This window comes from Archocentrus centrarchus, chromosome 21 (assembly GCF_007364275.1).
Source record: "Archocentrus centrarchus isolate MPI-CPG fArcCen1 chromosome 21, fArcCen1, whole genome shotgun sequence".
NCBI classification, from domain to species: Eukaryota; Metazoa; Chordata; class Actinopteri; order Cichliformes; family Cichlidae; genus Archocentrus; species Archocentrus centrarchus.
The window spans coordinates 33,501,963-33,574,051 of record NC_044366.1 but is presented as its reverse complement, the minus strand read 5'-3'; positions in this window follow the sequence as shown (position 1 = coordinate 33,574,051).

Below are 72,089 nucleotides of genomic sequence, written 5' to 3'. Positions count from 1 at the left end.
AATAAGGTGTGTGTGGATGTGTGTGCATATAGGTTTATACACTACAAAAATGTCTGTGATAATGACTAATTTAATCCAGTATTGGGTTGAAGGTGTTCTGATTTCATTTGTTTAAGCAACTCTGTGTGATTTTCATTATTTAAATTTTTTAAAATACACAAGTATGATTTGGGGTTTTTTTTCAGAAATCACCTTCAAATTTGCATGTTTTCGGGTGTTTGTGTGTAAGTGAGTGTAGGAGAACAGAGCAGATACTCGGCATGTCTGGCTGATTTGATGTGCTCAAACTGTCCTTGCACAAAGCATGGTGACAGAGCAGGGATGCTTTATAACGCACAGTGCCTTTCAGAGATTCGACATTCTGTCGGCAGGATATGAAAACACAAACAAGATATGACTCAGTGTGGATGAACACTTGTCATTAAAGTGAGTGTGTTAAACTGAAAAAAAAACCCTTTCACTCATTCTTGCCTAGCCTACATATATTACTGATGCTGGTTGTTCAACTATGTGGCTATGTGGCTTTAAGTATGTGGACACTCAAGAATTATATGGACCATAATAGTCTCCTAACATAGGCTCCATTCTTCTGTTTCATTATTTTCCCACTCACTTATGCTTGTCATGTGGCCTGATTTGCAGTTTGCATACCAGTTCATCCCAAAGATGGTGAGGTCATGGGGCTGGGGTCAGCGCTCTGCTTAGACCGGACAAGTTCTTCCTCAAGAAACTCAAAGAACTATTTCTTTGTGAACTTGACTTCATGCACAGTCATGCTCTTCCACCACATTGGAAGTCTTCTGTCTTAATTAAATCCATCCATCCATCCATCCATCCATCCATCCATCCATCCATCCATCCATATGGAACAGGGTTACTGGGGTCCCACCCTGGAGCCAGGCCCAGAGTAGGGGCTCAAGGGTCTGATAGCTGCGACTTAGCCCATGGGGCCTGGCTGGGTTTAGCCTGAAGAAACTACATGTGTCCGCCCTCCTGTGGCCCCACCACCCACAGGAGGGGCTGTAGGGGTTTGGGGAGAAGTTCCTGGCAGTTCGATCCCCGGCTTCCAAAACTAGCCTGTGGTACATGGAATGCCACTTCTCTGGTGGGGAAGGACCGTGAGCTGCTACATGACGTTGAGAGATACCAACTAGATCTAGACGAGTTTGCCTCAACACACAGCTCGGGCTCTGGAAACAGTTTCCTGGAGAAGGGCTGGAATCTGTTCAACTCTGGAGCTGCCCTAGGTGAGAGGCAGCAGGCAGGGGTGGGTATACTGGTATTCCCCTGACTCCCTGCCTGCACATTGGGGTGTTCCCAAGTGGACGAGAGGGCTGCTACCTGTGTCTTTGGACCAGGGAACGGGTCCTGATTGTCATTTGCACGTATGTGCCGAATGACAGTTCAGCACATATGACAGTGGACGAGGTGAAATATCTCAGAGTCTTTTTCACAAGTAAGGGGAGAGTGGAGCATGAGATTGACAGACAGATTGGGGTAATCTGTTGTGGTGAAGAGAGAGTTGAGCATGAAAGCGAGGCTGTCAATTTACCAGTCAAACTATGTTCCTACCCTCACCTGTAGTCATGAGCTCTGGGTAATGATCAAAAAAAATGTGGATACGAGCAATGGAAATGAGATTTCTTTGAAGGTGGCTGGGTTTCTCCCTTAGAGATAGGCTGAGGAACCTGGTCATTCGAGAAGGACTCAGAATAGAGCCTAGAGCCACTCCACATTGAAAGAAACCAGTTGAAGTGGTTTAGGCATCTGGCTAGGATGGCTTTTGGACACTGCCTAGGTGAGGTCTTTCAGGCACGTCCTGCTGAGAGGAAGCTCTGGGGAAGACCCAGGACTGGCTGGAGAGATTATACAGATGAAGACAAAATTATTAGCCCCCCTTTTCCCAAGTGCTTTTTTCAAAAGTGAGGGATTTTCAGCTTAGCATTTCTAAACACATTTGTTTTTTCTTTAGAAAGCATACATTATTTCTAGCTGCACACAACAGCATAATTATCAAGAAATTCAAAAAGATGAACACAGTACAGGACAAGCCTGGCAGAGGTAGGAAGCAAAAACGTTCAAAGACTCTGGAAAGAAAACTAGTGAGAGATGTGTGTAAAGACCCCAGAACAACTGCCACGACACCAGTGAATGACTTGGCCAAGTCACGATTTGTAGTCTCAAAGAAGACAATCACTAGAACTCCACACAGGAATGGACTATGAGGTTGCAGACCAAGAAAAACAAGCCAGACTGACATATGCTAAGAACATTCTGGAGACAGATTATGCATTGAAACATTGTCCTTTGTCAGATGAAACTAGAGCTCCTTGGCCATGGAGACGCTGCTTATGTTTGGAGAAAAAGGGGAGAGATGTACAACTCAAAGAACACTGTCCGCACAGTGAAACATGGTGGTAGGAGTATTATGCTGTAGGGATGCTTCAGTGTGTCTGGAACTGGGAATCTCATTGACGTGGAAGGAATCATGAAGGAACAAGAACATGTGAAGATTTTGAAAGAAAATCTCAAGGAGTCAGGAGCAAAACTCAGTCTGGGTTCTCGCTTTGTCTTCCAAGATAACAATGACCCAAAACATACAAATTTCTCCTGGTGAAGAACTACCTCCAGAAGACCAAAGTGAATCCTATTGATTGGCATACACGAATCCCACTGAAAATCTGTGGGGTGAACTGAAGACCAAGGTCCATGCCAGGAGACAAACAAATCTTGAGGAGCTTGAGATTAGGCAAAGAAGAATGGTCAGGAGACGTGTGTGAGACAAGTGACTGCACGCTGTTATCCAGCAAGGACACATAATTGACGATTAGCATCGGGGGGGGGGGGGGGGGGGGGGGGGTTTGGTTTTTTGTGAAATGAGTTCATTTCTCTGCAAAGTAAAATGATGTTAGCATCCAAAGCAAAACTAGAATGTTTTGAAAACCTGTTAAAATTCTTTGCTCTGTTTAATAGCACTTGGAAAATAAAAAAACTGAAATTTTCATGGGGGGGCTAATAATTCTGTCCTCATATGAATATCTCGGCTGATTTGTGTATGACTTGGCGTCCTCCCAGATAAGCTAAAGGCACTAGCAGCACAAATACAGTGGAGAAGTTCAGTTTAATGACTCAAAGTATTGGCAGTGAGGCTTTGCAGACACCAACTGGCTCCTGCAGCCTTTGTCGGGACACCAGTCAATCAAAGCAACAATGGCCTTTCCAGGTGGATAAGTAATAAATTTTACAAAAAGAGAGAGAGAGTTGTTATCAAGGGGGAAATTATAAAATTAATTTTTAATGCTTTAAAGTCTTTAATGCTTTAACATGGAAGTGTCTGTGCTACTTGAGACTGTCTTTGGTTCCAGCCTCAAGTGGCACATAGAGGAACTGCAGCTTTGAGCGGTTTATTTTTCAGCTTCAGAGGTTTCCTCTTGCCTTTAACCCAAACTCAGATTTTTTTTATTGAGTAATAGAAGAAAAACTATCATCAATAAATGTTGAAGGTGAGGGTTACAAACAGCGATATTATAAGTAACAATGGCTACCAACTGGCTTATAACCAGTTTGGAAAACCATTTATTAAAATGCCCCTCCACAGGGCATTGAAAGTTGGTTTGGTTTGGGTATTAGAGCGCTATGACTGACGTTTGCAGTAGTTTTTTTTAAAGAGCACATATATAAACAAGTGATACCTAAAAAGGTAACACTTTATAATACAGCCCATGACTAAGGGTGTATTTCCCTGTAATTAAATGGAATTTCAATGTATTTTATTTGAAATTACAATGTCGTTGTATTTACTTTCAAATACTTAAAGCTAGGTACACTAGAATAACGTGGTAACACACCAGGTTTTAAAAGAAACAAGAAATAGTTTCCTATTTAAAATAGTGCAGAACGTCATGCATTTTACAGGAAAGGAGAAATAATTACATTGTAGCTAATTTTAAGTACTACATAAGTCATTTTAAGTGCTATGCAATTTTTTCATAGTTTTGTGGAGAAACAAAATTACACTGTAGATACACTGAACTTTTTGCCATATTATGAACTAACTTAACCTTACCTAACTTCCAGGTATTTTGCAGGAAAGCAGACACTCCTTTCCTCAACACTCCCTCTGAAAGTTACGTTTGAACAGTGACTGTGAAAGAAAAATGTGAGACTTGGCCCCATCATTATAAGGTCACATAGGGCTGCAAATTTCTTGTAAGCTGGTAAGGGAGAACAGTCCTTATCACATTTATACTGGTAAAATTAAAGGACAGTTGAATAACAGAACACCTAAAAAAGCACATCAACATAATGAATATTAAAAATGTAAAAAAAAAAAAAAAAAAGATGATTAATCCTCTCCATAATATGGTCCAAGCACCAAAAAGTACAGTGCACTTATGATTTAAGAAAAATTGTTTGTTTTTCTGCAAAATTACCTTAAAATTATTAAATTTACTTTAAGGATAATTATTTTTCCTTTCCTGTAAAATGCATGAAGTCATGCAATATTTAAAAGTACCCCTGTATTACATAAAATTACTTATGCATTGCTTAAATTTACTTACATTATTTCTTTCTTTCCTGTAAACACGTGACTTGTTCCCCCCTTGTTCTAGTGCACCTACCTTTAAGTATTTGTAGGGAAATATGATTATATTGTAAGTTCAAATAAAATACACTGAATATAATTACAGGGGAATTAAGCCCTTAGTCACTGGCCATATTATAAAGTGTTACCAAAAAAAAAAAAAAAAAAGTCTTTTAATTAACCATGTGAAAAATAAAATATCACGAGTCTCCAGGGTCAACATAGGCAGCATTAACCTGGCATCTCTTTGTGTGGCAAGCGTGCCCGAAGAAAACTCATGCTGCCTTTTCCCACGTGGTTTACCTTTGTTTCTTAATTAGGTTTAGGCACCAAAAGTTCTTGCTTGAGATCATAGTTTTGATTGAAATACAATAGGATAGGAGAGAGACCGCTCTCACTCATGCCGTGACAAGTGAGAGTGGGAGTGAGAACGTGCTCCATTTCACTCTCCAGCCCAAGATATGAAAAGTAACAAAAGTGCACAATAGTATGGGCACTTGGTGTGTTTGTAACTACAGTTTTCTGCATCAATAAAGACAGTAACTTAACCTGTGGCCTACCAGCCACATGTAGTACTCTATATGAATTTAACACATGGCCCTGGAGCAAATACAGAAATCTGATTGGCTATTATATTTACTGTCTTTGCATGTAAATAATTACTGGATTCCAGACCACTTTTTATGTGTTTCAGCAGAAACATGCAAATGCATGCACACACATGCATGCACACACAAACACACAGTTTCACACAGGTATGCAGTTATGTTAAGAGAAACCTGACATACCTGATGGATCGAAACTACTCCTACGCTACTCTGTTAACCCCTCAGTGTTCGGCGTGGGAAACAATGCTTTAGCTTTGCCAGCTAATTCCTGCTCAAATACTTAAGATGGATGGATGGATAATGGAAACACTGATAAACGCTGACACGGCCTCGAAAGGAGAAGGAGCACAGAGAGAGATGGAGGCTCCACAATGGGAAGAAAAGGTGAGATGTGGAAAAAAAGAAGAGAGAAGGTTGTCAATGTGCTGTTTCTCATTTGTTCCCTCTTTTTCCCCTTCCCTTGCTTGCTATAAGAGATATCTGAGGCCAAGGGCAGACAGCCTTTCAGAGAAACATGATTGCAGCCTTGTTGCGAAAGGCCTTTCATTTAGAAATATATGACTTCTGTTAAAGGAGAAAGCTGAAGCATTCCCTCTTCCATCACTGCTTTTCTCCAGCACACAAAACCCCGGCAGAGAGAGACCTTGTGCCTCTGAAAAGGCCTTTCAAGACACTTGTGTTTTCAAGGTCCTGCTTTGAAAGGCTGTGGGTTTACAGACATAAAAATCACCACCCAGATGAAGCTGAACTTACTTTTTTTCTCCCTGTAATATACTGTAACTCCTCTTTTCATTCTCTTTATCAAATATATATATATATATATATATATATATATATATATATATATATATATATATATATATATATATATATATATATATATATATATATATATATATATATATATATCAGATTAATAAATCTAGATGTATACAGAGAAGTAAGCTCACAAAACCATTTTCCCCATTTAGTGTCACACTGAAATGCTGTGTCATTGCTTTGACTTTAAAAAATGCTTGCAGGCTATGCTGTTATTTTGACCTCAAGTGCTTGAAGGTTATGTAGCTTAGGTCAATACCGTCTGCGTGTGACCAGGGTGATGTCACATGGCTTGTGAAAGCCATCGTTGATGTCAGCAATTAGATGGTTGAACCTTTAGCTAGCCTCAAACCCTCAGCCTACTGTACCTGGCACGTGGGTTGCTAAGTTACCCTGTGAAAAACATTTGATTGGGGTGCCATACAGCAAATGGAAGCTGCTTGTGTTTATGTCTGTGTAACATGATATTCTTCATAAATGCAGAGGCGAGACGTGAGGGATGGGAAAGGTTTTAGTGGTTTCTATTATTGTGTGGATGGTATGATGAGTTACAGTGAGCATAAGTACAGGAGGGGTCGCATATTTTATTTTTCGTACTAAAGACTGAGCAGTTTTATTTTTCGAGGAATGATTTTGCTTAACGCAAAACATCAAGTTCAAGGACACTGCATCCTGGAAAGCTGTGGGCTTTGAAATGGTCTTATTATGGACTTATTCACTCTCTCCCAGTGGGCTGATTTTTAAAGCCACACACACACGTGGGATTGTCCACTCAGCACATGAGCTGAACGTTGCGTGATGTAGGCCACACCGATAAGGGGAAGACAAGAAGACTGGGTGGGGAGGAACATTTCAGTGCACTTGCTTTATCACCAGCGTTGCCCTTTGATATAGTTTCAGTGGTTGCAGATCAAAGCCGCGCGCCGACTGCAGGGACTGCACTGGGGCGGCAGCAGGCTGATGGTGGACTTGAGCCGGCAGCTCGCACTTCTGCCCTGTCACAAATTTGGAATGACTTGTTAATGGTTGTATAATGATGACTGTACAGGCCAAAACTGGAGGTGGAGTGTGCGCTGTGAATGCTTTGGATAGATTTCACCTTAGTTCCTGAATGCTTCTGGCACAGGTGATTTCCCTCACTTTTCACCTCTGTTTCAAAACCAGGTCACTGTCCTTCCACTGACGGATGAACTCCTCCAAAGGTTGTAACTGCTGGTTGGGCTTGAAGTTAGAAACTGAATGCTTTTCTGTTCTCGTTCAGTTTCCTGTATTGTGGATTTCACTGGAAACCCCCAGTAAATAGAACTTAGGATATTTACTTGCAAATTTTGGTAGATTTTATGCTATTGCAGGTTTAACATTCCTCCTTTTCTTAAAGGTCTGTTTTTTCTCGCTGCAAGGCTGGTTTCAATAACACCGTTTAAGTTATAGAGACAGTAATAGGTTCCGGTGGGAGATAATGACAGTTTTCTTTCCTTTGACAGCCAGGAAAATCCATCTTACACCTCAGGGTCATTGTTCTTTGTCTGGCTGTAATATCTGCATGCTTTGCACAGCAGGCTCTGAGAAACACGACACAAACTCAAGTCTTTACAACATCATACACCATTTGCTTTATGAAACACGGTTGCCGTCTTACCTGTAACTATCTTTTTGTAAAAAAAACACAAATAAGGGCTGATGAGTAAACTTTAATGCTCCCAAGCATCAGTACAGCAGCTGGGGTTTATGTTATAGCAATATTACTTTACAGAACATCTCTTTTAAGGTTTGTAATTGTTTCTGCTCAGCAAGAATGTATGTGAGCGGTCCCTCTGCTGCACATTTCTGACAAACAGAGCCTCAGTACGGCATCAGCTGTGGTGCCATTTGTTTGAACATTTGTTCGAAAGAATGAAAAAGTTTGAGGTTTTCTTCTGGGCAAGATAGATAGATAGATAGATATAGATAGATAGATAGATAGATAGATAGATAGATAGATAGATAGATAGATAGATAGATAGATAGATAGATAGATAGATAGATAGATGGGATTTTTTTATTCCAAAAATATGACTAGGAATTATAAATTCACACATCCACCAGGTCCTTTGTGTTAAATGGACTTCTTTCTGACATATGCAGTGCTGTCTTACTCAGCAGCAGCCAAGTGGCTCTCTCTCCTCTGGCGCCACAGCTGATAAGGAAAGAAAGAGCAGGATGAGGTCAGATGTTAGGAGGGTTTTTTTATGCCCTGAAAAAGTAATTTGCGAGACAGTTTTTGTCGAGTTTATAAATGTTGTTGCTGCTTTGCTAAGTGATCAAATGTTGCCTGACCCTCAGTTTTCCAGTCAGTATCAGTGACATGGTTAAGATGTGTGCGATTCCTTTAAATCATCACAGATACGTGCGACATGTTGTGAAAATGCAGAAAGTTTTGAACACGGGCAGAAATCTTATTCATACACGTGTGCGCTGTTAAAGTCAGCAGGTGGACACTTAAAAGTAAACTGGTTTATTATTCCTAAAAATACTAAATCAGTCAAAAAAAAAAAAATGGTAGCGCGCTCCCTCTGGGTTCAGGGAGAGAGTCTGCCAAACAAGGGAGTTTCAGCATTTTGGGATCTTATTTATGAGTGATGGGAAGGTGAGCATGATGTGGATCAGCAGAGTGGTGTGGAGCCAGCTGTAACTCAAAGCTTTCAATTAAGCAGCCTATCTACATCCCAGCCCTCACCTGACTGAAAGGTGAAGGTCGTGGATGCAAGCGGCCAAAATGAGTTTCCTCCATAGGGAGGCTGCGCTCAGCCTGAGAGACGGCTTGAGGAACTTGGAAATCTGGAGGAGGGTGTTGAAAGGACACATCTCAACAGGATGCCTCCTGGGTGGCTCCCTTTGGAGGTTTTCTGGGCACACCCAACTGGGAGCACACCCTGGAGTACACCCAGAACTCGCTGGAGAGATTATTTATGTCATCTGGCCTGAGAACGCCTCCTCCCCCCCGAGAGAAAGTTTTGCTGAGGAGAAGGATGTCCTGAATATCCTGCTCAGCCTGCTGCCACTGCACCCTGTCACTGGATAACTGGAAGATAATGGATGGATCAGTGGATTGATACTGTATTGTCCCCAAACAAAATACACAAAAGTAGCCTGATGTCAGACAGGATTTTCAATGTGTTACATTATAGACCAGTAATTACTGTTATTTAATAACATTTTAAGCATATATTGATGCAGAAATTGGTACATTAAGAATAATCTGAAGAGGAAGAATCTGGGCGAAGACCCTCAGACCATAATGCTCGCTCAAAGCTATAGTTAGACTCATAACTTTTTGTACCACGACACATTTTTTTGTAACTTTCTCTCAAAATTAAAGCAGTCAAAATGTGAAGTGCAGACTTTCAGCTTTATTCCAAGAGGGTTAACAGAAGTAGTACTATTATGGATTAAAGAATGACACCTATTTTTATACGTAAGCTCAAAATTAACTGAACAAACTGACATCATTTTAAATATTAGGATTGATTTTAATAGTGACTGCCTAATGTCTGGAAGCCATGGGCGTCACCAAATGTTATGTTTCCTGTCTTGAGACGCTCTGCTGGGGCTTTAGTGTGGCCACCTTTAGTTGCTGCTTGTTTGTGAGTCTTGTTGCCTTCAGGTTGTTTGTCAGTCACTGAAACGCAGTTGGGTTAAGCTCTGGTGGCTGAGTTGGCCATTGAACAATATCCCATTTCACTGCTTTGAGAAACTCTTGGGTTACTTTTGCAGTTTGCTTTGGGTCATTATCCATTTACACTCTGAAGTGTCGCCCAATTAGTTTTGCAGCACTTGGCTGAATCTGAGCAGAGGTTCAGAATTCATCCTGCTGTTTCTACCTGAAGTCACATCATCAATAAAAACCATTTGCCCAGTTCCACTGGCTGCCACACAGTACATGCCATAACACAATTCTATGCTGCAATAAAATATATATATATATATATATATATATTTTTTTTTTTTTTTTTTTTTTCCCCACCGCCCCTCACACCCACCTCCCTGAGACTGCTCTTGCCTTTGACAGATGTTGTAAAGGAGTTTTTCATAGCTGAGGAAATAATTCTGCAATCATCCACTTTTGCAGTCTTTTGTGGTATCCCAGGCCTTCTGCATTCATTCTTTTTAAGAATGTAACAGACTCTTGATGTGGCCACTGCGCAGTCTCCGCTGTCTCTCTTATTTTGATTTTTCATCCTAACAATGGTCTTTTTCTCTTGGACCAATATCTCTTTGAACTCATTGAGAGTTCCAGTGAGAAGCTACCAAATTCAGTGCTTGGAATCAGCTGCAGATGTTTGATTAGCTTGTTCTTTCATGGGATAACCAGGGAACAGACCTCACCTGGCCATGAAACTACTGGTCGGTCAGTTGTTTTGAGCCTCTGAAAACAGGGGACTATGTATAAAAATGGCTGCAATTCCTGAACAGTTAATGCAATCATTTTGTTAAACCCCTTGGATTAACGCTGAAAGTCTGTACTTTGATTATATGTTGTTTGATTTAAAATCCACTGTGGTGACATAGGTAGGCAACCACCCGTGGTAGATGGATGATACACAGACACATCATAGATGTCCACTGTTCTGGCAGTAGTCAGCTCAGTGCTGGTCATAAAAAATCTGCTAGTAGTGGAACGACATCCCCGCTGAAACAGGCTGCCCTCCTCTCTGATGGATGATCATGACATACTGTGGTGACTCACAACATGTGTCTCTGTTTTTGTTCTTTTAAGATGAAGAGAAAAAGAACCACAAAAGTCCTACTAACCATTTTTTTTCCTTGGAAAACACCAGCTGTCAAGTGGAAGGGCTGCATTTGAGAACACGTGTAGGTTTGTGCACGTGCGTGTGTGTGTGTGTGTGCGTGTGTGTGTGTGTGTGTGTGTGTGTGTAGCCAGGACACTATCTTCATCCACAGCAAGTGAAACAGTAGCTGGTGGTCAGAGATGAGGCAAGACACGAGGCCGGTCATGGTAAATACAATATGACTCACGTACAGTTGGCCATGTGGACCGAACAGATTTGACATGTTGTACCAAATGTTGGTTTTCAGATCTTTGATGCTTGAGTCCTGGCATCGGTAGATATGAAGCAACAAAAAAAATAATAGATAAAGCCTCACAGTTAATAATATAGAGCGCATACTGTACTTACAGCAAGTGATGAAAATGATTTTCTTGTATCAGCGAGGGAAATAACCGAATACAGTATTATAAATTAGAGGGTAAGGAGTTTTGCTAGAGACAGACAGTGTATGCACCTGCTCAGCTGTTCCTTAGCGTCACCTCACTGGTATACATACAGTATGACTACATGGTGGAATTTAAAGGAGCACATTTAAAGGATAAGAACACTGGATTTTTTCTGGCTTGATCAGATTGTGGATCGTTTTGTGTTTTTTACAAGCAATTTTCTTCCTCCGATCAGAATCGTCTGCTACAAACATGTGAAAATAGCAAGCGAGGTGATCGGAGCGGCATCCATTTTGGTGCGACCAACTAAAATATGCCTGAGATGATTTTGTGTTTAAGCCAGAGACTTCAAGGCTTTGTGCTGCACATTTTGACAAGTCTGCAGTAGCAAACCTGCAGTAGCCTCCGTACGACATTTACACAGAACAAACATGTATCCCCACACCCCAACTTCACCATCCTCCAGTTTATCATCTGTTAAATTAGCCAAATCACACGAGTCGCTTTCACTTTCATTCTGAGAATTTTTGTGAGAAAGGTCTGATAAAGTGCTGATCTGCACACTGTCGGCCATGCTGGTTGATCATATACATGGTGATACATCATCCATGGACGATGGCGCTCGCGATCAGTTTTTCGCAGACGACTGATTAGAGGGCATGGCGATGATACGAAACAGCTTCTGCTCATCAACTATTCAGCCACATCATCAAAAATAACATTTTTGATGTTTCTAGGGGTGATTTACAGCACATCTATGCAAAGTATATTGGTTATATGCTTATCCTTTAATACTGAGCAGTGAAAAAATGTGGGAAATGGTGGGCTGTGAAGGTACGTAGGTCGCTTCATCATTTTCCCAGATTTTACGATTTCAAATGGCTTTTAGGTTAGAAATGTCTAATGTAGAGTACAATGATACATTTAAGTTTGATATCTGAAATAATTCTAAGGTGTAGCCTAGCTTAGCAATAAGAATTAATTTAAGATTTATCCTGTCTTCTGTAGGAATTAAAGAAAAGAAAACAGAAGCTTTTATCCTTAGTTTAAGGACACACACACACACACACACACACAAAATGAGCTAGCTGGATTAGATGGATAGAAACTGGGATAATACACAGTGTTTCTGATCAGCATCTTCCAATCATTCATGTTCCCTTAATTAGCTTAGTTTCACAGACAGCATAAAAATTCACATATTTCCCCAGGAGAGTGTTTGTTTTTTAAGTCGCCTTATTTGAATTAAAGGGTGGGATGCTAAGTTATCAGCTAATGCTAACTAGGTTAGTGCTAACTGCATAACTGCAATGCACACACATACATATGTGCCAGTTAGTGCTAACAGTAACAGACTAATAAAACACTAGACTTTTACTAAGCAAAACTGAAGTACAAATATACAAACTATCCATAGTTTATCCATAGAGGCCACACCATGTTTTGTACCAGGCTGTAAACATATTTTTTAATGCTCTAAAGTTGGACATTTTAACATGGCAGTCTATGGAGGTTGATAGTTTGGGGCATTTCGTTGTTGGCTTCAGTTTTTAGCTCCAGATGCTGCTCCTTTGTTCATACACTATATTTTGCCGGTAACAGAAAATTTTCAATTCATTTCAATTTTATTCATATAGCACCAAATCACAACAGTTGCCTCAAGGTGAAAATATAAGCATATAGTTGATAAAGTGGTGAAAATGGCCATGGAATTTGATGCCTGTTGCTCATGTGGGTAATATTAGCAAAGTCAGTTCCAGATTCTTTGTGACATTATCGAGAGAAATTCTGAAATTTTCTCTTGATGTGAGTCATTAGATGGACGCTGGCAGCTCGCCAAACCCCAGAAGTCTCTTATGAAGATGGTTGGCATGCTGTATTTCCTGATTCTTGGTCATGGCCGCTAAAGCTAACAAGCTGCAGTATTGAAATAAAAAGAAAACACATGTGGAAGTTTTTTTCAGTGATTTCATTACTTAATGAAAACTGTTACAGCATTAGAAATAATAATCACCATCATCTGCCAGACAAATTTACCGTATTATATGATATAATGGTCCATAATTAAATACATGGTATAATGAATCTCAGTTGTTCTGGAAAGATAGTTGAAAACAAACTTTACAAAGGGAGGAAAATCTTTTAGGCAGTTATCAGCTGATAAAGAACAGACAAAAGTCCCCAAAGGACTTTTTAAATGGGGTTTTCCATCTTGTGTTGTAGCTACTGTATATATCCCGATGTCACTTACAGCATCAGTTATACGCATCATTCTTTTTGTCAATTTTGTGGTGGTTTTACAACCACAAAAAATGATTATTTTGCATTTTTTTATGGCTGATTTGGTCTCTTTGTAGTCACTATGTAACTATTGCAGTAACGCTGTGCAAATGATGTCAGGTACAACAGGTTATGTATTAGATACACGAATAACTGTAAGTAAATGAAAGCAAATTTTAAAAAAGACTAATTTGAAAATACTAAATTATAAGAACTGTTCTAAAATGTTTTTTGCATGGCTGCTAATTTTTACCCCATGTAAGTACATCTGCCCACAGACACTTGTGCCTCTGCAGTGCAGGGTAGAGCTTCTCTACTGTGCCAAACAATGATCCTTAAATTTTAGCTTTTATTTTGGGAAGTGGACGGAGTCCGAGGGAAGCGTAACTGCTGAGCAGGGCTGGGTGTGCACAAAGATTTTATTTGTGTGGCCAAGAATCACGCACTGTGCCGGACCGCCACAGTCTCACCGCAGTTCATGAAATAGTCAAAAAAAGCAATGAATTTTTTTGTGCTCACACACACACACAGTGTTACAGTTTTTTCATGTCAGTAATTTGTAATTTATTTAGATATGAAGCATATTTTGTGTCACACACACATATTTTGTGCAGAGAAAGCGGTGAGCTGTCACCATGGCAATCAAGAAAACAGACATTTAAAAGACGTGGAGACTGTTACAGTTTAACCAACAACAAAAAAAAAAAAAAAAAGAAAAGCTCTTTTCCAAAAGCTAACCCAGTAGTTTTTAACGCCTTTTCATTTTTGTGTGCACAAGTCGGTCTATGTGAGAGTGAAAGTTGTATTCAGGGTTACAAAACCAAGAGGGAAATTAAGGTCGTGGCTATTTCATGAACTGCTGTGAGACTGAGTTGAATCACCACAGTTGGGGTTATTTGCACCCTCGGGATGTTACAGCAGAACTCCACAAGTGGTCAGCGCGGTACCAACAGGTGGCAGCTGCGCTGGAGGCGGTCCAGAGGTGCACCAAGGGGATGCTCTTTGGCAAATTTGAATGAGGTAAGGCTTGTCATTGCACCTTTTTTTCTTTTTACTATGAAACTGGCCATCGTGATTCCATGTCATTTGTCTGCATCGTGTATACTGTAGGATTAAATGTGGGATTTGTTTAGGCCTCACTGAAGACCCTCATAATATCATGTTTCTAGATCAGTATGAGAGGAAACTGAAGGATTATAAAAATAGTGATTTCTAAAATTCCTTCCAGTTTTTATTCACCTGTGGTGGGATTGTTATCAGATCATACCCGACTACAAAAAGGGCAGAAAAGGAAATGATGTGTGGTGGTGGGGGAGTGGGGGGGTGATGGTGATACACTTGAACGAATGCCAAAATGCAGCATGTCATTTTTTACCTGCACTGTTTGTGAGTTCCTCTGGTTAATCATTTTAAGATGGACAGAACCTCATTGCCACATGAAGTTCACCCACTGACTTACCTGAACCCCCACCTACTGTGCTGTGACTAAAGCTGGTCATTTCTGTGATGGATAAAGTCTACATCTGCCTGCCTCTCCTTCCTCGCTCTTTATCCTTCACCATGTGTGGCTTAAATTACAAAGATTTCACTCAGAAGTGTGACTCATGTCGAGAGAATGCACTTCTGTCTCTCCTGTTTTTTTTTTTTTATTTTCCAACTGTATTACTGCCTTTCAATCACACTCACCCTCCATTTGTCTCAATGTATTCTTTTCTTTCCAGGGCATGTCTGCCTCTTTCTTAAAACAGCTTTTTCCAGTGGATTTGGAGTGCCACATCGTATGCTGCAGCAACTACAGCCCCACAGTACATCTTGACAGACTGTAGCAGCACAGATCCTCTTCTCTTTTGCTAGACCCCCCCCCCCCCCCCCCCCCCCCCCCCCCCCCCCCCCCCCCCCCCCCCCGCAAGCCTCAGATCCAGGTCCAGAAAGGGACGGTGTTGGGAGACACTGGGGAAAAAAGTAGCAGAGAGGCAAGGATTGAAGAAAATGGAGCTGAGGGAGATGGATGGACATGAGATGAGCGGATGAGGAGGGAGAGAAAACGTAGTACAATTAGTCATCGATTTCAAAGACAGCATATAATAAAACATTTCCCCCTTAGGTAAACCTGGTGAATGCAAACACGAATTAGCCGCCTACACTTACTCAGTGAATAAGGCGAAAAGAATGCATGACAGCCCACTCATCGAGCCGCTCGCTCCCCCCCTCTCACTTATTTTCTCTCTCTCTCCGCCGACACATCTTATAATGGGTTTCACCTCCACCACTCAAACACGGGCTTTGGCAAAAAAAAAAAAAAAAAAAAAAATTAAATAATTTGAAAGTAAAATTGAAACATTGTTTAAAAAAGATCCACGCCTGAGAAGTGACTGTCAGTTTTTAAGTTTTTTTTTCTTTTGCAGCCGTGGGATTTGTCAACAGCTAGCAGCACAATGACGAGGGCGTGCCAACCTGGTGAAAAGGACTGTCGGGTTTGAATCCAATGAAAAGCATCATATTTAATGGCAGATGCAACTAAGGGTTGGGTGGCTGGGGTGGGGGTGGGGTGTCACACAATCCAAAGAAGCCCCCCCGTCCATCCCTACATAAAGCAAACGTGTGCCGGCAATAAAGGCTAATAAAGGCCACTAATGTCACGCTGCCTTTGATGAATTATGATGAAAATAAAAGTTGAGCGGGAGCGATGTACATTAGCGAGGGCAGGCCTCTGTTAAATGAATGAAAGGAACGAGGCTGCGCTTACTCAGGTGGTGAAAGGAGCAGCAGAATGCTGCGCAGAAACAAATGTGAGTAATACGGTGATTTAACTGACAGCATTAATGATCGAGACCTGCTTTGTCCAGCTGTTAAAGCAAATTTCACTGTGCTCGAACACAGATACAAAAGAAAAATACACGCACAGTTTGCATGTGTTTTTCTTTTCTTTCTTTTTTTTTTTTTTTTTTTTTTGATACTCACCTGAATCTGTCCTTGCTGTTACCCGAGCAACAAGCAAAATTTCAAGGGCTCTTGTACTGCACTGGTAGCCCAAACATCTCCCTCTCTCTCTCTCCCTCTCTCTAAAACACAGGCTCTTTAATACACAATCAAAGTCACTGATAAAGTCATTGTAGTCCCTGCACAGGCTGACAATCAGCAAATAGTCACTGTTGTTTGGGGGTGGTGGTGGTGGGGAGACAGAACAAAAGAGCAAGAAATTCAAAAGCAGAATTTCCCAAAACCAGATGGGCGTTTTACAGTGTGTCAAAAACATCAAATCTCTGACAGAGGTTAAATGAATGAGTGTTTTTGTGCATTGTGTTATTTGGTGTGTGTGGGCACAAAAAAAGAGAGAGAGAGAGAGAGAGAAAAAAAAACACCCCCAAAATCTGAGAAGTAAAAGTGAACAGCACTGTGCTCTCTTCAGTGTGAAGGATGGACCCAGTGTCCCAACATTTACCCTGACGCTCATGAAGTCATCCTCATACGTGAGTCACAATCTTCCAACATTTTCATACTTTTCTCTCTCTCTCTCACACACACACACACACACATGCATGTGCATACGATGATCAAAATAAAGGAAGCAACGATCAGTCAGGGACGACGAGCTGCAATCTGCGTTCAACCCTTTCACTGAGGGGAAACACGGTGACATCAGATGTGACCTTAAACATGCTGATGAGTGAGCTCTGCACGCAAGCATACACACACACACACACAGACATGCATGACAGTATTATTATTATTGTACATGCAAATACACAGCCAGGCAACTGTGAAAACCCCAGTTTAATTTACTGCATCTCAGCCTTCACCTTTTCAAATAAATGCAATGGCGGTCAAAGACCTACTGGAAATGTTTCACCATGTGAAACTGCCTACTCTTTGTTTGACTTCAATATTACTCGAGAATATTCCCCTTTTCCTCCAGAGTGAAATGCTTAATTGGAGAGTTTTCAGTGTACTCAAACTATGAACTCACTTTCCATTTCTCTCTAAACTCTCAGACTGTTTTCAAGTAAGCTAATCAGCATCTCCTGCATTAGTCACCTCTTTACCCTCTCCATCCCTCTTCCTTCATCCCCGCTGTCTGCCTTCTGTTAGTGCTGGCACTGTTTGGCTGTGTAAGTGTCCTTTTGACTGTCATCTTGTCTGGGGCCTCAATACACTTCTCCCTCCTCCGCATTTTCTGCCTTAATGTGTATGAGTCAGGGTCTTAAGCACAGGTTGTACAGTGGTAAGTGTTGAAGAGGGCTTTTTTTTTTTTTTTTTTTTTTCCAGTGTGTGTATGTGCGCATTTGTGTGTCTTTATTTGCATGTAGCCACGTGTGTACGTGCATGTCTGCTAATGCCAGTAGGCACCATTATCTTCCCAGTTCTTCATTAGAATTAAATGTCAGAGCAATTACCTGCGTTTGTGACTCACCCCTCAGCCAGGTGCTTTCTCTCTGCTCCCACATGCAACCAAGAATCCAAGTATGCAGATATATGCACACAAAACACGCACACAATGCTTCATACACACTTACATTCCCGACACATGCGTAAGAATGGGACATACCCTATGGCCATACTGTTCGCCCACAGATATACCTAACATACCACAAATGAACTGGAGTTATCATCACTTGGCGCTCTGAACGACAACAAGCACACTGCAGCTCTGCTGCGTCAAGCCCAGACTCATGCCCATACCTCCAGCTTCCTTTTTTAACACTTTCTGCTCGAGCTGTCCTGTAAAGCTCTCCCAGGTTGTATTTTTTTCCACCGAGCCCACCCCTGAAATATTCCATTGACTAATTCTTTTCTTATGTGCCACCGTGTGCTGGAGGTCATGCATAGGATGCAGTGAATCCAGCCAGCAGTGGCTGATGTTTCAGGAGTCTTTATCTATGTTTAGCCTTTAAAGTCTAACAAGTTCACTTCTGATAATCTTTTTTCTTCAGAAAAAACTGAAAGAGCTACAGAATGGATAAATAACATAAAATTAAAATGCACCCGTACATATTTGCATCATTCTGCATTATCTGGTTCATTCAAAGTGTCTGCAGATAGACAGCAAGAAGCATTTGTTACTATGATGATGATATTATACACAAGCAGTAACTAATTTAGACACTTTTTGTCTAATTAACTCAGTTTCACTGGACATGGAAAAAAAAACAATTAGGTGCTTAATTATTAAACCTTAAAGGTTCTTTTGTTGCATCCATTAAATCGGATTTGGGAGAGCAATTCCACTTCCAAATACTAGTCGTAAAACTTGCTGCAATTCAGTCAGAGGAGCAGGAGCGGCGCTTATTAATAAGTGAGTTATAGCACATGGAGCTAAACAGTAAAATAAGCATATATGTATGCATATAGGCACATTTATTGTAGTTGCTGCAAATACTGACCAGATAATGTAACTGAAGTGAAATAAAAACAACACTTGTGTCCTTGAGTTTTTCTTACAGGGAGGCTTTTTTTTTTTTTTTTGGAATACTCTGTTAATCCATGCTGATTGGTTCATTTAGTATTTAGGACCAGAGGAGGGAGTGTCTCTTGATGGCCTCTAAGAATGATAGCTGAAGTTGGAAGCATAAACAGGGACGTACACGTGCGTATAAGAAGCAGCTGGTTGTGGTGGTTGAAGGTGACTGCTTTCAGGGGGCTGCTGCTGCTAACAGGTGCTGTAAAGTGGCTTCTGATGCTGTGATGTCCCTGATATTTACTGCATCTTTACTACATTTGAAACCTGTAAAATATTTCAAGCTAAATCTGTTGTGACAGCATCATAGCCTAACTTTCTTTTAACAAAAAAAGAATTATTTAGATAAGATTTTATCCCAGATTTTAAAAAAATTATTTGTTACAGCAGTTAAGAGATAAATTAAACTCAACAAGCGTATAACGAGCAGCATAAATAAGCAGAGTGGTGTGAAGCTCTTTGAAATAGAACACAATAGAACCAAGCGAGATAAAACTTAATCAGAAAGGAAAAATAAGTATAAATATAAATATTATTTCACAATATAATACAGAGGCGCATCGACTGCTATTTTCTTGGCTGATTCAGATTTCTGATTGTGACCTTTTTCTTTCCAAGAATTATAACTGACAGCGTGTACAAACAAAAATCAACTTTTCTTCAATGCAAAATTTTTTGATTCATAATAAATTATTAGACTTTACAGTTTCTCCCAGACTGCAATGAGTTACAGGATCTTCTCTCACTTAAATAACTGAAAACAAAGTGCTTGACTTCTGGAAAGAGGTACAATAAGTAAAGGTACAAATAAGTAAAAGAAAATGAGCTGCTGTACATATTTTACCTTACCAAACAAAAGCAGCAGATTTATATAACAAATGTCAGTCACTGACATCATTTCCCAGCATGCTTATGACTTTATCAGATAACAGGGCATCGACCCTTTTTCTCTTTACCACTCGTCTCCATCATTTTCCTGTACTGGCTCTGATCCTTTGACTTAACATGTTGCAAACATTTTGGTGGTGGTGCCCCCCCACGGTTTACTTTGTGCCTTCACTCACATTTAGGAGCTTCCACGCTAATAACATGTTAGTGCGCTGCTCAGACTGTGTGTGTAACTATATGCCTGCATCACTGTGCATTTTTTTGTGCATGCATGAAATGGGCTGGTTTGTAATCAGAGATATGGGAGGCTGACAGGCCGGTCACCGGTCCAGGCCATTCTGCTCCCTGGATAAAGCTCATTTAAACTGGACTGAGGCAAAGTGGAAAACTCTTCTGTGGTCAGACAAATGAAAATGTGAAATTCCTTTTGGAAAGCGTGGATGCCGCACTCTTCAGACTAAAGAGGAGAGGGACCATCTGGCTTGTTATCGGCACTCAGTTCAAAAGCCTGCATCTCTGAATGTATGGGAGGGCATCAGTGACTATGGAATTGGTAGCTTCATCATCAGTGTTGAAAGGTAAATACAGATTTTAGAGCAACATATGGTCCCATCCAGACCAGTGACATGCAGTCAGGGGAGGCAGGTGAGGGCATCATGACAAGTAAAATACTAACAATGATGAGAGAAAATACATTTGACCACTTGACTGTTCTATAAAATTGTTTTCTGAATTATTTCAACACTTTAATGGTCAAAATCGTGGAATTTACGCATCGCCTGTTCAAACACATGGAAGAAATGCGGGGTGAACCAGTGCAGTGCTGTGCATCACCTCTGGTGGCGCTGTGTCACATACAATAAATGAAGCAGGCGGTTGGCGCATGCCCATTGCGGTGTCTCTTTATATCGCCATATATCACATGTTTGATTACACATGTGCTGCATATGCTGATGTTCCACAGTCTGTGTGATATACTGAATGAATGTGTGTGACATGTTTATTCTTTGTGATCGGTCATAAATGCATGGTGAAAATACACAGGGTGAAGCAGAAAGTACCGTGCTGCACCGATAGGGGGCAGTGTTATCCCCATCTTCAAATAAAGGTAAGATAATACGTTTTTTTTTATTTATTTAAAAAGAGAGATTATAACCCCCCCCCCCAATAGTCTGACCTTTCATTAAATATTTTGGTTTTCTTGCCATCACTGTTGAACAGTATTGAGTTGCTTAAAGCATAATTAATCATTAGCATAATTAAAATTAAAATATAAGCTTCTATTTGGGGTTAATATATTTGAACATCTGACTCCAGATGGGTCAGTGCCTCACCCGTCACAAACCTCACCGCACGTCACTGATCCAGACGACATCTTTTTCAGGGAAGGTCTTGTTTATTTCAGCAAGCCAATGCTAAACTGCACACTGCATCTGTTACAACAGCCTGACTTCACAGTGGAAGAGTCCAGGTGCTGAACTGGCCTCTAGTCCAGTCCTCACTGACCAAAAGCATTTGGCGCATCATGAAATGAAAAATATGACAAGAAAGCACTTTTACGCCTGGATTTTACTAGCCAAAGGCAGACTCCACCTTGCTAAATATGCTAAGTAGCCAGGGAACTTCCTGACAAATTTGAGGTTTTAAAAAGGTAAACAGGAATTTCTAAACAATTTCCTGTTTCATCATAAAATAATAAAGATAATATATGTAGTCCTGTGGGGCGGTATTCCCAAAATGTAACATTTATGGGTTAGATTAAATTTTCCCTTTAAAAAAACCAAAAAGGTGAAGGTGACATTCAGCCAATTTTGATACAGTAAGATTACCAGGAAGTGTACAGGCTCTCTGTAGATTAGCTCTGACTGCAGTCCGCAGACCTATGTGTAATGGCACAACTATGTCCATCTTTTACATACAGTCTATGGTCTTGAAAAACTGCTTTGGAAGCCATCGGTATGTTACAGGGTGTTGTTGCAACACACGAAAAGTGAATAATTGTGTGAATAAGAAAAGAGAGCTTGACAGGTGGCATGACAGCTGGCCAGTTGGACCTTTACTGCAATTCCCCATATTTCCTGTCTTGTCTCTACTTCTATCTAATAAAGGGAAAATGCCAAGAGAGAGAAAAAGTCCTTCTTTCACACTTCCCGTGATCTGCTTACCTTCTTGTCTCGCGTCTTCAAGTGGGCATGCTTCACAGAGTTTCACTTACAAAAGCCGTCAGACACAAACTGCCTCTAAGGTACTGTTAGACAATCTCACACCAATATTTTGTCTGAAATGCAGTAACGCCCTGATTATGGCTGGTGTTCTTCTTGTCCATGGATGACCAAAAGGCAAACGGATCGAGTCAAAGTCTCTAACGTCAGTATGTGTGTGGACATTGTGCAAAAAGGTCTGTGGTACCAGTTAAATTACCTGCTTTGAATACGAGGTTTGACGTGAAAGACACACACCAACTGAACGAGTTGTACTTCTTTGCAGTCTTCTTTTCTTGCTTCCTATATTTTCCTTTCCTCACTCCATTCAAGCCACTGTTGGAAAACCTGAAATGGTTGCAGTTAGTATCACAGATAAGTTTCTTTTCATCTCGTTATCATTTGACTCTGTGTGCATCTCATGCTACTGCAAACCATAACAAATCACCCAGTGCGGCCATTACTCAGCTGTGCTGGCCCCGCTCGAAGACAAAACAGGTGACAAGCCCTTCGCTTGTGTGGCGCACCCGATGTACGATGCCCCCCCCACCCCCCCACCCTTCTGCCCCATGGAGGAAATTATTATGGGGGGTATGTGGGGGAGGAGGGCTAGGTGTCAGAGGTAGGTGAAATTAACTCAGTGGACCTTTGACTAAGCACCACAGAAAGAACTGTCAGTGCAAAAATCCTGGTAATTGATGACTTACAGCACTCCCACTGTTAATATATCTCTCCCCTGCCTGCCAACGCAGTGCTGCTGCTCTGCCCAGCCACCTACGCAGTCATAAGGCCTCTCTGTATTGAAGGCCTTGAGCTCACCGCTGCACTGTTCCCTGACTTTAAAAGAACATGTTTCCACAGTATCTCCGAGGCGTCAGTTTTTTCCCCTGAACATGCTTTGTCAAGGGCTTCATATTTCTCTGACCTCCTCAGTGTTCTTCTCCATCTTCAGTGTCACCAGTGAGCATAGAACAGGCCTTATAGGCAAAAGCAGGGCAACACACACGCACACACACACAAACATGCCTATATGTGATTGTCTTGGTGTTAGGTAGTGTGAGTGCGTTACAGTGCCGTGCACATCAGATGCATCAGAAACCGAGAGAAGCTGAGAGATCCTTCGGAGTTTTGGCAGCACAAATGAGGCAGAAATAGGCTTCCTTTATTACACGACACATCATTGACTTCTCATCTCTCTTCATGAGGCAATGCATGTGTCTCTCCTTGTCTCTCTGAGCTTGCTGGCATTCATAAACTGCTCTCAGTAGCATTCGCTGCCACACACGCAGACACACATTTGTATGATTAATTACGTGTTCACATAATGTATTTCTCCCTGCAAAAGCTGCAAAACGGAGACATCAAGGTGCTGCAGTGCAAACATGTAGACACCTAAATGTACACACTTTTTTATGAGCATGGCTTCACCTCAGTGCACCTCACAGCACGTTAACTATTTTAAATATAAGTAATTTCATAACTACTTTTTCAACTGAACACATAACAAAACCCAGCTGAGATTATACTGGATGTAAGGTTGCCTCCGGGAAGTTTAACCTGATGTTACTTTGTAATGTATAGACCTTAATGCAGTAAAATATGCGTTTGTGTTTTTAGCTTACAGAATTTATTTCATTTGAATTCATTTTCACAAATGCCAGTCTTCTGTCAGATGATTCATGCTGTTCCTGCTCTAAATTTCCTGCCAGTTATCAAGGGATTTGTCAACGTGCACAGATGAACATGATGATGACAGACCTGCCTTTTACGCACTATTAAAGGAAGACACCCTGTTGCTGGCAGATCGCAATGGCAAAAACATAAATAATGACAGGCCGCCACATTTATTCAAAACCAGGGAAAAAGGAACTTGGTATTGTCGAAGAATACTGGGCAGTGATGTGAAGCATTATCTGTGGACGTTCGGTGATTTATAAAAATGTGCAGGTAATCTGCGTTTGTATTTCATTTACAAATATATAAAACAGAAGAAAAAAAAAAGACAAACACATTTGAAAACATGGAACCAAAAACAAACATTTGTAATTTTTGCTCTGTTGAGTCTCCGTTGATCATCTAACAGGATTGCCAGTTAAACTTGTTAATTAACAGTGCGTGTCAAAATGTCAAATCATGCTCAGACTAATATTGCAGGAGCAGGAGCCAGTTTTCAGCCTCTGAATTTATTGCACAAGACCAGACTACTGTTCACTTCTCACTGTCTTTCTAAGTCGGGTGGCACTGTGGTGCAGTGGTTAGCACCGTTGCCTCACAGCAAGAAGCTCCTGGGTTTGAATCCATCGGCTGGCCAGGACCTTGAATGAATGGGTGTGTGTCTCTCTGTTAGGCCTGGAACAAACTGGCAGCCTGTCCAGGGTGCGCCCTCCCCGGCAGCTGGGAGAGGCTCCAGCACCCCCGCAACCCTGAATTGGATAAGGGGGAGAAAATGGATGGATGGAAGTCTGACAGCACGGTTCAGAGCCAAAAAAGGGTGGCGTGCCCACTCCAGGTCAGGAAGGAACTGCTGCCCCAAGTGGAGGAGTTTAAATATCTCGGGGTCTTATTCACGAGTGGGAGATTGACAGATGGATTAGTTTGGCACTGGCAGCGATGCAGATGCTATGGTGAAGAGAGAGCTAAGCTTGAAAGTCAAGCTGTCAGTTTAGCAGTTGATCTGCGTTCCTACCCTCACCTATGGCCATGAGTTATGGGTAGCGACTGATAGAATTAAATGAAAAGCTTCCTTCAAAGGGTGGCTGGGCTCTCCCTTACACTTAATTTATACTGCAGTGAATCTAGGTAGAGCCTACAGTGTAGTTTACACAAGTGGCTAATGGCATTGCCAGCATTTATACCTATGCATGCTGCATCAATGGCAAAGTAGTAGTCTAGTTACATTTCCTGTGAGGTGCATGTCATGTTAAGGCAAGAGCTTGTGCTAAGTCATTTGGGAGGAGCACAGAGTAGAACCACTACTTCTCCATACTGAAAGGAGCCAGCTGACCAGGATGCCTCCTAGGCACCTCCTAGGTCAGGTGTTGTGGGCATCTCCTACTATGAGGAGGCCTCTGGATAGACCCAGGACATGCTGGATAAATTATATTTCTTGGTGGCCTTGGGAACACAGTGTCCCCCTGGAAGAGCTGGAAGCTGATTTTATCCTCTTGAAATAGTCTGCATGATGAATGGTTACAAGTAACCTGTTATTAGGGTTAGAGGGAGGTAGGCTTAGGTTCACAGCTACACCTCTTGTCAGTTACAAGTCATTAACCAGTGTGCATGCAGCTTCACGGTCAGATCCGCCCCTATTTCTTCACATGTAGTTTCAAAACACCAGGGTGGCAAGATGAGAACGTTCATCTGGAGGCTTCATCGGGTGATGTCACAGTCGCCACTGTCGATGGTTAGCTCCCTTCATTTTGTACTTTGTATTAATAAACTAAGTTTTTCAAAGATCCAACAGACTGAGCTTGTATTTACTGATTTACTGATGCTAATTTGAGGGATGCAAAAACATAGTAACTGATGCCGAAACACTCATGAACTGAGTGTCCATCAAACATGTGAAGTGTAATTTCTGCCTCATTTACAGGTCATTTCTCAGTGCTTTATGATATACATTTCTTTTGTTTCACAAAATAAAAAGATTTTTTGTTTCTGTGCTTTTATGATATATATATATATTTTTTTTTTTACAAAGACTCATTTTAGAAGCTCATCTAGCTTGTTCATCAAGCATTCAAGAATCTCAGCGAGGAGCCCATTTAGAGGAGGGACAGAAATGTGTTCTAAAACTCCAGTTAAGCACATGAAAGGCATGCATGGCAGCATTTGGGCTGTTTGTGCTCTGCTACTATGACATTATATACTGAGTGTAAATCATTTAGTCCGTGAGATTTCATCAGTTAATGCAGGGGAACATTTAGGAGGAGCACTAATGTTGTAATACCTGTGCAGTGGAATGAGTCAAGTGGTGAATTTAGAACATTAAACCTTAGCTTTTATTTGAATTGCTGGACAATAATCTGAAAAACATTTTTTTTTCACAATATATGAGACTAAATATGAAATAAATGCTATAAAACAAAAGTGAGCTTTTGGATTTAGAATATAACTGAAAATCTAAATAAGACATTTGGTCTGAGTAAAGCTCTGTGGGTCCTGTCTCTCTTTCCTGTAAACACTCTGCTGCACTTTGTTTTGTCTGAATCCCCCTCGTCAGTGTTCTTGCTGATAGTCAAAATATGGTACAATTTGGCCCTGAGTGGATCAATCCCCCACCCACACCTCTTTCCTATTCTGCCAGAGTGCGAGCCACGCCAGTGACAACACTATAAAAAAGACAAAAAAACATATTCAAAACAAATTTCACCTTTGCGACAGCTTAGCAATGCAGCGACTCTGAAATTCTGGGCCGATATTGATATTAAAAATAACAATCTGGCTGGCACCCATATTGTTTATGTTTGTTCACTTTATTTTTATTTGTCTTCAGTGGCAGGAAAATGAAAGGAAGGAAATTCTTTATTAAAAAAGGGAACTTTTAAAAGTCTTTTAGATCTTCAAAAGCTGAAATCATAGAATATATTTGGGACAGGAAAATGCAATCATACTGTCTTAACCCAGGTGTTTTTAATGCCTAACCTTAACCAAGCAACACATTTTAACTAACTTAATTCATTAATAATTATTAAAGTCATACAAATGATGTGTATTTGGGTATCTGGCATGAAGATCAACACAACTTACTCCTCCCAGCCTCCAAATGTGGACGTTTTTGTCTTTTAAATGTGGAAAATTAAAGTAGACTAATGAAAAGTCATGTTCACAAAATAATTAGAAATTTGTGTTAATGGACACAAAAACATTTTTTTAACTCGTGTCCAGCATCACAAATCAGTAGATTAAAAGCTGTGACTATTTTGTGAGTCCTCATCAGTTGTTGATTGGTTGTTTGTTGCTGTTTGTTACTGTAACAATATGCAACAATAATATATATATATATATATATATATATATATATATATATATATATATATATATATATATATATATATATATATATATATATAACTTAAGGCTGGCTCCAAAAACTCACCAGTCCCATACACACCCATGTTAAGTATGTTTACAGCCTGGCACAAAAAAATTTTATGGACACTACTAGTTTCACCTTTCATGTCAATGGTTTTTACTGGGTTGTTTTTTTTTTTTTAAACTCATTTACACCAGTCAGGCATATCATTATGATCACCTGCCTAATATTGTGCTGGTCTCCCCTTTGCTCCCAAAACAGCCCTGACCCGTCGAGGCATGGACTCCATTAGACCCCTGAAGCTGTGCTCTGGTATCTGCACCAAGATGTTGGCAATAAATCCTGTAAGTTGAAGGTGGAGCCTCCATGGATTGGACTTGTTTGTCCAGCACATCCCACAGATGCTTGATTGGATTGAGATCTGGGAAATTTGGAGGCCTAGTCAACACCTCAAACTTGTTGTTGTGCTCCTCAAAACATTCTTGAACCATTGTTGTTCAGTCTACTTTGTGTCGGGGGCACATTATCCTGCTGAAAGAGGCCACAGCTATCAGGGAATACCCGTTCCATGAAGGGGTGTACATGGTCTGCAACAATAGTAGGTGGTACGTGTCAAAGTAGCATCCACATGGATAGCAGGACCCAAGGTTTCCCAGCAGAACATTGCACAAAGCATCACACTACCTCTACTGGCTTGCCTTCTTCCCATAATGCATCCTGGTGCCAGGTGTTCTCCAGGTAAGTGACACAGACACATCCAGCCATTCATGTGATGGAAAAGGAGATGCGATTCATCAGACCAGCCCACCTTCTTCCATTGCTCGGTGGTCCAGGTCTGATGCTCACGTGTTCATTGTTGGCGCTTTGATGGGTGGGCACCCTGACTGGTCTGCAGCTATGCAGGCCCGTCACAACAAACTGATGCGCTGTGCATTCTGACACCTTCCTGTCAGAACCAGCATTACCTTTTTTGGCAATTTGCACTACAGTAGCTCGTCTATTGGATCGGACCACACGGGCCAGCCTTTGCTCCCCACATGCCACTTGCCCACCCATGACCTTGTCACTGGTTCACCACTGTTCCTTCCTTGGACCACTTGTGGTAGAAACTGACCACTGCAGACTGATAACACCCCACAAGAGCTGCAGTTTTGGAGATGCTCTGACCCAGTCATCCCCGTCAAACTCGCTCAAACTCTCGTGCTTGCCCATTTTTCCTGCTTCTAACATCAACTCTAAGGACAAAATGTTCACTTGCTCCCTGATATATCCCACCCACTAACAGGTGCCATGATGAAGCAATAATCAGTGTTATCCACTTCACCTGTCAGTGGTCATAATGTTATGCCTGACTGGTGTATATGGATACACTTAAGACTTAAAATTAGGGGTGTGGTCACTTTGATTGACATGCCTGTATGCTAGGCTGTCTGCTAGGTCTCACCTCTTTTAATTCGAGTAACTGAACTGGACCTTTTCACTGTTTGTGCTGTTGGTGAATCTTCAGGCATTTTTAGTGGAATTATCTGACAAATGTGGCTGGCTGTGTGGCAGAGCCTACCCAAGAAGTTTGCACTTCAGCTTTGGTTGGTGAAAATCTCATATTTTAAAGGCTACAAAACCTCAGATTACTGCCCACCCACACACCCCCAATCATCAGGCATCATCTGGATTTTTTTGGCCAGCACAGAATTGACGTAGCACAATAGAACCATTAATATTGGTAAAAATGATCCTATTTGCTAATATACCAATATCAGTAAACATGATGGATACCAATGTCTGGCCTATATATCAATGTGTCCCTACTTAAGCTATTTTTGATATTGATTCATGTATGCTAATGAATTATCTTTTAGCACTGAGTGAGGCAAAATGACCCGTGAAAATAAGTCTTTAAGGAGCCCTTTTTGTTTCTCTTCATTCAAGGGCAGCAGCACTTGAGCGGCATTGCTAGGTGTGATTGCTGCAGAGCTGAATAGGAGATGGAGAATAAAACAAAAGATTCACAAATACATGCTACTGGAGGCTCTGTCAAAAAGCTACTGAACACTCCTACACAGTGCCGCCCACACACACGCACACACACACACGCACACAGAGTCACTACACAATAATGTGTATGCACGCATTTAGATGGTGGCACACAAAGAAAGACAGTTAGATACGCACATGCACAAACAATTTCACACACACACACACACACACACACTTTGAACACACAAATCAGCACATGCACACAGACAAACACAATGGCCCAGAGGCTTCTTTTGAAAATCTGAGCTGATTTTTTTTTTCTTTAGCCTTCTCTTCAGTAGAACCATATGGGGAATGGGAAAAGAAAAAGTGCAGCAGAGGTGCAGGTTATCTTCATATTTATTCATCAGGGTTCATCTCTCTCCCTGCAGACAGCGCTGCATGAGAACATCAGATGGTGGGTAGGATCTGACTGCTATTCTCAGCTACAGGCTTCTCACAGCCTGAGGTACTGAGGTCCCAAAGGCTGCTTGCAGGTCCGTGGTGAAATAACCCTTTCCGTGAGACCGGAAAAATACATCTAAAAAGATATGGGACTTTGGGGATTTGTAGAATGAACTGCTCATAAGCTGAAGCATTTAACACTGTAGCTGTTTGTCGGCTAACGTTTGGGTGGATACAGATGAGTGATCTGATTTTAGATCTTTCCCTTTTTCCAAACTTTGATTCCTCTCCACTATTCACCCTCCTGCTTTATATTTGCCATCACAAGCTGCTAAATCCAATTTCAAAAATACTTTCACTTGTAGGACTTTTTTTTTGAGAGAGAGAGAGAGAGAGAGAGAATGGAAATATGCACCTTGTGCAGGAATCTTTTTGTCCAATTATGAATGCATATGCAAAGTATACATACTGAGGATGTGTGTTTCTGTGTGGGACTGAGGTGCAGAGGCTAAGGTGAATTCTGCGTTAGCCAGGCTGAGTGGATGGATGGAGAACATCCGCATTAGTCGTGACTGCTCAGGCATCTGTAGGAGGATCTGACTAGCACTCGCTGCTCCCTTATATAACGCACTGGAGCACACTGAGCACTGATTATAAGGCCACAGGTCAGCTCTCTCAACACCTCTGCAATAATCTGTGTGCATGTGCACATGAGTTTACAATGAGATTTACAATTACAACATTTAAATCAGAGCATAGTTAATAACGAGACAACTACTGCGCATGCATACTGACACACAAAGCAAAACAACTGAAAATACAAAAGGATGCATTTACTGTGTTTTTTAAAATTTTATTTTTAGAGCTTTATTTTTTTAACAAGTTTGCTTTCAAGACTGGACAATTAATTTTTTTTATTACCTCAACACTGACAAATTTTAATATGCTACTGCACAACAATGATCAGAGAACAATATTTATATATGAAAGCATTCAAACTGGTTACATTTTTCATACACTGGTTTGTAAAGCATAAGAAGGGAAAAGATCTGTCATCTGTGCTTCTGACTGTCCATTTGTGTTCAATTTCAATTTCATCTCTGTGACTCTTCAGCAGAGATACTGCATGGATTACCTTTAGCAATAAATGCTATCCATAATAGTGTTGGAAGAGCTCACAAAAAAAAAGAGTAATTTTTTTATGCCATAATAATGCTTTGACCATAATAATTTTGACACTGTGTACTTATGTAAATACTCTGTTTTCAGGCCAGTCTTAATTGTGTGTGTGTATTTGCTTTTGAGAAGGCAATGTTGGTTATTTACTGCGGTCCCTTGGTTAGTCCACTTGATTTGTTCCAGACTGGAATCTACACAACAATGTAAGGAAATACCACTGTTGGAATTCATTATTCATGTTCAATTCATGATTCCCACAAGATGAAACATAATGAAACCGCTGATTTCTCCCAGTTTGACTCAAGTACTGTCATGAGGTTGACAATTCTGCTTTTGTGTCTCTACCACCAGTGCTGGAGTCATTGCTTTATTTACTTTATCCATTTAGTCCCTGAAAAATTGCAATTTGTTACACTACTGTCGCATTACTTGTGTGTTAGTTTGCAAGAGTTGCCATTTAACAATAAAACTCTTTATATACCCACTTTTCTGCACAATCTATGTCCTAATAAGGACGTACACAAGATTTTTTTTAGGCGCCTGCTTAAGTTTAATACAAAGTATCCAACAAAGCTGGTGAAAAACAGCCTGTAGAGCAGTGCTTGTAAAAGTGTGGGTCATGACAGGTGGCGCATGAACGACCTGGGAGAAAAGTCCTGCGAAACAAATGTTGAGCATCAGATTAATTCTCACGGCGGAACAAGGAAACGTTAGCAGGTACGTTAGCACAGTCGCTAGCAAAACTCTCCACGTCACCACGTCTGCTGTGTATATAGAGCTGACGTGAGAACCACTGCTGTTCACAGAAATTTTCAGCTGATTTCTGCTGTACAAACCGGTACAAACCTTTGTTACCTGTTGAAACTGCTGCTTACTTAGTTCCTTGGTCTGGGTTAGCGTACACTCGCCTTTAGCACCGAATGGGCCTTGGGGTTGTTTGCTGCTAGCTTTGTGTTAGCATCACAGATTGCTTTTGTAGTTACTTGTAGGGCTTTGATTCTTGGTAGCAGTGGTGGATTGTTTTTTTTTTTAGACTAAACATAATTTTGTCTTTATAGTCACATTTTTGTCCCTTTGTGCAATAAATCAGAAGTAACCATCATGCTCAAAAGTCAGACTGGTTTGCCATTTTTGTCCCGTCTCCCTCAGTGAACTAAGTTCAAGCGATTTTTGTGTACGAGTACATGAAAAGGCATGCTGAATAACTTCACCCATCATTCAGATAATATAGTATAGTTATGTCTTATTATACTGCATTACAGACAAAAATAATGTGATTAAAGTAACTTGTTACTTTGGAATCTGACACGGTCCTCAACCAGTTGTCTTGCCAATAAATTTTTCGCAGTCATTTACAGTCCTCAAAGGATTTATTAATTTCAAGGAGTTTTATTCACATATCCAGCAATGGCTATTTGAGTAGCTTACTGGCAGCTTTAAGGTGTACATTTTCAGAATGAACTTTCATTCTCATTATAAATAGTGTCCCAAAAATACCTTAACACCCCTCCCACTGTCCTCAAGACCACTAAAAGTACAGCGATGCCTTTAAAAAATAATGAATGAATAATGCTTTTGTTATTGCCGTAAACAACAATGTCTGTATCAAATTATAATTTTGTGTGATCATTTTTTACCTCTCAGGCATTTGAAATATGGTGAGAAATTTTGCATAAATTTTCAAGGCTGGTACGTGGAACTTGTCTGAGCTGTCGTAGCGTCTTCTGTCTCTTATATAAAAACAGATTGACAAAAACAGAGTCCAAAGTACAAAATGGATTTGGAAGCTCGACATATGTGGGACTGAATTTATAAAGCTGTATAAATTATTAAAAATATAGCAAGAATAGCTCATTCACAGTAAAAACCTCACAGCTGTCTGGCTCACACACTGTGCTCATCTTTAGTAATTTCACTCTACAAAAATATATATTTTATGTTGTGTTACGAGCACTGAAGAAATATGCAAAGTTTTTGTCTTCCTTCATTAAAAGCTTAATTCTCACCTCAATGATTTTAGTGCCTGTGTTGTTGCTTGTTTATTGGGCCAAATTCATGAAAAACAACGCATCAATTGTGTCGTTGTTCCTCGCACAGTGGTGGGTAGATTAAACAAATCATAAATGATTTCAAAGCACTGGTCAAAAGGGGGGCACTGATATATCTGTGTAAATGTTACAGGTTGCTTTTTAAAATTCAAGATTATAATCTCACCTTCTCTCTCTGTTGGTCTCTCTGTGCATCTCTTTCTTCTTCTTTCACACTCTTTTTCACAGTGAATGTGCGTCCAGATGGAGTGTGCGCCTTGCTCTCAGATGGTCTTCTGTCTGATCGTCCCCCATACACCTCCATGTTTCACCCCACTGCAGGCACAAGCAGAACCACACCATCTCTTTTTTCCTCTGACACACACAGTCATATGATAACTTTATCAGGGGCAAATTAATAACTGGTTAGGACCCTCTTTATTTTCAAACAGCATCACTTCCCAGTGGCACAGGTTCCACAGGGAGTTGGAAAGCTTTCTTTAAAATTCTGCTTCATGATAACACGATTGCATCAGTTCTGCAGATTTATCAGCTAGGCGTGCATGCTGCCAATCTCTAACTATGCTGAACCAAAAGGGTTCTCACTGGACACACACAGTTGTGGTCAGAGGTTTACAGACACTCATCATGGGCATGAATGTCATGGTAATTTTGGGCTTTTAATGATTTCTTTGAACGGTTCTTTTTCCAGGGTGGAATGATTGTACAGCATACATCTTTAATGATTTTTAAAACAAGAATTTGGTGCATAAGTTTACATTTATTTAGAATTTTCTCAAATCCACACAGGCTCAAGCATTTACATACACTCACTTTAATATTTTGATAAGTGGTGTTGAAGGTTCAGCACCACAATGTCTTTTAACTTGACAAGACCAAGGCCTATTAGCTTGTTAGTGATCACGACTGACTGCAACTGAAGGTATTCTGGACAAGCCAAATGCTTTCTGGAGAAAAGGTTTGTGATCAGATGGGACAAAGATTGAGCTGTTTGGCCACAATGACAATAGGTATGTTTGGAGGAATAAAGGTGAGGCTTTCAAACCTAAGGACACTGTACTAACTGTTGAGCACGGTGGTGGTAGCACAGAGTGGCTAAAATAATGAAGATGATGGATGAGGCAGATGAAGACTACCTCCAAATTCTTAGACATGACCTCAAATTAACAGCTAAACAGTTGAAATTTAGAAACAATTGGGTGTTCCTACAGGCCAATAATGCTAATAAAGCAGGCTGACATTTAGTTCTGGAATAGCCTTACCAAGCCCCGACCTGAACCCTACTGAAAATGTGTTGCTGTAATCACCATTAAAACCTTTACTGGGAAAAAATTGGTGGAGTCCTCCATCCATCCATCCATCCATTTTTTTCCCACTTATCCAATTCAGGGTCCCGGCGGGGCTGGAGCCTATCCCAGCTGTAACGGTAAGCGGCAGGGTACGCGCTGTACAGGTCTCCAGTCTGTCACAGGGCTGCTTTAGTAACATTATTTTTGCATATTTATATTAATATAAATAAAACATTGTATTAATTAAATTAAGTTGTATTAATATTTAAACATATTAAAATAAAAGCTTTTTTTTTCATAGGCCAGTAAAAGTATACACGGGCCAGTAAAACACTGAGCCACTGACCTGGGGCTGTTGGATTGGACACTGAATTATTATTAAAATTAATTATTAAATGAATTATTAACATCAGCACCATCAGAATGTCTGCGTTCTGCAGCAGGAAACGTTACATTAAAGCAGAGGACAATCCTCAGCCCTGAGGATGCTGATGGGCTCCCTTTTATTCATTGCAGCCACCACAAGCTCCTTTAAAACCTTACAAATACACATTAATTTACTAATACACTTAAAAATGTGGACACACACAAAAAACAAACAAACAAACAAAAAAAAAAAAAACCCGCACATCAAATCTACCTCATCCAGGAGATGGAACACTGTCAGAACTCTACTGATGTAGAAGACAGAGTAAAGTATTTATTATGCATTAGTTTAAGTTGTATGTATACCTTACTGTATTTGACATTACTGTACTTGTGATTATTATTTTTCTTTTTTGACAGATGTATGCAGATAAACTATAAAACACTGCAATTTCTAAAATTGAAACCAAAGAGCAGTTTGTTTCAAAAAAACCACTTTTGTCTCTTTTGAATATTTATTATTGCTCATTAATAGGACAAAAGCATTTCTTATCTGATTACTCGGTTAATTCATGGAATAATCAATATAATGATTATTAATGGACAGCCGCAGCCTCAATATTTAAGTCTGTATGTAAACCTTTGAGTGTGGGTTTGACAAAATCCAAAACAAATTCAGTTCTTGCTTTTTTAAAGCTATTAAAGATGTATGCTGTGCACTCATTCCACCCGAGAAAAAGAACTGCTCAAAGAAATCATTAAAAGTCCCAGATTACCATGACATTTATGCCTATGATGAGTGCGTGTAGACTGTTGACCACAACTGTAAGTCCACTGAACTCATGGTCCTGTTTATGAAACCAGTAAAAGATGACTTTTGCTTTGTGACATGTTGCTTTTTCCAGCTGGTAGCACCCATTAGAAAGGGCTAAACCAGGGCCATAACGGGATGCATGCAGTTGGCACCAATACTCAGACAGTCTATGGCATTCAGACTATTGATTGGTGTAAAGGGTGCAGAGTTGGCCAAGAAACCCATTACACCAACACTGCTGCAGACGTATGGCAGGTTGGGTTCAGGGATCCATGCTGTTAATGTGAAATTATGGCCCAAATTAAGCTTCTCCAGCCTTTGCAAAAATTGAACCAGCCTCCAGCCTCCAGCTGCCCAGTTTTGGTAACCCCGTGCCCACAGTTGTAAGGAGAGCAGCCATAACCTTTCTGTGAGCTTATAGGAGGCTGGAGGCTGACCTTCTGGTGAACAGTGCAATTCTATCTGCATAACTGTATCTGTTATTCATTTTTCAAACCCTTCTAAAGCTACATTCATACATTTTTTATTTTTAAAACTGTCTTTGTCCATACTAACATGCCTTAAATGCATATTGCACGGATATTTACATACGAGAAGTAAGCCTCAGGTGCATGTATTATAGTAACTAAAACAATGCACTTTTTCATGCAGTGCTTTCCTTGAAAAGTTACAAAGTGCTTTGCATTAACATTTAAACAAGAATGAAAAACTGTGAAAATACAAAAAGAAAGAGATCATTAAAAACAAAGAATGTGGGCGTAGCAGCAGGGTAAAATGCAGGATTTAGCTGCCGAACAGCTGCTAGCATAAACAACAAGGTCAGCAGCACCTCTAATTCATTATATCCATGTTGAATTAACCACTGCTAGTCAAGGCAGATGTCTTTATTTTCTTTTGGAAAAGGGTCGTGTTAAAGAGCCGTGACAAATACTCAGGGAGGGACTCCTGGGCCACATCAGCAAACACTGGAGTCTCCGTCACTGATTCCAAAAGCAAACCTGGATTTAATCCTGGAGCTTTCAAATGCCAGCAGGGACCTCTGCGTTTCCCCAAGTTACAGGTGTCCTCAATATTATAACATAGATGTTAGGCGTAAATAGAAGACACTGTGTGAACATGACCTGACTAGACTTTCTGCTGTGCATGAAATGTCCCTGAGATAACATTAGCGAAGGCTCCTGACCTTTAGTTATGCCTCACCCTGCTGCTGATTATGCATCAATTAGCAGGTGTACAGGTGTTCCTAATGAGGGGCTTCATGAGTGAGCCTTCCTTTCCATCAGTCACCGAGCATCACCGTGGACAGCATGTTGTTAGTCTGAATTGCAGCTATTGCACATTACAAGAATATCCTTAAAGTAATTTTCAGCACCATATTTGAAGGTTTTTCTTGTCCTGCTGAGTGCAATCTGTGACTGATAATTAGCATTTCCAGTTGTCTGGAGTACAACAATTTTGTCTTAGAATTAGCATTATATTCGGGTGAATTTCCTTCTGCTTTGTGTTATGTGATTATAGTTCTCTGCACATTCTCAATCGATCTTCTCTTAATTATTATTTCTGTTTGCGTACGATGACGGCTTCTTTTCTTTTTTTACGTATGGTGGATTGTGACAGATGATTTCCCGCTGATGGGTTGACACACTGGAGTGAAAAATGTATCAGGGTTCTTTACTTGAACTGCACACGCCTGCAGCAAGTCCCACAGCTTCACATGTAGCAAGTCATGCCAACACACAGTGGGAAACACGGATGCATATTTTTTTCTTTAAATCTAAAGATATGCCAAAATTACCCTGCATGTCATCTACGGTGCACATGACTTTGTGACTGAAGCTACCTGCACCACGAAGAGGCGAGAAAACAGGGAGTAAGAATTGCTGTCATAAAGGTTTTCGATTACAGTGTGCTGTAATTGTGTGTCAGAGGGGAGGGTAAATCCAGACATATTCAGTGAGGTCAGGCAGGTCAAATTCCTCAGGAAGAGAATGTGGAGACAAAGACAGAAACATGGTAACTCAGGAACCCACCCTGCAGCTCTCGCTGCACCCAGCGTTAACTGTTGCTTAGAAACCAAACAGCGCTCCTTACTTTTTTTTTCCCTCCCTTTCTTTCTTTCTGGTTCATAAACCTACAATTTTCATTATAATTTGCTATTAAGTGAAGCAGTGTGGAACTCTTCAGGCAAATTGGTCTGCTGATATTCAGGTACGACAGGGAGTTCTCCAACAATCGCGTTCTGATTGTGGCAAACATTCGCTCTGAGTCTAAAATACTGGGTGTGGTTGGCAAAGGACAGTGTTGTGTGCATGTAGCAGAAAAGCGGTTAATGAAGATGAGGAGGAAAAGGAGACAGAGCAAAGAGGCAGAAGACAGATGAATAGAAGTGAGAACAGGGGATTCCTTGTCTAAGCATTTCTTTTCTCTTTCTTGCAAGCTTCAACAGACAAAAACACACCGAAAATCAGAGAATTGTCATCCCAGTATAGTCATAACTTTTTTTTATTTTTGGCCCATCCAACATCCTAAATTATGTCACCATGTGTTACACTTTCAAGTATCCGGTGCTCAGTTTTCTCTCACCCCCGTTTCTTCAAAGCTGTCATTATTTTCAACCCAGAGGGCTTCGGTTGTGCTTTATGCCGTCTTTATTGGTAAAAATGTCAGGGGAACTGAAATCGAAATTTTGACAAAGAATATTGCAGCAAGCACAAGGTCGAGCGCCTCCCAAATGCTCCTACAGTTACAGATGCATTTACGTAATGTTACATAATCTAAAAATCGAAAGGGGATTGTAAACTACAACTCTCCTCTAACTCCCTCTGTTAAATCTGCACCAAATCTAAAACAAACATCCACTGTATTTATGAGTTTTCTCATCTTTGATGTGAAGCAGAGAGGAGGGTGGAGGATGGAAAAGGAGGGGGAGGCAGAAGAGAGTAACAGGACTGGGACGGACAAAGTGGAGGACGATGTAGGTGTAAAAGCAGCTGAGGAGAGGAGGCAGAGCTGACACACAAAGGTGGATGATGTTTCATTTCCAGGGAGATGTTCTCCCATGAGTCCTCTGCCTCCTCCATGTGCATCCACGGAACGGCCGAACCCTGCAGCGTGTGGCCGCCGAGGCAGGGATTTCTCTGGCTGTTATCTTTGTTGACTCACAGAAAACACACAGGTAAGATACAAGGTTAAGTATATGGGGAGGAGGATAAGGATCCAACATTATACTGTGTAATATGTAACCCTGGGGAAGTGGTGGGAGAAGTGTGAGAGTGCTGGAAGTGATGGTGGTGGTGTGTCAGATGTGTGGTATGTTGAACTCTAACAAAATGAGGCAACTCTTGACAGATTCTGAACATCAACAGTTTTCTTTTTGAGGAGAACAGTGATGGATATCTGTCCCTAAAACTCCCATTTAGATCCTATCAGTGCCATTTAAATGTCACTAAACAAACGTGACCCATCTAAGGACGTATGCAATGTTAACTTCCACGAAACCGTCGCTTCAGGTTACACCTTTTTTTTTTTTAGTGTTCCATTAGTCTTCTTTGTTCAGCTGAAGCACTGCGGTGGACTTCACACCACATATTCATGTCATAACACAGTGGCATGCGGTGACTTATACAGAAGGACAAACAGAGACACCCCCACCTCCTCCACTGTCTAACAGGACAAACTGAATCAGATTAAAACATGCCATTTTTTTTGCTGCCTGTCTTTTATATTTTTGATATATGCTGACAGCCTCCCGCAGTTTTGCTGCACTATTCCTGCACATCTTCACCTTTCTGCAATCATTCCTGGCTGAAGAACTGTAAAATATTATTACTTCTTTAGTTGAACAATTTGTTTAATCATAGCTGACAATGAAAAGTGGTGGTAGAATTTTTAGAGCAATTTCTTTAGCAAAAGAAGCAAAAATACTACAAGAACACCACACTGCACATAAAACTGTATTCCTGGTAGATTGTACACGAAGTATCAAAAATAAAAGTAATTATTCTGCCAAAAAATGTTCCCGTCAGTGTTCTGTGGATCAGTATTACTGCTGCAGATGGTTAAGCCTGAGCTGATGCATCATGTTCTATCATATCACATATTAATAATAAATAAAATCTCAGCTTCAATAAAAGGCCTGAGCACTGTCTGACATGGTTAACTGTATGTATTTAGCACAGAATTAAAAATATTCCTGATAAATGAAGGTAGTATATTAGCAAAATAGCTGGTTAACCTTTGTACTTTCAGAGATGCTAATCTACTTTATTAAACCGGACATCACTGGTGTGCAGTTGGAACAGGAAGGGGACATCCCCAAACTGTTCCCACAAAGTTGGGAGCATGAAATTGTCCAAAATGTCTTGGTATGCTGAAGCATTAAGAGTTCCTTTCACTGCAACTAAGGGGCCGAGCCCAACTCCTGAAAAACACCCCCACACCATAACCCCCCCGCCACCAAACTTGACACAATGCAGTCAGACAAGTACCGTTCTCCTGGTGACCAACAAACCCAGAGTTATCCATTCGATTGCCAGACGGAGAAGCGTGATTCATCACTCCAGAGAACGTGTCTCCACTGTCCAGTGTCGGCGTGCTTTACACCACTGCATCCAACACTTTGCATTGCGCGTGGTGATGTAAGGCTTGGATGCAGCTGCTCGGCCATGGAAACTCATTCCATGAAGCTCTCTATGCACTGTTCTTGAACTAATCTGAAGACCACATGAAGTTTGGAGGTCTGCAGTGATTGACTCAGAAAGTTGGTGACCTCTGCACACTATGTGCCTCAGCATCTGCTGACCCTGCTCTGTGATTTTATGTTGCCTACCACTTCATGGCTGAGTCATTGTCGTTCCCAATTGTTTCCACTTTGTTATAATACTACTAACAGCTGACTGTGGAATATTTAGTAGCTACAAAATTTCACGACTGCACTTGTTGCACAGGTATCATCCTATCACGATACCACGCTGGAATTCTCTGAGCTCCTGAGCGCGACCCATTCTTTCCCAAACGTTTGTAGAAGCAGTCTGCATGCCTAGGTGCTTGGTTTATACACCTGTGGCCGTGGAAGTGACTGGAACACCTGAATTCAATGATTTGGATGGGTGAGTGAATACTTTTGACAATACAGTGTATGTGGCTGACCTCAAACCATATACTTAAAATGCAATTAGTCAGAAGGGAGATGTCCTTCCTGGCCACTGTATTCAAATATGTTGGGGAAACACGGTGGCTACCACAAGCCGGCATTAGAAATATATTAATAGCCTGAGTTACACATTTGTTTTTATGAAGTTCATAAAATATTCAGGCTGAATGCCAACTCAGATTTGATTTTGTTGGGTTTCTGTCAGGTCATTTTATCGTTCATTTTTATGTAGTTTTCCATTCATGAGGGGTTGCCCTGATTAGTTATGCCCTTAATTAGAAACCATTTTTCAATTACTTTGTTCCTCGGTGTGTGTATATGCAGTTGTTCATCTCATAATTGCCATATTGTCCAGTTCATTGTTTTCCCTATAATAGTGTTCCTATTGTTCTTTGTTTCCTCTGTTCCCTGTATTTCATCTTTGGCTTCCTTGTGTACGGCCTTTTGGATTGGTTTTAGATTTTTACCTCTTTGCCTTTTCCTCACTTGAATAGATTTCCAAATCTACCGATCTCCTGTTTATAACCTTGAGCTGTGTTTGGATTAAAGATTTGGAATTTTGAAGTTTATTCTCCCTTCTGATGTCCTGCATTTGGATTTGCTTCCTTCAGGGAATTAGACTACATGGACAGAAGCATTGGGCCACACCTCTTAATCTTTGAATTCAAATGATTTTGGTCCCATTGATATAGGTGTTCCAATCACTTCCATGATCACAGGTGTATAAAATCAAGGAGCCAGCCATGTACTCTGCCTTTACAAACATTTGTGAAGAAATGGGTAATTCTAAGGCGCTCAGTCTGCTTGAGCATGAAACTGTAGTAGGATGCCATTTTTCAACAATTCAGTTCAGGAAATTTCTTCCCTCCCACACATTCAATGATCAACTGAAAGCAGAATTATTGTATGTATTGTATTGTATGCCAGGAGCTTCATGGCATGGCCAAACAGCCGCTGTAGGTGTAAGGTGTTCATCATCCAGTCTTACGTCCATATACAATATTGTATTATTACATTATATTATTATTTAGATGTTTGCAATGGTGGTGGATAGTCTTGGGCTTATTTAAAATGGATTGTCAATAGCAGCGTTTGATTGAAATTAATAGCATCCAATCAGTGATAGTTAGTGACTCAAAAAACTGGGGAGGACAGGAGTAAAACCAATCCCCAGCGCCATGTTGTTTTATATTAACTGGCTATGAATCTCCAGTTTCTTATGGTTAATGTAAACTTAAGAAGTGAAACAACAGTGTGGTATCTGGTTTTCGTGCAGCTGCAGAGGAGGGGTGGCGCAGCGAGTTCGGGGGTGGGGGGTGGTACCAGGAGAGGCTCCGTCCTCTTATCATCTTTTTCTCGTGATGACACTGTACACGTTGCCTTCGACCAAGTGATGAAAATTGTTGGTCAAGTGGTGTGCCCAGATACAGCACAAACGTATCCCTATTTTGCAGTGGTTAGGGATGAACTTTATTGAGTGAGTCGCGACACTTGCACAGATGAGGAACTCACCCAGTTGTTGAGTCATCAGAAATTATTATCGCAGGAGTAACCCAATGCACCTGTGATATATTGGACCTACTTAAGGAAAAATGGGAGGAAATTCCAAGCCAGAGTAAAAATGAAATTCAACGTGTTCTGGACCTGAATGCAAAACTTTGCAAACTGGGAGAATTTGCTCCAAGCCTAGGAATGTCAGCAGCGGCTGCAGCACAGAGGGACTAGATTCAGGCAGTTACCCCAAGAGATAAAGTACTTGTATTGCTTCCTTTTTTCAACTCAAGTGGTCAGGACCCTTTTCACATGGCAAATGGGCAACATTTTGGGTTCTGACAGGGGTGGAGCTATACAAATATAACACCTCAACCTCTTAAAAGCATGGAGGGAGGCAGAGCATGTTTCTCTGGTGAGCTTGGTGAAAGGCAGAGATGAGTTGGGGCATGAGGTACAAAATTCAAACATTCCCACTTCACTCCTTTGTGATGACCATCTCACACAGCCCAGAAAGCAGATGTTGCTGCATTGCAACAGCAATTTGCAGATGTTTTCTCCTGCCCACCGGGCCGCACCACTCTCATACTTCAGTCATAAGCTGTCAGAGCAGGGGGTTCAATGCAGCGTGATTGGAAAAGACTGTCTGGTCAACACCCTCTGCCGTTACCTCCTGGGGTCAGACCACGCTCTGCTGCAGTGACTATGCTGCATGAAAGCTACCAATACCAGGGGAATAGGTTAGGCTAGACGATTCCTAAGTTGGGCAGTGGGGGTATGTAGCAGCAGGCTGTGGTTTTGGCTCAGCTGCAGGGGAGGAGTGGTGCAGAAGGTTCAGAGGGCAGTGCCAGGAGAAGCTGACTTGCACAGCTATCAGTCCTTGTCTAATTATGTGTCTCTCATATTTATGCAGAAGCCTGCTGGGACCGAGGTGATGGAGTAAAACCAGGATTCCCAGTCGGGAGGCTGCAGCAGTTGTCGAGCTAAGCTGACTGGGCATTGTCTAAAAAGACACTGAAAACAGTGTGTAACAAAAAGAAAGAAAGCAACCATAGCAAGAGAATTGTGTCCAACTGAGTGTGTGTGATGAGGAGCGCAGGGTGGCAGAGACTTGCTACAAACAGCTTACAAGAGAAAACAATCAGTGTGAGTTACTGAGGGGAATGAACCTTACATGAACATAATGTGCCACTAGAGTATAAATATCCAGTTAGCTTTGGTGATTTGGATGAACTTGCCCACTGAATGTGCAATACACCACTGTGTATATAATAGTAGCCAGAAATCACATAATACAACAATACCCCAATTAATTAATTAATACCTGCCAATTGCTGCCTGTTGTCACATCATTTGATACTATAATCACTACTGTCTCTGCAGGTTCTCAGTCATCCAGGTGCTTGAGTTGAAGGCAACTATGTAATCTGAAAGAAAGGCTTTTGGATTCTGCTGAAAAGCTCTAAATAAAAGTTCATTTTTCCAGATTAGAATTAGAATAAGCTGCTCAATCATTTTACAACAAACTCACTGCAGCCATACAGCGGTAAAAGAACAATACAGTATCAACACTGCATTCTGGTTGTTGGTCAGCGAGGACATTCTCCCTGGGAGTGTCATTTTGTGTGTCTTAGCCAATCACAGATCAGCATGGAGAAAACTGAAGTGCATGAAATTGATATGAAAGTTCCTGCCTTGAGGAGGACTGGCTCTGCCCCCCACACTCACACATACAGCCATGTTTTCTCTTGCCTGCAGATGTCATTACTGAGGCATTTAGACAGAAAGTCTGTTTACATTGATTAAGATCCCTCCTATGTCACTTTAAAAAAAGGAGAAACTGCCTCTGTGGACCAGCCTCCTCTGCCTAGTGTAGACTGTAGGCTGTACAGTAGCACTATAAGATTAATTTCAGTATAATAGCATGCCAGAAAAAAGCAAACTTTATAATATAATGCTGACCTTTATTGTATAGTATGCCTAATGATATTGTACCTAGTTTCATAGGAACAAAAATACAGCAGCTACTGAGCCCTTAAGTTACTGTTAATTTGTTACAGATGTTACAGTGTAACCTTAATAAACCTGACATGTAAACCTGGCAACAAACCAAAATTTGTATTAAATTATCGTGTAAATATTTATGAGTCTACAACTTCAAAAAAATGGTTATCAGTGTGATCTTCTCTGATTTCTCTGCAGAATTTTGTATATATATATATATAGCTTTTCATTGCAGACAATGTAAGTTGTCATAACAAAATTGTCATACGTAAAATGATTGATAACTCTGTTCTAAATAGGCCATGCCAGTGAGCTGGAATGCATGACACAGAGATCCTTGAAAACTGGCACACCTACATAAAATGGTGCCATTTGCATTTGATGTGCCTGTCAGAATGACACGTCAGAAACAGACGTTTAAAAAGAATGTACACTCAAAATATCACCACACTTTCCCAACAAATGTTACAGGTAAGGAAGGTGCTTCACTGACCGACACTACTTTTTATTTCCTTTTCTTGTCTCCTAGAAAATCAGTCCAATTCAGTTTTTATTTATATAGCACAGAATGACAATAACAGTAGCCTCAAGGCGCTTTATGTTGTAAGGTAAAGACCCTACAGAGAAAATCCAGTAATTACAATGGTCCAACCTAGAAGTAATAAATGCATGAACTTGTTTTTCAGCATCACTCTGAGAAAGGATGTTTCTAATTTTGGAGCTATTGCACAAATGCAAAAAAAAGCGGTCCTACATATTTGTTTAATATGTGCATTGAAGGACAAATCCTGGTCAGAAATGACTCAGAGATTTCTCACAGTGTTACTGGAGGCCAAAGTAATGCCATCCAGAGTAAGTATCCAGTTAAACACGATGTTTCTAAGATTTGTGGGGCCGAGTATGGGAACTTTTTATCTAACAGTTTTACCTGAATTTAGAAGCAGGAAATTAGAGGTCATCCAGGCCTTTATGTTTTTAAGACATTCCTGCAGTTTAACTAAATGATGTGTGTCATATGGCTTCATGGATAGATAAAGCAGAGTATCATCTGCATAGCAATGAAAATTGATGCAATGCTTTCTAAATTCTCTCTCAATCCAATGAGAAAATTTGTCAAGGTTAAAAAAATGATAGCTATCATGAGTGTGTTTCTTTTACAAACATCTCCAGTGTACTATAGTATTGCTATATTTTTTTCACGGTTATGTTTAGACACTGGCTGCACACAAGGCTTTCTGATACAAATGCTTTATTTACATTTAAGGGTACCACCAGAACTCTCCAAATGGGAGCCACCAATCAGGTGAATTTTTGGCCTGAGACAACAGGCTGCCCTCATATTTAGACTATGGTACTTTGTGTGTGCTCTCCACAAGGCTGAGATTGTTTGGTATATTGTTTTTTTGTCATGGCTAACTATGTTTCATGTTCATTTAAGTGTTTTTATTTTGGAGTACTGTAGACATCTAAATTATTTAAAGTGTTGATGTAGTTACTCTTTCATGTATTTTTATTTATTAAAGCATGTTCGATATGTGTTGTGTCACTGGGTCTGGGATTCTGCACACATTTAGCGGTGATTGCAGTTCTCACAAAGTGTGCTCACTCCCCTGTTATCTGGTGAATGTTTTGATAAATTTTCAGTTTAACCAACTGTGAGTTTTGTGGTCTCACGAGTGAAGCCCCTGTGTGTCACTGTACCTATACTGCAAAACCAAACCTCATTTTCCCCTAAACTTAACCAAAGTGCTTCTGTTACTGCCACCTAACCACAAAGGGGAGTCTTTGGTGTGACCACTGTGGGATTTGTACACCCAGCATCCACCCCAACCTCCTCTTTGCAACGTTCATAGTGCTTCCTTCAAAAACGGTTGCTCTGAACATAGTCATGACCAAAGGTTTTGGCAGTGACACAATTTTGTTTTACCTATACTTTGCTGATTCAGATGCGATCATTGTTAAAGTTCTGCTAAAGTAAAGTTGCTCTCAGGCAGTCTTTCATCTGAAGAATTTTAAAGTGACTGCAACAGTTGAATGAAGAGCAAAAGAAGTGGAACTTGAAAGAGAAGTTCAAATGATGTGCTTCTTGAAGTGGATCGGACTTTCTGATGTGTGATTCTGAACAGCTACACAAAAAAGCTGTTCAAAATAAATAAAAAAAGAAATCTGTATTCACAGTGTGCAGTTTCTCACTTTATATTTTTCTGTTCTTTAACTTGTTGAAGAAAGACGCATCCAAATGTTTTAGGTCTTATCATTAGTAAATGTCATTAATTGTGCATTTATTGCTTATAGCAGTTGTAAGCAATCGGCAACTCCAGTCACAGTTATTTCCACAGGGAAAAGGGGAATTAAACGCTCAACAAACGGCATTCTATTGCATACAGTTTACTCACTCATTACTCCCTGTATAACTTGGCAGTTCTCATGGTGCAAGATACAATCAATACATGAGAGTCAGAAGATAAACTAGACGATCTTTGGACCACAGTTATGTGTGTCAGGTGTGAGAAAAAATGTAAGCCAGTATAGACAGGCCTAAAGACTGAAGTTTGACTTTATTGTTTTGAGACAAACCAGTGAATCCAATGACTCACTTCAATGAGTCTGACAGATAAGAACTATAATGACATTTAATTAATGTTAACAATTGATTTTGTAAATCAACAAGATAAATTATTTTGAAAATCATTTTCATTGCTTCATTTAGATTTTCATGTCCATTGTGTCATTGTTTTATGAATGCTGTTTTTAGATCAGTGTCAGTGGATAAAAATTATGCAAATAAAAAAATGGAAGTACTGTCTTTGTCATGGTTATTTCCCAATTAAAGATAATGTCAGAAAGTTGGGGAGGGGGATTTCTCTGTGTAGGGATGCAAAAATTTTTATGTAACTGTGAAGTAGTGATACATTCCTAATAATAACTCATTATTATGCACCGAAACAAATACTGTTAACAGTATATGAAATTAATGACTAGAGCTAGCCTCATCCATTTAATAATCTTCACTATTAAAAAGTTTGCTTATGACTCAGTCATAACGTATACATCTTCTTTCAAAAGTTACTCAGTACTGCCAGGCATACTAGATTTTCATTATCTTAGCAATCAGAGATTATGTTGCATGTAATGTGTTATTTAGATTCAATAACTACAATGCACAATCAAAATGTTCTGATACTATGCCTATAAAATCAAAACATACCTCATTTAAATTCGGCCACTATCTCCTTCAAGGTCTCCTCCTTGGAGAGCACTGAGCGGTCAGTTCAGTTTTATCTACGTCATCTGAAGGCAGGGCTGCTTTATTTAGCTCGCTTCCTACATTTTGATCAATCACTGTTTTGTGAAGATAATGAAAGATGCAAAAAGCAAAATTTGGTGAGTGAGGCAGGAGAGGCTCACTTTTTTTTTTTTTTTGCAAATTTGGGCACATGTAAGTTGTCATTGAGAGAGCGATCCAAATGCAGCAGGAGCACTGGAAACTTTTCAGAGCTGCACGGGGATATGCCCTTGAAGGTAATACGGCCCAAATATTAATCTGGATGAGTGTGGACATTAGCAAGAAATTCATTCCGTGCACAAAGTGTAATTAGTTTGCTGTTGTTTAATCTGTTTAATGAGAAGTGCCTGTTTTCAGGATATTTCCTGTTTTCATTGTCCAATTTGTGTTGTTGTAAATGGATATTGCTACACATGAGTTTGTTCTTCACAGCCGATGCTGCCTCGATGATGTTAAAATGTTTTATTCTTGCTTTGGACAAAGATATGGAAAACACAGGGAAGAATCAGCTTGTTCCCTTAAGCAGAGACAGTTTGCTTTCAGCCTTTTGAAAAGTGTTGAGCTCAGTGGTAAAATTTAGAGATTGCTGAACCAAATTTGTAACAAATTTCGGTGTCATGAAAATTGTGTCATTTTTTTTCTGTTTTCTTTTCTGAAAAGGGAATGTTCTAAAAACGATAGAAGCTTCAGAGGGAACCGCAAAAGATATTGAAGACTCTAGTTCCCATGCCAGACCACAAGTTGGCTGTGTGAATGAGAGCAACTATAGCACGCATGTGCCAGTACGTCCTGTTTTTAAAAAGTAGCTTTTTCGCTATTCACACGGAGACCGGAGCTTTTCCAAAACAGTCCACTCTGGATCCTGTTTTCAAATTGTGCTGTTCAATCATGTAAACGAACGGCCAAAACACAACAAAGTTTTACCGTTTTCACCTGAAAACGTACTCGTGTAAACGGCGCCTCATAGACACATTTGTCAATCCTGCACATTTAAGTGTTATGTTAATAACTTATCTATCAAATTATTTACTTGAACACTATTGTAAACACTATTATAAACCAAATATCTAACGCACTGGGTGAACGTGACTTCTGGTTATTCTGACTGACAGATCATTTATTTAGCTAATATGGAAACATCAGGCTATCCATGTAAAATCCTATCTTTCTGAATTAGAAATCTGGCTCTTTTGGCTCGGCTCCCTTAGAAGAGCCGGCTCTTATGGCTACCAAATTGCTCTTCATTTAGTACCACTTGGAGACTTTTTTTTTTAGCATAATTATGAATGAATGGTTTGTGTGTTGGTAAACAATTATTTATTCAGCGTTTTCATAAAACCTTATTTTTATGCTTTTTTTCATTACAAAAAAAAATACACAGTTACTACTGCTTAACATTTTAATTGGAAGGTCAAATGAACACCTGCACACAACCACAGCAAACAAATCAATTAAGCAAAGGCCGCTTCTATTAAAATCTGGCTGCCTGTCTCTCTGTCCTCTGTATACCACTACACTCACCAGGTGTGTCTGAAGTCAGGGGCTTCATTGTAGACCGCGTCCTTCGAGTGCCACAAAGATCGCGATGGATGGAAGAGGGTAGCTGTGGACCATCTAGGCTTCATGTCTGCGCCACCAGCTGTTCCCGCCCTTTCCTCAGTGTAGCTTCTGTCATCTGGAAAATTTGACAGTGTTTCTGGTCCTGGTGAAAAGGCTCTCACGTTTCTCCCTGGATTAAAATATTATAATGTCAGCTTTAATTCAAAATAAGATGTCAAAAGAGGTATAATACATTTCTACCTCAAGAGATAAAGATGAGTGAATGATTCATTTCCAAATATACTGATAGCACTCCAATAAGATATTAAAGTTACATAAAACTATCCAGTTATAACACTTAACTTTAATCTCAGCCAAACCGATTTGCTCAGGAACAAATGAAACACTGAAATAAACCAAACATCAACCATTAGATTCCTCTGAGGGAATTATATCTGTTTAGCTTCCACTCAGTGGCGAAGGCCAGCAGGGGTTTTGAAAACGATGCACCTGGAATAGGCGCTCTCTTCAGGTATAGTGAGCCTCAACTGTCCGGTCAGCTGACAGCTGCTAAGGTGAGCTGGCTGTTAGACCAGCTGAAACAGACATCTCTATTATATTTAAAACTTTTTTTCTCAATTGCCACTTGTGTTTGAAAATTTCCCACAACAGCTTCAGCCCGTAATGAATTTTGGGATAGGGTAGACCACGAAGGATACATCCAATATGTCCTTCGAATCCGGGCAAAAGGAGGACACATTTGTCAGCTTTGAATTTGGACAGCCTTCGTTGCCTGGCTGTGACATAATTGGCCTTTAAATATGGCCTTTGAAGGCTGTAACCCAAGGGTGCCCAAACTCCCGGCCTGCGGGCCACTTCCGGCCCTGCCCCTACTGCCGGTTCGCGAACTGATGTCAAAAATAACATGCAATTTGGCCCTTTAAGTTACTTTTTTGACATTTCGCTTAACCCTCTTAATTGGAGGGGAAGGCGAAAATTAACTTAAAGGGCCAAAATTGCATGTTATTTTTGACATCAATTTGCAGACTGGAAGTAGGGGCGGGGCCAGAAGTGGCCCATGGGCCGGGAGTTTGGGCACCCCTGCTGTCTGTGGGGCATCCACCCCCCCTTGCTTCAATGATCCTAGACTTTGCATGTGATTGGCCACATGTGCCCATCACAATAAAGCCCCACCCCTGCCTGCATGGATTCTCAGCAGAGCTGAGCAGGACTCTCCCCAGACGGGAGATGCTCTTTTTATTTGCTACAAAGAATCGGCTCTTAGAGTCAGCTTGTTCACGCCTCGTTCATCTATATTCTGGTCTGAATGGTGGTTCAGGTGTAAAGAAAGCAAAAAGATTTGACAATAAAGACCAGTTTAGCTGAAAAAAAATCACACTTTTTAAATTTTCTAAATAATAAATATAATTTTTTTGTAAATTACAATTTATTCATTACTATTTTTGGTCTATCTTTGCCACTTCTTTAGCTTTACCTCTGTTGTGTTTGTTCAATTTTTATTATACAAAGTGGGTAATAGAACAAGCTGATTCTTCACTTGGGTAGATGACTGCCCCTCCCTGAGCCTGGTTCTCCCAGAGGGTTCTTCCTGTTAAAAGGGCATTTTTCCTTTCCACTGTTGCCGAGTGCTTTTTTAAATTTTATTTTATATTAGACATGTTAATTCACCGTGTATTTTTTTATTTTTTTTTTTTGGTAATTTTATTAATATTTAACTTTTTTAAAAAAGGAAAATTCTGTCAAATCTATAGAAAAAAGTGTTAAATTACAGATTTTGTTTTACAGTGCATGTTTTACCATGCATTTGGATTAGCACAAGTGGGAGAGTGAAAACTGGAAATACCCCCTAAACTGCCATTTCTCATTATGCAACTTAAACAACTGCAAATGAATAATAAACCCTACAGGAAGAATTTTTTCCTTTGAAGAGAAGTGACATAAAAAAAAAAAAAAAAACTTTTATCATTTGTCTTTTAAGACAAAAAATGTTGACAATTACTTTCATGTCAGTTGTCAGTAAATACATGTTTTAATTATAGTCTGTGGCACTCTGGTTAGAATGTGAGGATATTATAGAGAACCTGACAGTTCATGCCGTTATCAGTCATAATGCAGCATTGCCAAGCATATGCACAGATGTGCGTCAGGACCTTCAGAATGGGAAAAATGTGCTTTAAGTGACTTTGACCTTTGGTATGATTTGGGTGGCATTCTGACTGTTTTGAGTATTTCTGAAAGTGAGCAGTGCCACTCATGTCTCTTTCCATTTGAACACATTTGCTCCCCTTCCTTCCTTTTCTTTTCTTGCAGGGTTGACTGCATATCAACTGCTATTTTTATTTCAGTTTTATTTCTTCCGTCTTATGGATGGAGTATGAAGTGGAAGCCGTTTGTCTTCTTTATTTAAAACAGTAGAACTATATATAATCACTGACCATTGACTGAATGTAGCACTGGAGGTTATTCAGAACAAAAACAAATACTATATTTTTGTAGTAGATTCATGTTCATGTATGGTTGCTTGTCTTAGGATATGTTGACTATTACTTTATCTCAGCTAAGCTTTTGTGGATTCTGGATACATACATTCAGCTTTATTTACAACTAGGTGAGCTCAGTGCTACTGCGGTGAAGAACACAGTTATTTCTTGGCTTCAGGCAAAAGCAGTTGACCCACAGGTAGTTGACAGGATTCAGGTTGGGGAATTCCAACAACGGTAACGCTCACACCTGTCCACCTGCACACACATGCATTTATGTAATTGTTCTCTGTCCCACACACATGCACGAAGACAAACAAATGCAAAATACACACTGAACACGTGGGCAAACGGGTCTCTGAGAGGTAATGTGATTGGAGAAGCAAGGTTCCTCCTCAGTGATCCAGACAGCATGGAAAGGGTTGGTGGAACAGTGATCAGTAGTCCTGTGATGCCATTCATCTCAGAGTGGAACAGAAAGAGGCTGATAAAAACTTTCATTCCTGAATCATCACCTGCGATCTATTTCCAAATCCCTCACCTATAAATATGAAAAATACATTTCTTCCCTAAGGATAGCAACACATTTTACAGTGTATTAAATCCTTAGATAGCTAACTAAAAGGCTTGCTTGACGCATTAATATTTCTCTGCTTCTCCCACTGAAGCAAAATTTTGAGGTGTTTGCGTCTGCAAAAACTTCACATCCACTTACGTGAATCAAAATGTCACTCATCTCTGTAATGCCTCTCTGCATCCTGCCCTAAAATGAGAGAACATCTCATTGACTTTTCTCTAGTGCCTTTCCCATCAGCACGGTGAAGGTTCAACTAGCTGCATCATAATGTGCTTATGGATCAGCAGGGACAAGGACACTCGAGTCTCTGTCACACAGCACGCAACTTCAAGTTGGCCTGTCCCAAAATATTCCTAAATCAGTCACAACTGATGCGGAAAAAATAACAAACTCAGAGTGCTCAAAGTGAACAGAACCTTTGTGTTTGATTTTGTTTATCTACTGTTGATACAGTCAATACAAACTACTGGAATACTGCAATTCTTAATGTTTCTATTTCTCTGTTACAGTAGCGATTCCCAACCAAGGCTACGGGTGTCCCAGGGGTACTTCGGCAGTACCCAGGGAACATGTGTTTAGCTTCACTAATCTGAAAAAAAAAACAAAACAGAAACTGCTATTCGGCTGAAGAATGGAGTCGACCTGTACAGTTAACTAAAAGTGATTGACAAGCACTAGAACACAGATAGCCAAAAAGCATAAACCAATTAAAAAGCGAATAAACTGATGAAATAGCTAGCTAACATAAGCTGAAATTGTTAGCTAGCGACAGGCTATAGAAAAACTGTTGAAGCTACCACTAGTACAGATTGAGAAATGAAATTAATGCTAAACCTAATGATAAGCACTTCAACACTAGCAAGCGAAAGATGTAGAAATGGCTGCTAAATAAAATGTTGGCAAGCAGTTAAACGGCGTGGATTTACAGTGAAAGGAAAGTAGGTGCGGATAAACGGTTGAAGTGCATCGTCGCTAACGCCTCCATCTCATCAACTCTTTACCTCATTGGATTTAAGGACCGGCTTGAACCTGCATTTGCCGTCAGATCGTTCTCACACTCACGTTGATACTCAGGCTCTCGAAATGTTTGCTCTTTGCTCCGGATTCTGTCAGTTCCTTCATGATATTTTTCTCATCTATCAGCTTAGTGAATTGTCTTGTCTGGAAAATGTCTGTAAGTCAGTGCAACATGAAAACTCTTCCACCCGCTGACAAACACTCAGCTTTTGCTCTCAAGTCAATCATCACCTGCAAAGGAAAGAAAGGAATTTTGTTAAAAAGAAGCAAGAACGTACCTTTTAGAGCAAAAACAGCAAATCTTTGGCATTATGGTAAGAAGCCTTTGGTTATAGCAGCATACCAAATTAATTGTTTCAGTGGCACCTGTTCTGTGTAGAAAAGTTTTACAGAATGTAAAAATAAAAATAACGTGCCGAATGATTTGCTATGTAGTAATACAATATTATATTTTAAAATGATAGAAATAAATAAATGAACCATTTGTAATGTGAAAGAGTTGCTAACAAAATGGAAAACTTTTCATGTCAAAATGAGTAATAAATTATACAATTTGTTAAAACAACTTTATTCTTAATTGGATTTTGCCTTTATTTGGAATATTTTATATGCAGTATTATAAAAAATGTTTGTTTGCTAAGTCACTGTAATTACTTTAAAGTACTGCATGAAATGAAAAACATAAAGTCTACATTGGCAGAGTAGTTTAATTATAGGCTGGTTTAAAGAGAAAAACTGTATTTTCTGTTATTTTTCCTGAATAATGAAAGAAGGCTCATTGTTCACAGCTAGACTGAGAACCAAGGGTCAGATTTAATCTTAAAGCCAGCCAGCATGTCATTAGAATAAGTTTTCAAATATTTGAGTTTTACAAAAAGAAATGTCCTTCACATGCGCCATAAAGATATTGTATCCTGCCTAGTCAGAATAACTAACTTGGATGCCAGTGATGCAATGATGTGTTTTTGTATATGTGTACCCAAAGAAATCGAAACATATTGTTTGGGTAAGCCAAAACTGAGGCTGTTGTCATGAAGTCATCAAAGACGCAGTTGAGAAGGAGTTTTGAAAGGTAGAGGACGGCGCATCACAAAAGTTTCCAGCACTCAGAGTGAGAGGTGTGCTCTCTGCTGGGACATGAGTAGAGTCCCCTTGCTACCAAAAAACTGATGGGGAATTCCCTCTTCAAGGTGCATGGGGAAATCACACTCACACACATATGCGTACATGCATGTGCACACTCAAGTATTACTTTGTCACATCGTCACATTAGTATTTCCCCGATGCTGTCACAACTATATGGGCAGTTATAGCACATGAATAAGTGAGAAACTAATGGCTGTTATAATCATGCGGTCCCTGTAAGGCGAAGAGCTGTGTGCGTGTGTGTGTGTGTGTGTGTGTGAGTTCTGGGTGGGTGAAGACGTTAGTTTGTGGTGAGTGTTTTCCTGTCAGTGACAAGTTAATAGGACCACCGATGTCTCGGAAGAGCTGGGGAGAGCCCCCCCCGATCCCCCGAGTGTATCTCCTGATGCTAAACTTGCTTCTGCTTCCTCCTGTTAGTTCAGCATGTGGAATCATCACCTGCTGCTGTTTATCGCTTATCAACAATACGTACTGTCTTCAAAGGGTTATGTTTTCTGTCGAGCTCCGGCTTACATCACTTTAATCCCACACAGCTTTATCTTAAAATTATATTTTTACAAAAAAACCTCAAAGTTTCCAAACACAATAAATAAACTTATCTGAACTACTTTGAACAATATATGTAAGATTTTTAAATCATTTAAAATGTTATTTGATTTATGTTGTGTTGAAATGTTTGCTGCCATTTAATGTAAATATTTAGCTTTCATGAAAAGCTGCAATAAGTGGACATAATAATGAAAACAGCCAAAATTGATTTATTTTTCCTCAATTTATAGAAAGGGAAAGATTTAATAGAAAAGTTACTCTTTTTGTTTTTCTAACCAGCTTTGTTCCATTTTGGGGAAATTCTTGAGTTTTTCTTCTCTGGTAAAATTAATTAATATAATAACATAGTAGTAATAGTAATAATCCCAATGAAATGCATTCAATCTGTGGTGACAGTAAATGACACAAATAACCATCCCAAACTTTCCCATGGGCAATCCCTTCATCTTCTTAACTGCATCACGCCTCAGCGCTAACAGGCAAAGCAAAAGTACCTTTCTTGGACAAAAAACCCCACTGCCTTCAGAATATGATGCTCACAGACAATATCTGATTTCTCTGAAAATAACATTACATTGCTTTATTTCAGCAGTTTTCTCTTCATTTTTAGAACTATAAAACACTTCAGGTTGTTTCGGTTGATGTGAGGAGAAACTGTAAGTAATCTTTTTTTCTGTTTGCCCTTTTTTAGTTTCACAGATGGACAGATTTTTTTGTTGCTTTCCCTCTTGGGTTGCTCAGTTGCGCATAACAATCCATTATATTCATGTATTTATACAACTTCTTCTATATACACAATGTGAATGAATAAAAAATCATGGCTAACTACTTCAACTCTTCCGCTTATCCAATTTAGGCTCAATCCTCTCTCATTGGGCAAGAGACAGGGTAACTCAAAGCAATGCAAGAGACAACTGTTAAAGTAAAAGAGGAAATAATGCAAAGGGTAACTGGTAAGCACAGAGGCAAGAAACTAGCACTAAATGTGATACAGAAAAAAAATGGGGAGGCAGGAATAACAAAGTAATGAAAGAAACCCAAGAGCAACAATGTCGCACAACTACTGAAGGTCAGACAAAGAGTGGGCAGAGGGACTTCTCCAGAGCTTCTTCCAAAGGCAGCGCTAAGCACAGATACCTCTCCAGAGGTTGATCACGTGCCCAGCAATGGAGCTGGAACATCAGTAGAAGCTGAGCAGGAAGTCAGTGATGGAAGCCGAACCACTCAGGTGGCTGTCATTTAGGTGGCCAGCAGCTGAGGTGGAGACACTCAGCAGGCCTGTCTGGGGGCCAGCAATGGTGAGACAGAACAGGTGGCAAAGCTGGCTCAAATTGATGAACTTGTGAGGCCCATTTCAGCACAGAAATAAGGACCAAGGGAACCAGCTCAAGCACAAAAACAGGTACTAGGAAGGCTGACTCAGATTCAGAATTAAGAGAGTCCTCGAAAACTGGCTGTGATTCAGTACTTGGTGTATAAGGCATAGGAAACACAGTCTTAAGGGTGTCAGGCACAAGAAACACAGCCTCAGAGGGACCCAGCAGGGACCCTTAGGAGAAATGCTAGGGAGTGCTGGCACAGAAGAGACATCAACCACCCTCGGAGACCGGATAACCTTGGGCTTGGTGTCGACCTTCCCAGCAGGGATAGGCTTGGGTCTAGCACTGACTGTCCTCTGAGCTTGGGCCTGGCATTGATCAACCCAGAAGGTATGACCCTGACCCAGGTACATAGACTGCCATGAAGCCAGCTGGGGTGCTGGGCAGGCCCTAGTGTGCTGGGATTTCCAAGAAGTTGGAATGCTCGGCAGCTAGGGGAATGAGAAGCCGGGAAGCACAGGGGACAAGGAACTAAGCTGAACAGGGATGAGAAACCAAATGTCAGAGATAAATGGCAACCTTGAATTCAATTTAATTTAATTTATTTATATATTGCCAAATCACAACAAGTCACCTCATGGTGCTTTATATACAACAACAATAATACAGAGAAAAGCCAACAATCAAACAACCTTCTATGAGCAAGCACTTGGCGACAGTGGGAAGGAAAAACGCCATCTTAACAGGAAGAAAACTCCGGCAGGACCAGGCTCAGGGAGGGGCAGTCATCTGCCGTGCCCACTGGGGCTGAGGGGAGAGAGACAAGGACAAAAGACACTATGGAAGAGAGCCAGAGATTAATAATAACTAATGATGAAATTCAGAGTGGTGTATAAACAAACAGAGAATGACAAGAGGTGAGTAAAGATGAAACACTTATCAAGCGGATGAGTGCATCAAGGGGAAACCCCCAGCAGCCAAGGCCTATTGCAGTGTAACTAAGGGAAGGTTCAGGGTCACCTGAATCAGCCCTAACTATTAGCTTTATCAGAAAGGAAAGTTTTAAGCCTAAACTTGTTGATGTCTGTCTCCCAAATCCAAACTGGGAGCTGCCTCCGATTCTATTTTTAAATATCCTAGGAACCACAAGCACTCCAGCAGTCTGAGACTGAAGTGCTCTATTGGGGTGATACGGTACTATGAGGTCTTTAAGATAAGATGGGGCCTGATTATTCAAGACCTTGTATGTGAGAAGAAGGATTTTAAATTCTATTCTAGATTTAACAGGGAGCCAATGAAGAGAAGCCAACATGGGAGAAATCTGCTCTCTCTTTCTAGTCCCTGTCAGTACTCTAGCTGCAGCATTTTGGATCAGCTGAAGGCTTTTCAGGGAGCTTTTAGGACAGCCTGATAATAAAGAATTACAGTGGTCAAACCTAGAAGTAATAAATGCATGAATTAGCTTTTCAGCATCACTCTGAGACATGATGATTCTAATTTTACTGATATTGCGCAAATGCAAGAAAGCGGTCCCTCATATTTGTTTAATATGTGCATTGAAGGACATTTCCTGGTCAAAAATAGCCAGTGTTACTGGAAGCCAAAGTAATGCCATCCAGAGTAAATATCTGGTTTGACACCATGTTTCTAAGGTTTTTAGGGTCGAGTACAAGAACTTCAGTTTTATCTGAATTTAGAAGCAGGAAATTAGAGGTCATCCAGGATTTTATGTCTTTAAGAAATTCCTGCAGTTTAACTAATTGGTGTGCGTCATCTGGCTTCATGGATAGAACCAGGTATCATCTGCATAGCAATGAAAATTCATGCTATGCCTTCTGATAATACTGCCTAAGGGAAGCATGTGGAAACCCTGTGGAAAGTTATGAATTTGAGGAAACAAGCTCAGGCAGGCAGTTGACATGAGGAGCAGTAGGTGGATGGCTTGCCACACTGAGCACACTGAGCCTTCCCACTCTGTCTTGCAATGGAGAATAGACTAGACTGGCACCCGGAAAGCTTGACATCCTCCAGGACCACACCTTCTGGTGGGGGACTTCATAGCCGTCCGAGTCCCCCTAATGGTGGGCGCATACTCAGGGATGAGCGATGGCTTTAATTACAAAGAGCTTCCCAACAAAAAAAAGGAGCCACCGGCCACCGTTCAAGTGCCTTCTAGTCTGAAGGGTCCGCTGTGGTCAGAGTGTAATGTCAGAAATTGAGGAGTGTGGCACTGCGATAAATCACCTGGTTGTGCTGGCAACCCATGTACCAAAGGTGCTGCAGGGGCTTGGATTGGAGTCCACCACAAACCATTTCCAGCTTATTGTTCTCCCCACTCTCTCCATGTCTAGTCTTGTTCTGTCTAGTCTCCAAAAAAATATGCCGAAATAAATCTTAAAAAAAAAAAAGAGTCACACACACGAGGATTGCAGAGGTTTGGACCCAATAGGCAGACTTAAATAACAGAAATCAAGCCTTTATTCAGACTGAAAACAGAAATGTAACAACGTTCAAAGTGTTTAACAAAGGACCAAAGCCAAAGGAGCTCATGGAGGACAACAGACACTCTGGCAAAGGCTACAAAGAAGATAGGACTATTTGTACACAAAGGGTGATTAGGGGAAATGGAGCCAGCTAGGGAAACCAAGGTGCAGGTCCAGGCAATCAAGCCATCACGGTGTGGAAGTAAAGACACAGGAAACAACATGATGCAGAGGAACACTGGGGAGGCAGGACTAACAAACAGCAATGTTATAAATCTAAAAAACTCATCACTAGAATAAACATAACTTAATATCTCCAGAAAAGAGATTCACAATACAATAATAATAAAGGGAACCAACAGGAAGCTGAAAATACAATAAACAGAACAGGAATAGCCAGGAAAACATCTTTTTACATACTTTTAGGATATTTCATTGAAATATTTGTATTTTTTAAGATTTTGTGTAATTTCCCATCCATCCATCCATCCATCCATCCATCCATCCATCCACTATTCCTTCCATTGTGAATAAAATACGTTTTCAGCTGATTATTGAATTTTGTTAAACTGACACACTCAGTGGATCATTTCACTGAAATTCATGTCATAATACAGAACAACTAAATTCATGGTAGCAGCTTGGCTGGATGGGTGCCTTCCCTTCCACACAGGCTATTTTACTCTCCCACAGAGTGAATTGATTCTCCCATGTGTTTGGATGGCGCTCAAGCGCAGCCACTGACACTGAGCAACTGCCAAACAAGACAAAAAATTCTTTGATTATCAGATGATTGTTAATATCTTGTGAAAGAATATTCAATTGGCCAGCGGGTACATTTAATAATATTAACCTGCTTCTGTTGCTGTTACCTTTCTTTGACTTTCCACAGAAACTGTTCAAATCACAACATCTTCAAGGACTTTAATGTTTACTTTGCCGTCTTTGAATTTATTCTCTTTGGCAGCAACCATAACAACCGCTTGATGAGTAATGTAAGAAAAGGAGAGAATGAGACTTACATCGAGACAGGGAAGGAGAGAAAGACGCTAAAAAGAAAAGCAAGAGTAGGGAAAAAATGAGTGAGGGAGACAGAGAGAAAGAGAGAGGTGCTAGGCCCTCATCATCGATCGCCTACACATATTCCATCCACTTCTCCATCACTCCATTACCTCCATGTAAATGACAGCTCTCTGTGTCCCGCTGAGGGGAGAAAAGGCCTATTAACACCACAGCACAGAAAGCCCAAGCACTGTTCAGCCCACGCAGAGTAGTCCTCCTTCACCCTCACACTCCCACACATATATACACACACTCACTTGCACATACAGTACACAGCTGGGCCAGGGAAAGAAGGGTGGATGCAAAGAGGAGGTGGGCACGCAGAATGGTCATTCAGTAGAAAGAGTTTCTAATCTGCTGCACAAAAGCAGAGGCAAAGATGAAATCACTTATTATGCCTTGATTGTTGGCGGGTGTGGGCTCCAACAGCAGGCAACTTGCCTCGTGGGTAAATCAAGCATTATATATCAACCTGCCTTCATTGGTACTCAGTTTTTATCCTTCATGTCTAATTTCTGGTCGCCGACGGAGAAAATTTAAACGGCGGTGACAGACGGACGGGTGTCTCTGTGTTATTATGTGACATTACGGAGCACGCTGGAGGACGCTCCCTCTGTTGAGACATCACATTGGCCGTAATTTCTGTCAGAGGCAGGAAAAACAACAAAGCACGTTTGACAAGACGCACAAATGCTCCCCTCGTTCGTCAAAAAGCCATACGCATTAGCACTGGGCTATGACTGCTGTCCCTCCACATGAAAAAGCACTCAGATATCCCATCAGCTTCCCTCCCATAATATTATGGAACTGGTGGAAACATGGGCTAATATTTGGAAGGGGAATGGAAAAGACAACGGCAGATTATGGACATTCATCCCCCGCCTCTCATCGCCCAGTGAGGTGTGTTTGCATTCCCGCTGTCCCGCTAAAGCAAATTTGGAATTTCTGATTGCAACGTCAAAACAAGCGTGTGTTTTCTCGCTTTCCCGTGGCTGCTGGATACCACCAAGCACTGTGTGACGGTTACTCACAAAGTGCACCCCCCCCCCCCCCCCCCCCCCCCTGCATTAATAACATTTCCGCGACTGGGCTCTGGAGCTGCTTGGAGGTCATCTGGTAGAAAATAAAACATGAAATTCATGTGCACAGATGAATAAGGTGGAAAAAAGTATTCGGGGAGTGAATGGGTTTGATGAAATCAGAATCTAAGAGTCAAATACACTGTGATGTTGCTTTAATGTGTCCAGGATATTGCAAATAGCTGAGTTACAATCAGTCACTCAGAGTAGTGTGCAATTATGCTAATTTAAATTGGGTGCTGTGCAGATATGTGTGGATAAAGAGGGGTCAGGTCAGCCATCACATCAGGTAGATTAAGATCCAAAAAGAATTATAGCTAATATTGCAATATAAAATATTTTCAGTCTATCTATTATGTAAGCACACAAGATATTACACACATATCTATCCTCTAAGAACTGTGTTTCTATTGGACTACTTCACAGCTACACAGGTTTTGACAGAATTGCAGCCTCAGTTCCATTTTTTTTTTTTTTTATCAACGTCATGAAACGAGATATTCCAGCTCGCACCAGGAACGCCTGCATCATCTTGAATTGTTGGTTCAAAGGTACATAATTAGACATCTTTGTGTGGACAAGGCGTTGCAGTTTCATATAAGCGAATGCCTTTAAAGCTTTTTTGTGGCTAGTGATCCAGAGCATGTTCACTCACTCACACACTTACAGTGAGCTAATAAATGAAAAAAACGCTCTGACAGTCTGTGCTGTCACATCGTGTCTGTTGTTGCTCAGCGCTCTGCAAGATGACTGTGCTCGTACAGGAGCCACGCCGGCCGTCATCTGGTCATAATCTGAAATGTATTTTTAATCAGTTTATCTGGAAAGGTGCACAATGTTCGATCAGCAAATGTTCACAGACAGCGTACAATGTTTGGGGTGCAAAGCAGATAAAGATTCATTTTTTTTATAGTTATGTCTTCACAAATCAAAGACTGTGGTCTTGGATAAATATTGGGAAAAACAGCCTTTAACACAAGGATGGAGATGTTTGCTTTTTTTTTTAAGTCTTTAACCAACACCACCGTCTTCCTCAAACTAAAGTGGTCTTGTACCCTGAAGCTTGCACGTTTAGCATCTACTCTTAAATTTGTCCAGTTCTATAAGCTGCCGTGACGTAGCACTTCCAGGACCAGAAAAACATGGCCGCTGGTTAAAACGGTTGCTTCCTCTGCAGCCATGTAAAATAAAATCTACACAGTGTTTCCAGTTCAGTGTTTTTTTTTATTTTTTTATGGGATTTCATTTAGCAAGTTGAGCAAAATAAATGCTGCATTACACCTGGTTTAAACTTAAAACCAAAAATCAGCAGCCTAATCTGAACGCTCAGCTTCAAAATGAAAGGTTTTGGATACGTAGCCGAATGCTTACTTTAGCAACGCGTGTGCACAGATTTCATAGGATACCCAATGAGGTCTTGTTTGTTTGATTGCTTTTAGCTTGCATTGCCACATTTATTCCCTCGTCCTTCAACCTCCATTTGTCCTTCCTCCATCTCTCTCACTCGCAAGCTGCAGCTGAGATTTGCTTGCTTGAATAAATGACACGTGCTGGTGTTATCTTTAGACAGAAATATATGGGAGAAATGAACTAGACGGTGGAAACAGGCGCACAATAATTCATCTTTGTTAATTGACATATGAGTCCTGTGTGTGTGTGTGTGTGTGTGTGTGTGTGTGTGTGTGTGTGTGTGTATGTGTATGTGTGTGGAAACACAAAAGTATGAGACGGGAAAGGTGGACTAATAAGGAAAGTGAGAAAAATGTTTTAAGACATATGCGTGGAGGTGAATAACTGGCAAGGAAGCAACACATAAATACCCAGTATGCACACACACACACACACACACACACACACACACACACACCATGCAGCACGGGGGGAGGAGAGTGACATTCTAGTTAAGCCTGCCTTCGTGGATCACTTTAACTTCTCGCATAAAGAGGGACGACTCTACTGAGCGCAAGAGCCCGAGAAGAAGAGCAAGGTGAAAAATGAAGGACGAGCTGTTGTTGTTGTTGTTGTTGTTGTTGTTGTTTTAGGGGGAAAAAAAGTGGAGAAGTTTGAAGAGAGCAGCAGAGTGAGAGGAGAGGGCTTGTGGAGCATGAGAGGGGAGGAGAGAGGGGAGGGAGAGAGAGTGAGTGAGTGAGAGAGAGAGAGAAAGAGAGAGAGAGAGAGGGGAAGGGGGAGAAAGACAAGAAGAGAGGCTCAGTGAGACAGACAGATGGAGGAGAAGCATGTGCAGCAGAGAGGAGGAGGAGGAGGAGAAACAAAGCGTGTTGACTGAGGAAGTGTGCATGCCATGCGGGCCATGTGCTCAGGTAGGTTCCATCTAAATCTACTATTTCCAACAGAGGTCCTCCATTCTCACATTTACAACCTCCTTTTTTCCTCTCTGCTTCTGTCTCTTTCTACAAAAATCAGTAATAACACAAGGTAGGACCGCTTTCTTCTTGCTATTCAGAGGCACAGGATTCAGAAGAATTTGATGTGTTTTCACCTCTTTTTCTAGCTTTATCAATCCCATGCAGTGCTGTTTCTTTTTTCCTTTCTTTTTTAATGTTATGATGCCACTGTCAGTGCAAGTTTTTCTTTTGGTTCAGTGTTGCATGCTGTGATTTGCTAAAAGAATTGTTCGTGTTGGATTGATCCCACAGATGCAGAGCAAATTAGGAGATTTTATTCAGATCTGGTTGTATCATAGTGCGTGCGTGCGTGTGTGTGTGTGTGTGTGTGTGTGATGGTCTAGAATACTGGTAGGATATTGGCAGGAGTGAGGAATGTGTGAGACTTCTCCCCAGATCTCAGTTCCTCTCTCTCTCTCTCTCGCTCATTTTCTTTCTCCTTTTTTTTTTCCTCTGGGGTTACACACACACACACACACACACACACACACAGTCAAACCAACTCTCTCAGAAAACCAGTTGAAACTTCCCACCGGCAGGAGAGAAATGCCTGGAATGTGATTATCACGTATTTGTGTTTATTTTATCACTGCGGGTCGCTTGCAAAGCAAAAGAGGAAACCAGATCAGGCGCATGCCCAGCACTTTGTGTGCGTGTGTGTGTTTGTGTGTATGTGTGCGTGCAATACATGTGTGTGCTCGGTGGTGATGGTGGTGGTGGGTGGAGAGGGGATAGAGTGGGAGGGTAAAGAGCTATTTGGCACTGCACGTGAGTGTGTGGGTGGTTGTGTGGGTGTCAGGGTGAGTGGGTGCAGAGCTTTGAGTGAGAGCACATGTGACTCGAAGTGTGTGTGTGTGTGTGTGGGTGTTGAGTGTGTGTGTGTGTGTGTGTGTGTGTGTGTGTGTGTGTGTGTGTGTGTGTGTGTGTGTGTGTGTGTGTGTAGAAAGATGAAAAGTGGTGTGCGCGCGTGTGTGCAAAAGGTGAGGTGATTGTGTGTTTCCGAGTCACCTTCGCAGAAAGAGGTGGAGGAAAGAAAAGGGGGAAGAAAAAAAAAACTTTCCTTTCTTTATGTTGTATGCTCATTTACACACATGCACGCACGCACACACACACACACACACACACACACACACACACACACACACATACACACACACACACACACACAGTTCAGGCGCCTGTCAAACCCAATGCATTCCAGAGCGCTCGAACACACAGAGTCTGAATGGTGGGATGAATGCGGGGAAATTCAGCTGAAACGTGAGGACAAAAGCCAGGGGGACATTTAAGAGGGTTTAACTCGGCAGAACCCTGGGAATCAGGGAGGAAACACACACACACACACACACACATGCATGCACGCTTACATTAATGCATGCCTATGCGCACTGAAATGTGAATAACTGCGCTCTAAAATGTGTATACATCCTGACACACACACACACACACACACACACACATATGTACAGCTGCGGCTCCAACAGACTGTTAGAGTCTGGAACAGAGGGGAATTCCCAGGGAGGAGACAGTGAAAACACACACTACACCTCTGCCTTCATATACACAATGGGCCTGGGAGCCAAAATACCAGCACTGAAACACACTGGTGGAGGTACTGGAGCTGCGGTATGCCAGTCACTTTAATGGTAAACCATCTACGGTACGCGGCTGTATTGAATTTTTTTAAAAACCACCGATAGCTCAAGGGGAGTTCTGCAAGTGACAAATTCTCCAAGTATAATAAAGCGGTACTGCTTCTTTGAAGGCTCCATGTGTAAAACATCAACCAGGACTAAGCTGTCAAATAGGCTCATAAAACACCAATTGGCCAAGTCTTGAGAGTGGATTAGTCTTATAACATTTGAGATAAAGCACTTTAACTGTGAAGCGCCACTTTATGAAGTATAATAGCGACGGAAAGAATGCAAAGATTTCAGCTAATGTCAGAACTTTATGATGTTTCCAGCAATTATATAAATCAGAGGCTCTTTTTTTTTTCCCTTTTTTTTTTGGCACTCCAGAGACTCTTCCAGCTTGTTCTGTTGATATCATGAAGTAACGATTATCAAAACCTACGACGCATAAACATGCCTTGCGAAAGTGTTTATCTGTGACTTCAAAGTCAGCTCGGTATCTCCCAGGTTGAGATTTCATCAGGTGTTTGCCGTTCAGGTTTGATCAGACAGAAAAGGGGACTGGAGTTCAGTGAACATTACAGGTCAACCCCCCACCCCACCCCCTCTGCCTCTGATGCACTCCTGCATGCTAGAGGGGTGTATGACGTGCGTCAGGGAGGAGGAGGAAAGGGAAGGGCGAGGTGACGGGGTCGCATTTGTACAGCACTGGAATCAATATTGCTCACTCCGAGTCAGATCGGTATAAACTCAGAATCGAAAGCACGAGCCGCCTTGCTGAGAACCACGAAGGGGGAAAGTCAGGGATTACCCCGGTCACTGCAGTCTTTGCACACCCTGCAAGAGCAGTTTGAGGTCACTGCAAAATGCACCTTTATTCAAATCTGTGCTGCAGCTTTTGGCTTCAAGCACAACCATCCAAATTCCTCAGAGTTTGTGTTTATCTAGCTTGACTATGATTGCCAAACATTTAATAGGAAATTATGAAATTTAAAAGCAGGTTCAGGTGAATTTTATTTGCCTTCTTAGTCCAATAAATAAGCGAGATTAGCATCATGTCAATTAATCAAAAGTCTTAACAGTGGCAAGCTCATGAGAAGCTCTGTCACATGTGAAAAATCCATCTCTTTTCCCTCATCTGTTGAGGTGAAATCCTAAATTAAGCCTTCCTCTGCTGTGCGAGATAACCCGTCCTGCAAAGGGTTAAATTAATTTTGTCACACAGCTTACAGAAAAACTGCAAATACAGAAATATTTCTGGGAAGTTTACATTGAAGAAATACCCATCCCAAATACCAGAAACTGAGGTCATAACTGTACTCATAACCAGATAAGAGAAAGAGTGGGCACAGTAATTTATTCAGGGAATTTTCACAATATGAACCCCTAGTCATCACACCGGCTGTGATATTGTCAGTGTGGTTTAGAGACCTCATAGCTCCTCAAACCTGTGCCAGTGGACCGAGAGAACAAGCAGTGAAAACATTTGTTAATTTCCCAGATCGCTGTAGCACAAAGAAAAGGGAAAAAAAAAAAAAAAAATCACTCTCACTCTCAAAGTGAGAGTGATGAGACAACCTGCAAGAGCACAAAAAAGGAGGGGGGGGGCAGGTGAGCAAGAACACATCATATCGTGCATTTCATAGGAAATTTATACAAATGTAGATGCATACATTAAACTGTGCAGGTACAATCCCACTGCAGGTGTATTTCCCCAGTGAAAGATACAGAGAGACGGTTCTCAGTCAGGTTATCTTTGAAATGTTTCACATTTTGACTGAAGGCACGCGGGCAGATGAGTCGCTCAGAGAAATTGCAGAACTGTAAAATCAGCTTTCTAAACCTATTCAGTCTAGCATGGTTCCTTCCTTGTGCTTTTTGGTTCATTTGTAAATTTTTAAACGTGACTCCTTGCTGCTTTTCCGTGTGTGTGTGTGTGTGTGTGTGTGTGCGCGCCTGTGTGTGTTTGAGTAGTTGAGAGTTTAAAAATGGAGCAGGAGAAAGCTGATATTTAGAGGGGTTTTTATGATGATGCCAAGCTGTGACATTTCTTAGAGTCATCATTAAATGTCTGTGAAGAGCTCTTTGGACCTGGCGCGATAACAGAGGGGCTCCCACAAAAACATTAGCATTTCACCAATCCCCACCTGAACAGATGCGCGTGTTCTTGCGTGGAGGAGTGAAATCTGTTTTGCTGAAATTGATGTTAAGTGAAATTCACCTCGTGCTCAGTTTGCTAAGGATTTATTATTTTTTTCCCAAGGACCTCCTAGAGGTTCTTGGAGTCCCCCCTGACTTTGGAAAAGCACTGCACACTGCAGGGGGAAAATTAGCATCTAATCTTCATAGAAATGTTCAGTGCTCATAATTTATGATTGGAAAGCTGAGATTTGTTTAGCATATTTTGCTGTTTCTCTTCCCGAGATCATTTGTTTAAAGGGTGGGGAAAAAAAAGATTTATTCACTTTGGAAACTGGAGAAATTCCCTCACCTTTTTGGGGCTTTGATTCTATTGTAAAAAAGAAATTATTTACTATGTTTGGTTGAGTGACATTTGATGGCTCATTAAAGTTTTAAATTCGGTGCTAAAATCTGGAAAAAAAAAAAACCCAGACCTTTATTTTATCAGACTTCAGAAATGTAGAAATTCTCGCCGTTTTTTTTTTTCACTTATGTTCTTTATATGCAGGGTTTTTTTCTTTTTCTTTTTAGGTGTGTCATTGACAGTGGCATCACTATCCTGATATTAGTCTCCGCGGTCGATCAGGGGACCTTCCCCGGAGCTCAGGGGGGCGGCGAGAGAAGGAGGGGGGGATTTGAGGTCGACTTTCGGCCGACGCGGTGACCGAGCTGCGGCCGACTGATGAGAGTTTTTTGGGTAGCCAGCCTCCAGTTCGATGCAGCAGAGCCAGTCAGTGGCATTTCCGAGCGATCGGCTGTAAAGCCCCCGCAGGCAGGCACACAGATAAAACACAGCGAGAGAGAGAGAGAAGGGACTCTCTCATCAGATGTGTAATAGAGCGGTGTGTGCAGTGTATTACCCAGGCAAAATGCGAGAGACGTGATAAATCGATCCTCCTCCTTTCCCCCGCACATATCTGCGGCTGTCTCCGCTTGTTCCACGAACACTTTTTTGGTGTGTGCTCAGCCCTCGGAGATGTTTTTGCCTTTCGTGTGTTTTCGTGTGCGCATCGGACAGATCCCGGAGCGCTGCGCTCGAGGAAGGTGTCTGCAAATCGGGCAGTTTTTTTCGCCCCCCCCTGCCTTTCTCTCCTTTAGCTCCAGCTGATCTGCAGGACAGAAGAACACAGGTACAGCAGTTCGTGGCTGATGATGATTGTGATTTGGAATTTCAGTTATTTGCTCATCGGTTTATTTTTTTGTTATTATGAGTGCCAAAAAAAAAACAGTACAGCAATTACGATAAAGGAGAAGGGAAGAGGAAAACAGTTTGATTGGACTTTGTTAGTTTGATGTGTAAGTTCTGTTAGGGGCGCCATTGTTTACATGTGGCTAGACTTGAACATGGCATTGCAACAGTGTGTGGTCTTCTCTGGCAAGGCCCTCGTGTGCGCGTTTTTTCATTGCGTGCGCGTGAGCGTGTTGGTATGGGCGTGTGTGTGTGTGTGTGTGTGTGTGTGTGTGTGTGTGTGTGTTGGGGGGGGGGGGGGGGGGGGGTGCGTGAGTATGGGCTGAAGGAAATTCTTGTGTTTTGGAATGCGTTTATCCCGGGGGAGACCCGTGACTTCGGGATAGACAAGGGGAGCAGGGAGACAGAGACGCGCATGGAGGGAGGAGAGAGAGAGAGCGGATCTATTGTGACTGCACTGGCTTTCTAAGAAATCAGCGAATGGTCTGTTTGATGTGTTTGTTAACGCAAATATCACAGTAATTGGGCGTGAAGGGACTTAAAAAAAAAATTTTTTTTTTAAGTGAATTAGGTTGTGTGTTCGAATTATCCACATTTTTCTGTTTGATTTTGTTTTAGAGGACTATAATTGAAACCATGCTCCGTCAGTTTTAGAAAGAGGGGTTGCTGTATCCAACAGGGGGCACTTGTGACACGTGCAGTTGGAGCTCTGTGGTTACTAATATATTAACTTTGGCCATTAATGTCGATTCCAAATTTTGCATTCGTTTAAAAAAAATCACATTGTGTCCTGCATTTGATTTTTTCCCCCAGACTTGATAATAAAAGTACATTAAATTGAATTTCAGTGTATTTTTACTATAGAGTTTGCAGATTTGGGGGTTGTCATTTTTTGATTTTTTTAAAATACTTTTTAATCAACACTTGCTTCCATCTTAAAGACCATCAATCTACTTTACAACGACGCATTCTTCAAATTCTCTCAAACATGGGGCTGCGTGGCAGCTTTGCAGCAGTCCAAATGATTTTCCCTTTGCTGTGAGCAGTGCAGTCATGTGCAACAGGTTTTCCCTGCCTCCTGATCCTCCATCAGCTGTATCTCCTCATATTAAAAATACCACGCTCCAAATGTGACTTCATCCTTAAGGGAAAATAAGTGTAAGAGCATTAATGGAGGCGATATAGGAAGAGACTGAGCTTTATCTGTTCTTGGTACAGTTGTAGTGTATAATCTGAAAGCTAACAGCATATGCCGTGTACTGTACTTGAAACTTGGACAGAAGTTGGTGCATCAATTTACTTTTTTTAATGGACAGACTGAGGTTAGGATCCCGGTTGGTATTGGACAGAAATCAGTGTTTCTGGAACAGTGCTGGGGACTAGAGAGAGATGGACTGCTAAAAGCTCGCCCACACACAAATGTGAGATATTCTAATGAGCAATCTGGCCCTTCTGAATATTATTCACAGTACAGGCATCCTACGATGTGTGACATTGTGCAAGTCTATCAATTTCTTGCAAATATCTTCTTTTTTTTCTTCTTCAGAAATTTCTGTTTGATAAAGGTGTCAGTGATGAGAATATTTGAAAAGGCTCAGTATGATATGAGTGACATGCTCCTCTGCCACCCGCTTTTCACAGCTCGAACTCTTCATGATTCACATCAGTGAAAAGGCGGCAAAGACCTGCAATCCGTGGCTACTGTCCTGCTGGTAAGAATCACACGTTATCTGTGATTTTTCACTGATGCAGAAATAGCTTGAATTTATTTCTCAGATGGAAAAGTTGAACCTGAGAGGCAGAAACCAGGATCAAATTGGAGTTTTTGTTCCGTTTTTGTTAATGCGCTTTGCACTGCACCTGTCAGTGCGGGTTTTAGATCAAAATGTTGCATCAGTCTATTCTCCTGAAAGCTTACCCTTCCCAATCCATCTACGACATCTAAAGAGACCTCATCGTTCTCAGAATCCAAATCCTCCCCTGTAGCTGTGATTTATAAATAACTACAACCTACTGAGCTCAGCTGTGGTAAAAGCTCTTTACTTACAGTAGGCAACAGCACATGTCAACATAACAATGTTTTTAGTGTATTTAATGTAAACCATAAAAAAAAAACCTGGCAAATGATTCAAACACACATGCAGCATGCACAGCCCACACACTCCCACGTGTTTCCCCCGTCTTTGCTCTCTTCAGATGAAAGGCACATGACATCATTAAAGAAGTGATCGAAAAATCACTGTAGGTACTGCATGTGGGTTGTGCGTGTGTGTGTGTGTGTCTGTGTGTGTTTTTGTGTATGTGTGGGTGATGGGGAATGAAAGCCAAAAGCTCCAGAGCCGTGGGCTTGTGTGTGTGTGTGTGTGTGTGTGTGTGTGTGTGTGTGTGTGTGTGTGTGTGTGTGTGTGTGTGTGTGTGCCCAGCCGGAGGCTCTGGTCCTGGGCTGCACTGCCTCCCACACTGGGGTACGGCTGGGGCTGAGTGGGAGGGAAGAGTGGGAGGTAAGAGTGGGCTGGGGCTGTGAGTCAGCCTGCTGCTGAGCCCCCAGACAAGGGAGCGCTGAGGGAAGAAACACACGGGCGAGAGTCCTCTCCCTGCCAGCATTTTTGAAGAAACTGTTAAGTTTATTATGAGGAGTCTTCAAGTCCCGGGAGAAGTAACTGCTGAGATTACACGTAGGACAGACAGTGGTGGAAGCAGTCTCAGAAGGTATTGAGAAGCTGGAGTAAATTACACTTTCTGAGGGGCTGATGGCTCCTGAGACATGGTTAGGAAGTACCGGAGAAGGCAGAGGACACACGGATGTTGTTTGCATCTTCCTTAGTTTTTTATTTTAGTGCTGTCATTTTCTAATGTTTAACTTTTCGAAACGTGGCTCTGCAGACCACTCCTGTATATTTAGACCTAAATCTTCATGTATTTCCGTGGAGCAGCTCTGCATACCACAGTCTCAGCCTGCTTATGCATTTTCTTGCACTTCTGAGACAGATGGCGGTATCAGGCCCAGCCCCATCTGCCTGAACCACTTGCTCTTTCTCACTCTGTCTGCTGAGAAAACAGAGCTCCATGCTGCATGTCCATTTAATCTTCTGTGAATGACACACTCCCATTCCACACTATGCATATGCATAGTCCATTAGTCAGAAGCAATAGGGAGCCTTTGTCTCTGGTGATTTTGCCAGGTTAATAAACTTTCTTCTGTGGAGCTGACTGAAGTGCAGCTTGCATTGCGCATTACAAAGTTATTTACTCAAATCACTGCAAAATCATTTAAAAATGGTCTCTGTTAACTCTGCTAGTAGAGCTGCAGTTTAAGGGAAGATGCAAGATTTGAGGTGTAAATCTTCAGATGTACAGAAGGATGATTGGCTCCTAGATATTCAGTAAAAAACTAGATTAGAGGGAATTTCTCATGTCTTCTGAGGGTTTAAGTAGCCCAATACGGGTGGTTAAAAACTGCAGTGAGCCTCAATAGTTGTAAGACTGAAAAATATTTCGTGTATCTGATGGGACATTGTTCTTTTGTAAAGTGAAAAATGTTTTTTTTTAGGTTAGACTAGTTTAGAAAATTGGAAAAACTACAAAAATGTAGTCTCATGTATAAATGAGTTCTCTAAAAAGCTGCACGTTACTTTTCTGTCAGTCAACTAATGACTCACGTTGTTTGTTGTTTCTTAATTTTCCACTTTGCCGACCTTTTTCCCTTCACCACCAAGCCAGTTGTGGCAGATGGCCACCTCTCTCAGCCTAGCTGTGACTCTTTCTGTCAAAAGGGAGTTCTTCCTCCCCACTGTCGCCAAGTGCTTGCACACTGGGGATCGTCTGATTGTTGGAGTTCTCTTCAACAAATATTGCAGTCTTTATTTTATGGTATAAAACACATTGAAATGACTGTTGTTTTGCTATAAAAACAAAACTGAATTGAGCTAAAAGGAACTGCTGGAGCATAGTGGGATGACAAATCTGAAATTTGTGTCAGTATCAAGCTTATTAAGAAAGGCTGAAGCAAGTGTCACTGCTAGCTTGAGATACCACATATTAGTAATGAAGAAAACTTATAGATTAAAATGATATTTTTTTCAAATTAAAGATGAATATCAGTTTAACTGTCCTGCTCCAGCCCCTTAATCAGCACGCACACACCTAAAGTTATAGAAGTTCAGTTTCAGCAGATTTCTAAGCGTCACACTCAGGGCCACAATGTCCCAGTGAACTCAGCAGCGGCGTTTCTGGGCTGGGCCGGTTGTTCTGATAATAGAAGGTGGTTCTCCA